At 39.2% G+C, this 72,089-nt stretch overlaps 2 protein-coding genes and 1 long non-coding RNA gene across 3 annotated transcripts in view; 2 read left to right on the top strand and 1 right to left on the bottom strand.

Annotated features, from left to right (window-relative positions):
• Nucleotides 1-4,940: 4,940 nt before the first annotated feature.
• On the top strand, nt 4,941-34,152 carry LOC145787467 (arf-GAP with coiled-coil, ANK repeat and PH domain-containing protein 2-like). The gene is made up of 27 exons (XM_082599218.1): nt 4,941-5,099; nt 5,983-6,040; nt 9,981-10,039; nt 11,731-11,791; nt 12,581-12,634; nt 12,968-13,026; nt 13,347-13,530; nt 15,093-15,137; nt 15,761-15,856; nt 17,742-17,816; nt 18,433-18,533; nt 19,273-19,321; nt 19,789-19,950; nt 20,475-20,519; nt 20,991-21,084; nt 21,632-21,796; nt 22,040-22,173; nt 22,595-22,683; nt 22,853-23,012; nt 23,556-23,589; nt 24,017-24,058; nt 28,432-28,504; nt 28,863-28,980; nt 29,495-29,603; nt 29,977-30,088; nt 30,680-30,735; nt 31,279-34,152. Exons 1-27 carry the CDS (start codon nt 5,047-5,049, stop codon nt 31,497-31,499), a joined length of 2,508 nt encoding a protein of 835 aa, XP_082455344.1. The 5' UTR covers nt 4,941-5,046; the 3' UTR covers nt 31,500-34,152.
• On the bottom strand, nt 26,147-27,421 carry LOC145787478 (uncharacterized). Its single transcript, XR_014291403.1, has 3 exons — nt 26,984-27,421; nt 26,432-26,554; nt 26,147-26,240 (listed from the first exon to the last, which is right to left on the bottom strand). It is a non-coding gene; the product is annotated as an uncharacterized LOC145787478 (long non-coding RNA).
• Nucleotides 34,153-60,178: 26,026 nt separating the features above from the next.
• Nucleotides 60,179-72,089, top strand: part of LOC145765672 (nephrocystin-4-like) — a 23,153-nt gene continuing 11,242 nt past the window's right edge. Inside the window, exons 1-12 of the mRNA XM_082577490.1 lie at nt 60,179-60,358; nt 60,936-61,085; nt 61,505-61,707; nt 64,551-64,609; nt 65,191-65,352; nt 66,026-66,219; nt 66,765-66,883; nt 70,464-70,594; nt 70,904-71,019; nt 71,353-71,432; nt 71,735-71,882; nt 71,966-72,069. Of these exons, the coding sequence (XP_082433616.1) occupies nt 60,185-60,358; nt 60,936-61,085; nt 61,505-61,707; nt 64,551-64,609; nt 65,191-65,352; nt 66,026-66,219; nt 66,765-66,883; nt 70,464-70,594; nt 70,904-71,019; nt 71,353-71,432; nt 71,735-71,882; nt 71,966-72,069 (1,640 nt within the window). The 5' untranslated portion in view covers nt 60,179-60,184. The remainder of the gene's footprint in view (nt 60,359-60,935; nt 61,086-61,504; nt 61,708-64,550; nt 64,610-65,190; nt 65,353-66,025; nt 66,220-66,764; nt 66,884-70,463; nt 70,595-70,903; nt 71,020-71,352; nt 71,433-71,734; nt 71,883-71,965; nt 72,070-72,089) is intronic.

Raw genomic sequence — 72,089 nt, forward strand, 5'->3', positions numbered from 1 at the left:
ACAGGGCAGATACTACCTTGGGCAGATACTTCCACAGGGCAGATACTTCGTCTTCCGATGCGACGCATTTGAGAAATGCCCTCCGTTCTCCATTCACCTAGGTGCACGGTCCCATTGCTATCTTCATGGTCAGTAGAATTCGGACTTTGATATTGTGTACCACACTCACGTCGGAGAAAATTGTGAAGAACAACGGCTGCCTTAACAATTGCAGAAGTAGGAGCAACTAGAAGAGGACAACGAAAACATCTAAACTTTGAAGCTAATATGCCAAAAGCATTTTCTACAATTCGTTGCGCACGCGACAGCCTGTAGTTGAATATTTTTTTATCATGAGATAGGCCTGAACCAGGTTAGGGTCACATCAAGTTTTGACTCAGGGGAAAAGCTTCATCTACAAATAGCCTACAAACGGCATTGATGGTTGGTTTGTACCGTGTAGCGGTTTATCTGCTGGAAGTCCAAGCTGCCCACTGATAAATAGTTTTCCAAATTCAGACTGAGCGAATATAATAGAATCGCTATGTCACTATAATTTAATCTGCACAAATAACCTGTTTGGATAAGGCCCTTGTGTTTTACTTACAAAGCCCGAGTGGAAAGGTTGCAGGAGCAAAATAAAATGGTCCCTCGTCTTTTACCATTATAATCCACACCAGAAATGTAAGCGACTAAGCGTACCATAAGGTGGGGCTACTTTGAACACATTTCACAGTTATTTGCGTGTATTTTTTAAAGTATTTATGCTAAATATCTCAAATTTGGTCATCATTGGGTGCAACATAGTCCATTTTGAAAAGTACTAAAAACACATTGATAACAGCCAAACAAAACAATAGGTAGGGCTACTTTGAACACTGTCCAAAGTTATGCACATCAACATAGCGCTAAATCGCTAAAAAACACTACAACACTAGATGCAATCCAAAAACACTAGTAGTGGCACCATATGACACTGATCAAACAATTTTTACAGCCTGAAAAAAGCATTCTTGCGTCATAAAGGCATGGGTATTCGTTTTGCTTTGCCTGCGTTGAAATAACTGTAGTGTAGACACTTTTTTTTCTCGTCAAACGTTTGCTTCGCGTTGCTGCCACGATATTTTCTTATAGTGTGAACGCGCCCTTACGCGTTAGTGACTTAGTGTAGAAGTTTTCCGACTCGTGCCCAGAGCATTGTGACGCAAGAAGCCACACGACCTCGTTCGGTGGAAGTTAATCAGTTATGCGGCGGATTATTTTTTTATTATTTATTTGCATCAGACACAAAAAGTCCATAGAATTCCAATTTTTAACAATCATCATATTATCATCATCATCATATTTAGACAATTTAGTAGGTAGACGGCGCCAAGCGCACGTCGTTGGTCTGATGAAAGCCTTTCAGAGTGACTTCGCTGAAATTTTAAAAAGCCTAAACCGTAGCTATGGTTCTCAAATGGCGAAGACTTATCAAGATAAAGGGATTAAGGATGACGATCGACGTTAAAACTGGTGTGTTCGCCGTAAGACTTAATTTCAGTGCTTCCACTTTGGTGGTAATTACCACAATTGTGGAATTTTCATCATGCTTGTGGTAAAAATGTGGTAATGAAAAATTTGTGGTAATTTAGTGGTAATATGGAAATTTTGTGTGGAAATGTTGCCAAAATGTGGAAATTATAAATTTTGAAAATTTGACATAAAATACTCTCAATAAAAGAGCATAGCCTACTGTTGTCTTCCGAAATCGAACAAATATGCAAAAAGCTACTTATAATAGCCTAGCATGCGACTAGCATGTTCCGCTGTTTTCGGTTTGATTTTGGAATGCGTCCTGACTTTTGACCTGTAAATATAACCAAATAATAGCGTTGCCAGATAAGGAATTCTATCCTAATCTGAGAAAAGTTTAAAGCTATTGAAAACAAGAACTTGAATTTTGGAATTATTTTTCAGTTCTGGGTAAAGATCAAAACCCTAACCTTATTCTTAAGTCTAACCAGAGATGTACGTATACGCCGCAAATTCTACGCTGCAGACTTGCGGCGTAGACTTTTTGTTTACGCTAACGCTTGCGGCAACATTTTTTTGAATAGTTTGTGCTTGAGGATACGCCGTAAAGTTTTCGCGTTTTTTTTAGTGCATAGCGTCAACGCATACTTTTGGATGCAACCTAGTTCGTACCCTGAACAGTTCGTACCCTGAAAAGATCGAGAGAAAAAATTAAAAAAAGCCAAAGTCGCTGATCGCAGCTTGCGCAAACATTTCAAAATTTTCCCCCTGAAAAGATCGAGAGAAAGATAGCACAAAGCCGAAGTCGCTGATCGCAGTTTCCGCAAACATTTTTCCACAGTTTCCGCTAACCCTAACCATAGACTAATCTATGTTCTAACCCTTTTGTTTGTCGTATCCAGGCTTACACCCGGTGGTTGAAGATTTAGATTAAGTGGACGGGAAGGCAAGGAAGCCAATCTTCGTGTCCACCTTCAGGCATGCCTTTTAAGTGTCCTGCCAAAGACACAGCCGCATGCTCTTGAGCGGTGTCGAACCGGCGCCCTTTCGATTGCCGTTCAAGGGTTCTCACCACTCGGCTACGCAGCTGACGTTCTAACGTTCTGACGTTCTAACGTGCTGACGAAGGTTAGGGTTCTAACCCTAACCCTCGCTGATGGCAGTTTCCGCAAACATTTTTCCGTAGTTTCCGCTAACCTTTACCCTAACTCTAACCATAAAGTAATCTATGCTCTAACCCTAACCCTCGCTGATCGCAGTTTTCGCAAACATTTTTCCGCAGTTTCCGCTAACCTTTACCCTAACTCTAACCATAAAGTAATCTATGCTCTAACCCTCGTTGATCGCAGTTTCCGCAAATATTTTTCCGCAGTTTCCGCTAACCCTAACAATCGAGTAATCTATGCTCTTTAACCCTAACCCTCGCTGATCACAGTTTCCGCAAACATTTTTCCGCAGTTTCCGCTAACCCTAACAATCGAGTAATCTATGCTCTTTAACCCTAACCCTCGCTGATCACAGTTTCCGCAAACCTTTTTCCGCAGTTTCCGCTAACCTTTACCCTAACCATAGAGTAATCTATGCTCTAACCCTAACCCTATTTTTTGCAGCAGACAAAATAAAAGGTTTCTCTCTCTCTCCTCGCTGATCGCAGTTTCCGCAAATATTTTTCCGCAGTTTCATTTTTTCGCAGTTTCCGCTAACCCTAACCTTCGAGTTTGTTTGCGGAAACTCCGATCAGCGAGTTCGGCTTGTGCTATTAAATTGCGATCAGCGACTTCGGCTTTTTTTAATTTTTTCTCTCGATCTTTTCAGGGTACGAACTGAGGGTGCGAACTAGGTTGCACCCCATACTTTTTAATGTATTTTTTTCTCTACAACACGCCAATACCTTTCATCGCTGCAGTTGAAAGAATGTTTTCAATGGGCAAAGACATATTGGAACCAAAACACAGCAAAATGTCAGATGAACACTTTCAGATGCTTGTGTTTTATCATGGAAATTCAAAATAAAACTGGTTTGTTTTGAGTGGTTTATACCGTGTGAATGTTTGGCACCTTGCAAACAAAATTAGTTTACCCTAGTGTATGCGCTGACGCTGACGCCGCCAACTTTTTTTACAAGTTACGTTGACGCATACGGCATATGTTTTTTCGGGTGCAACCTAGTTCGTACCTTGGACCATTCGTACAGTCAGTTCGTACCCTGAAAAGATCGAGAGAAAAAATTAAAAAAAGCCGAAGTCGCTGATCGCAGTTTAATAGCACAAAGCCTAAGTCGCTGATCGGAGTTTCCCCAAACAATTTGAAACAAACTCGAGGGTTAGCGGAAACTGTGGTTAGCGGAAATTGCGAAACTGCGGGAAAACGTTTGTGGAAACTGCGATCAGCGAGGGTTAGGGTTAGAGCATAGATTACTCTATGGTTAGAGTTAGGGTAAGCGGAAACTGCGGAAAAATGTTTGCGAAAACTGTGATTAGCGAGGGTTAGAGCATAGATCACTTTATGGTTAGGGTAAAAGTTAGCGGAAACTGCGCAAAAATGTTTGCGGAAACTGCAATCAGCGAGGGTTAGGGTTAGAGCATAGATTACTTTATGGTTAGAGTTAGGGTAAGCGGAAACTGCGGTTAGCGGAAACTGCGGAAAAATGTTTGCGGAAACTGCGATCAGCGAGGGTTAGAGCAAAAATTACTCTATGGTTAGGGTAAAAGCGGAAACTGCAGAAAAATGTTTGTGGAAACTGCGATCAGCGAGGGTTAGAGCATAGATTACTCTATGGTTAGAAATTAGAATTAGGGTAAGGGGTAACGGAAACTGCGGAAAAAATTTTGTGGAAACTGCGATCAGCGAGGGTTAGGGTTAGAGCATAGATTACTCTATGGTTAGGGTAAGCGGAAACTGCGATCAGCGGACTTCGGTTTTGAGCTATTTTTTCTCTCGATCTTTTCAGGGGGAAAATTTTAAAGCGATTGCGAAAACTGCGATCAGCGACTTCGGCTTTTTTTTTTTTTTTTCTCGATCTTTTCAATGTACGAACTGACGGTACGAACTGTTCATGGTACGAACTAGGTTGCATCCTGTTTTTTCGAACGTTTGCGCTGACGGCGTCAATATTTTTTGTATGCGCGTACATCACTGAGTCTAACCCTTCCTAACTTTAATCCTAACTCTGGCAACACCTGATTGTAACCATGGCAACAAGTAGGTAAAAATAGCCACTTTGTTAATGTAAAAGTAAGTCGAAATACGATTAAAATCGGGAAGAAAATCACAGCAAAAAAATGTGGTAATCTGAGGACAAATGTGGTAATACAAGTGGTAATCTAGCTTTGCAAAAGTGGAAGCACTGCTTAATTTGTCCGCCGAGATAGCTGCTCAGACCGGACACGTTTGTCCGCCGTCAACAAAAACGAAATTCGAGGCCTGTGTATGTATTTTTCAGACTAGTTTTTTTATTTAATTCAAACAAATTAAGTGAGTGTAACCATCAATCAAAAATTTATTGATATTAGTTTTGCAACTTGTACTAGTAAGTACCGGTATTCTATTAACATGAAGATTTTACTTGATTTTGAAGAATGCATTAAAGATTCTCCTGCATTTAGGTGAGACTTGTTTCCATTATACAGTAAACTTGTTTTATTGTCTCTTTGTTTCATTGTTTCTTGACTTATTTCATATATATTCAATAACGAAGAACAACATATTGATAATGATACAGTAAAATTATCACTTAGCTGAATTATATATATAGGCTGTTCAAAAAGTGTATAACTGTATATACGTACCGATATATAGCCTACCGATATGTAAAAATCCTTTTAGAGTTACGTATGCCATAGAAAACTACCGGTAGCCTTTACAGTTTACACTAAGCTATATGCTCTATAGCTTGTAGAATTTTATATGATACAAACTAAGTTGTTTTGTGTTATTCAATCTGTTATGAATTTTATGTGGTATTCTTTTTCTATCCTATTGATTGGTTAATTGGCATCTGCCTTTAATCTGTTTTGCTTCTTTTTCAAACCATTCAAAATAAAGTTAAAAAAGACATTATTTTTCTTTATAGATAGCTCAGTGAATTCCTTGCATGTTAAATTGGCTGTTCCCTATTTTGTTGGTAAATGGTAAATCAATTGGAATATGCTAACTCCTTACAGAAATGTTATCTTAATTATTCCAGTATCCTTCCATTTTAATGATTCAAATAAATACAATCATCATAATAATCGTCACACACTAAAATCTAAATATCTTTTAATGAGAACTAGCATTATCTTCAGTCAATAAATAGTGCACTACCTGTGACCACAAGCATAGAGTAAGTTGACTGACAAAAGAAAAAAAATACACCTTCATTTTCTATGCTTTAAAGTTTAAATGTTGTAAGATTAATCGTAGAAGTTGCAAGTGAAATATTATTGCAAGTAAAATTCATTTTGCATACCGGTAATGCAGTAGAACTTATAGTTTTTCTGCTTATAGAGATTTGGTTCACCAATCCGAACTTGAGATCGTTGATTTGGAAAATCAACTTGATCGGGTAAGAATTGTAAAATGTGATAATTTCATGATATTTGTGTAAATTTTATGTGGTACGGTATTTTAAGACTTCTTTACACTATCTCAAGCATTACAGTTTATTTCAACAAAACAGATTGCCACTTGAGTGTTACCATTTTCAGTAACTGTTTTAGGCAGGGTTGTCGGTATTTTACCCGACCCAAAAAAACCTGGGTGGGTTTATTCAAAAAAACCCACTTAAAAAAACCCAAAAAAATCCATAAAAAAACCCAGAGCATCATATTTGTCCAGTTTTTACTAGAAAATTGAAAAAATGAACAAAAACACTACAAGGCACTTAAAACAAAGTTTAAATTAGGACTTAAGGATGTGATTGTGAAGTAACTTTCCAAGAATAAACTGAAAACGCAGTGGATATTGTACAGTACACAAAAATCAAGTAATACCCCTTTGTGTATACTACACTAAAACTCATTTATGCAAGAAGGCCTTATAGTTAAACTGGTGAAAGTACTACTCTACAGTAGTCTGTATATATGATGTGAAATGCAATTTAGGAGGCCATTTACCAATTACAGATTCTGCGAAGCAGGACATTAAGGCGCGAACAAAACGGCGCGAGACAAAACGGCGCAGAGACAAAATGGCGCAGAGGCAAAACGGCGCAGACATAACGGCGCCAAAGTCAACACAACAAGTTCAATTTATAGAACGATAATACTCTGCAACCATAACGAAAGTTTATGTGTGAATAAGGATTTTTGGAGCTGGTATACAAGTCCCCCCCCACCACCCTTGGCAACTCATGACAAAGAGGAATTGACCAAAACATGTTAACAAAATGAGGAAAAGGTTCTAAGCTTGTTACGTTGACTTTGGCGCCGTTTTGTTCGCGCCTTAATGTCGTGGACCGCAGATTCTGGATTCTAACGCTTGGCTGTTTCAGAGCATTTGCCTAATTGGCCACGCAATCGCTCAATTGCTCATCCATTACTATATATAATATATTTATAAATGATAAAAAATATTTAAACATGATGGCATAAATGCTCCTTGCCTTCAAATCTAAAGCAAATGATGCAATAATGTCATTTCTACCACGGTAGCATCAACTTGGTATAGAAATCAGTGGATATGCAACATCCAACTTGATCTTGAAATTAATGGATGATGCAACATTCAAGCAACAACAGCCTTAGTGCATTATTTTATTGAGTTATGCAAGCATTGTACTGTGAGTGAAAGGCACTTCATTCGTAAAAAGTAGTTTTGAGGTGAAATAAGCATGAATCTACCTTTTTTTGCATCTTTTTTAAACAACCCAATAAAACCCAAAAAAACCCGGGTTTTTCTCAACCCTGGTTTTAGGTTGAGTTTTTTTAATTAGATCATGGCTAATTTTGACAACAGAAATGTGCATTGTGAGGGTCTGTTACTATTCGGTGAGTCGGATTCGGTGAGAGCCCTATTCGGTGATGTTTTTAAATTTTTTTTTGAAAATTATCGGGTACCGTAGCCTAATTATCATTGCCGCTTTTACATCGTTTTAACATCGCTAAACGTTGAAGTAAGACCGTAACCCTTAACCCCTAATCACTAAACTCTAACCCTATAACGGCAATGATGATTAGGCTACGGTACCCAATAATTTAATAAAAAAAAATCATCGAATATAGGGCTCTCAGCGAATAGGGAACTCACCGAACCGGACTCACCGAAACGGGCCATTCCGGCATTGTGACATGGGGTATCACAACCCATGAGATGCCTCTTGTTTAATAGCGTGTTAACCAAAACCCAGTTCGAATTGTTAAGAGCACCTCATACAGAGTACCTACCAGTCCCTGCAGGCATCAAGCCCGCTGAACATTGGTGAAAGACAGCCAGAACATATTTAATTGACTTGTCAAGTTATTCGACTACCTGATCCCTACCTACATCACAGCACCTGAAGAGTCCTTCCAGGGATTTAAGTCAAAATACACATTTTTCCAGCTGCACCGTTATTTGCTCACTCACTGGGCTTTTCTAGTGCAGTGCTATGGATGGAATGCACCAGGAATGTGTGGTGGTCTACAAGTGACAACAGACTTTGCAGGTTCCTTCACTCATAGGCGCCGACTCCGGAGGGGCGGCGCCCCCCCGTGAATTTAGCTCGGGGTGGCTGCCCCCCCGCAAATTATTTTTAAAAAAATCCTAAAGCAAATGTTTCTAAGTTCAAATTTGCGTTAGTTTGACCTTCATTGCGGATCGATCTCAATTAAAAGATCTACTTGTTGCAACAAGAGCGCTGCTCCTAAGATAACAAAAGAAACAGAAGTACGGTAGCTGATAAACGCCAGCATGATGCCGTTGAAGCATTGTAACAATGATTGAAAAACGTTTTTCTTGATTTCTTCCGCTTTGTTTTTTCTTGGGAGTGTCAATAACGAGGTGCAGTTTGCTCAGTTTAGTATCTTCGCGTATTAAGAGCTAAAGTTCAAAGTGACTAGCATATAATTCGAAGTAGCCTATAGGCCTCGAAATTCGTTTTTGTTGGCGGCGGACAAACGTGTCCGGTCTGAGCAGCTATCTCGGCGGACACACCAGTTTTAGCCGTCGATCGTCATGCTTAATCACTTTATCTTGATAATAATTCTTCGCTATTTCAGAACTATAACTACGGTTTTAAAAGGCTTTTTAAAAAATCAGTAAAGTCACTCTGAAAGGCTTTTATCAGACCAACGACTTGCGCTTGAAGAGTCAAAGCGCCATGTAGCCGGTCAATACGTCACATATATAACTGATTAACTTCCCCCGAACGAGGTCGTGTGGCTTATTGCATCACAATACTCTGGGCAGGAGTCGGAAAATTTCTACAATGACGCTACTATTTTCTGCTGTGCAAAGTTTCACAGGCTTTTGCGTGTCATGTGAGCGAAAGTGAATTTTCCTTGGGTCTTTTCTTTCTTACTGTAATACCAAAACTTAACAAATTTTGTTGCACCTTGCTGTAATAGCCTACTCGTATAATCTAATTTAGTAACCAACCTTGCTGTATAATCATTACTCGGAGATCAAAGCCAGATAAAACTTGAACTAAATTGCGCGTGATTAGTGTAGACTGTAGAAGTACCTGTACTCCTATCGATTCTTAGCGAAGAATTCACCTTTGTTACGCTGATTCAATGTCATCAATCCTTGAAGCAACGTAAAAATGGAAAGTTTTCCTCCTTGAATGGAAGCTAAGGGATACAGTATTCACATTTTTCAGATGCGCGCTAAAATGCGCTGGAAAATATATTACTGTATTGCAATAATTGTTCGTGCTATGCAATGACGATTTGTATCGCTAGTTCCTGTGTTGTTTTTCGGCGGACAAATATGACCGATCTAGATGGTACTTCCCGCGGACACCACATGCTGTGACGGCGGACATGTCCGCCGTGAATTTCGAGGCCTGAGCCTACATTATAAAGCTTGGCGATATACAATGGCAGATAGACGCAAACAAACATCAATGCTGACAAACAAACATCAGCATTTTGAATGTAAGCAATCAGTCGCTAGAAAGTTTGCCCCCCCCCCGGCAATTTTCAAAACCCGGCGCCTATGCCTTCACTTCCTTGGTACATGACTTGTAGGACTAAGCTTGCTTTTAAGTGTCTTTCCAAAAACACAGCCACATACTCTTAAGCGGTGTCAAACCAGCACCCTTTGAAATGTCGGACCAAGGCTCTCACTACTGAAAGCATTAAGATAATAAAATACATAGAATGGGGAATTTTTATTATGGAAAAGTTTGTTGTAGATTTAGTGTGTGTTTTTATTGAACAACTAAGCTCGTGCAGCATAAATATAAGAACCATTGACACTCTGGTTAAGGTCATCGCATAATTTTTCTTTGATCTCAACGAATTTTAAGTTGTGTTATGTGACATTGCTTTAAAATTGAGTAAGTACGTACAATTTTTGTATAGATGACAAAAACATGTTCGGCGATGGTTGATTCAGGAAAGACATACAATAATGTTAGCAGGTCAGTTGAATAACACCATTTTATTGTAAGTGATTTTAAGGGAGTTTGTACTTTGTACAGTTTGTACATAATTTTGAAATTGACTGGGTGTTTTATGTCATAAATCTTCAATAGTATATACTGTCGCCAAATATTAAGCTGTTTGAAAACTTGAAACTTTAGGCTCCCAAATCCACTTTTCTGTGTAGTTTTTCGTGTTCAATAACACTTCTTCTTTCTTCTTTTATTGTCGCACTTGATTCCAAGCATTGACTGCCTCGTGTATGAAAAGTTTCCAGGATTCTCTGTTGTTTGCTTTGTGTATTAGGTGTATGTTGGTGTTAGTTTTGTCGGTTTGTTGGTTTAAGTATGTTAATCTTTGTCTGCCTTGGGCACGCTTCCCTTCAATTTTGCCTGTGAGAGAGAGATGTTCTAACTTTCCTTTTCGCAGTACGTGTCCTAAAAATTGAAGTTGTTTTTCTTTGATATTTTTTAGAAGATTGTTTGTTTGTTTGACTTGATTTAAAACAGTTTGGTTGCTTTTTCTGTCAGTCCAGGAAATCCTCTGCATTTTTCGGAATGCCCACATTTCAAACCCATTTATTCTTTTATTAATTGATTTGGTAATTGTCCAGGTTTCTGAATTATATTTAAAAATTGGATAAATGTAGCACTTCAATACTCTGAATCTGGTTGCGAAAGATATGTTCTTGTTGCATAATATTGTTTTCATTTGCTGGAAAGAGGCTTTTGCTTGAGCAATACGTATATTGAACTCTTTATCATCTTTGGCGTCCCAGTTTATTGTTGTTCCAAGATATCGAAAGCTTTTTACTTGTTTTATAGTTGTTCCGTTCATTTTAATTTGACAAATTGGAATTTCATTTTCTTTTTTCTTTGTGATTACCATCGTTTCCGTTTTCTTTTCATTCATTTCCATTCCAAATTCTTTACTTCTTTCATTTACTTTGTTCAACAAATTTTGTAGTTTTGCTTCCGAATCAGCCACCAAGACAGTGTCATCAGCATACCTCAGGTTATTAAAGTTACTTCCCCCAACATTTACGCCAGCTTCATCATCAAGACATCGGAGAATGATCTCACTGTATAATGAAAAAAGGCTTGGAGAGAGCACGCATCCCTGTCTAACTCCTCTCTTGATGGATATCCAATCGCTGATATTGTGATTTATCTTTATTGCTGCAATTTGATCAAAGTAAAGGTTTTGAATAATACGTAGATCCTTGTCATCAATTCCAATGTTATCTAGCATCTCCAGTAATTTGGTATGTTTTACTCGGTCGAAAGCTTTCTTATAATCAATGAATGCGATGTACAGATCTTTCTTCATTTCAATTGATCTTTGAGCGATATTTTTTAATACAAATACAGCATTTCTTGTGCCGCGGTCTGGCATGAATCCGTACTGTTCTTCAGCAATTTCATCGTTGATTTTGTTCTTGATTCGGTTCATGACAATGCGTAGTAAAATTTTTGTAATATGTGATGTCAAGCTGATTGTGCGGTGATAACACTGCTTGTTTAATAAGTCCATTTTGGCGTTGTTCTGATGTTTGATTAATTTGGGTTAGTCTACATTAAAATTCATAAATTTTTTGATCTTACTGCTAGAATGCATTTCTGCAGTTTTTGGGTTATTTTTTATTTAGCTAGAAGTTTATAAGGTTTCATTGAAGTGAATTCATTTTCAGGGTTTTTGTTTCAAGCTTGGATGATGTTGCTGCTCACTCCAAGCATGACGCATTCGTGCATGTGAGTTATTGGTTTTACTATCGTTTGTCTATTAGCAAGCTTTTGTCAAGCTTCTGCTCACATATCTGAATTGCGCAAGTGATGAGGATCATTGAATGGAGCGACACTTCATCTCGAACTGCATCCCGGACGGCTAATCTGTCATGAAAAAAAGTAAAATACGGCAGATTTGCTGACTTGGTTGTATCTCTTCTAGTCTATGGATTAGTTGAGGTAAAAGTTTGTGGAAAGGACAGCATTGTGGCTGCAATGGCTATTCATGAGCAAGCTTAGCAGCATCGTTATACTGTAATTGTTTGTGTTAAATTGATTTTCCTGCATTTGTGCAAATAAATGCGGTTCATGTTTCGTCTATCATTTTTTTGAACCATGCGTTTTCCACTCAACCATGCACCAATAGGGAGTGACCTCTTCTTCCTCCTGTGATCATGGTGCCGAGGAATAGACAGCAGACCACATCATCAATGACTACATCATTTTCAAGCCACCTAACAGAGTGGAAGGTCTGTGCGTCTTGGATGATGAAACCAAACAAAGACTGACTCTAAAGACTGACTGCTTTCTACTAGCCTTTCACTATAGTCTGGGAACATCGTGAATCCGGAGTAGTAAAAGGATAGATCTTCGGCCCCAGAGATTGACACGACAAAGAAGAAGAATCATCTTTTTCATTTATTCTAACATAAAAAAAACTATTTTATTGTGCCAAAGTAAAATCACCTTAAAAGTTAAAGTGTTTTTTCATTTACAACTTACTTTAAGGGTTTATTTTTATTTTGTGTTCTACAGGGTTCCTTAAAACGCTTTTCATCAACAATGACTGAACTAAGTAACTTCCACACGGTTAGTTGGCTTCTGTACTTGCTTAACTTATAGTTTGTACGTACTTGGAAATTATGAGAAAGCTTATTTTTTAAAGCCCAATCCTGGCAGATCTACACACTTATAAAAGTTTTAAATCACAGATAGAGTCCCATCGCTGAGATTGGATAATTTTTGTGTACAACATACTGGTAGTCGAACCACTTCGAACCTGACCTTTGTTTCAGTCCTCTGTATAGTGTACCGTACATTGAACCAGTCAGAAGTTTAATTTCGAGCACACTTTTTGGTAGCAAAACTTTCAGTTTACTTACCATTTATCAATGTCCAACAGGTCTATATTTCTTTTTGCAGATGTTGTTTGATCAAGCCCAACTCTCCGTAAAAAATCAGCTCTTAGCCTTTTTGAAGGAGTAAGTCCTAAAAATAGTAACGCATATCACATGCTTCTGGAACTAAGTCTTTGACATCCCTAGGTTAATCAACATAAGGTGGCTATGAACTGTTCCATATTTGGCTTGTGAGGGTGGCTTTCAATATTTGAACTTGCAATAATAAGAAAATTTGAAGGCTGATTTATTCAACTCATTCCAGACAGCAAAACAACTATTTTTACATTCAATCAATGTAAAAAAACACGGTTGATTTGCTGTCTGGGACGAAGCTTTTACTGAATCGAACCATGTGTTGATACGTTGACATGAAAATAATTTATTTGTTTTAAATTTGTCAGAGATGTGAAAGGCACGAGGGACTTGAAGAAAACATTTGACAAAGTGTCCGAGGATTATTCCAGTGCCTTGTCTAAGTATGCCTCTGTCAATCGTCTGAAGCCGAATGAAATAGAAGACGCAACCACCAACTTATCTTCAAACCGGACCAGTTTTCGAACTGTTTCCATGGATTACGTTTATCAGGTGAAAATTTTGTCACCAAGTTTTTCGCGCAGAAACAGTAGATTATCGAGCAAGCATACCTGACTTTTGCACAGGTTGAGTATAATAAGATTACTGTGAACAAATTAAGTTGCAAACTATTAACGCTGGCTTTCGATGTTCAACAACAATGTAGGGTTGCTTGTCTGATGTCTCATAGTATTTCCTGTTTCTCGCTTCCATTGTGACTTCATAATCATAAAACTTTTTTGCTATAGCACAATTTTTTTCCTTGGCGTCATTCCGGCCGCCCACCTATACGGCAGTCATCACCAATGTTGTTTCATGGCAGCCGACTTCTTCCGTATATGACTGTTGTCATCAGAGCCACAAGCTCGATCGCGACACTTTAAGAACCAGCATTTGAGTTCTCAAAGCGCTTGCAAATTTGAGTTGAATAATTTTTCATCGACTTGAACTTCGTGTTCAGGAAATGGCAAAGCTTGAAAAAAAAGGAATGTAAAAGCGGCGAAGGTTTTGGAAGGCCATTACCTTCCGTCTTAATATTGCCATGAACAAGTTAAATGCGAAAATATCGAAGGCTATCTGAACATTATTATTCAATTTTCTCAATCTCGCCACTGCTGATATTATTTCTGTTGCAGTAAATCTAAAGTATTTTTATTTAAAAATGATTAGCTTATTGAAAACATAAAGATCACGCTAGGGGCTTTTTCGATTGTTGCAAAAAGTCGAGTTGTTCCGGCTTCCAGCTTTTGTTATAGTTGTTATCTCCTCACTGAAACATATCGCAACTAGAATAGCAACCCATAGAATTGGTTCTATTTTTAAGCGAAATACACTGACTGTGTTGCCATCGTAAAAACTGTGGCATCCGGAGATCCAGAATACCGGACATTGATTAAAGCTCGCACAGTCGCTTCAGCACTATGGTGACCAGAATACTAATCTGGTCAAATTGAGACGCCCTGAAAGATTACATTTGTGTAAACACTTTCGACTTTGTCCACTCGACGAGCTAGCAATGACACAAAGCGTCATGACTTTGGCCCCGCGACATCACTATAGTCTGCGATAACTCACGGACGCATCTTTTGTTTGGTCTTATCATTTATAGATCGTTAGTTAATTTGCGTACTAGCAAATGTATTGACGCATCAAACGCGTTTTTGTGCAATTATGTATGTACGCGGTCCCAAGCTGAATAAAGTAGTTGTTTCATATGCGTTTACCTTATTACTACAATAAGGCCTGCAATATAGAGTTGATTATAGTTTTTCTAAAGGCTTGCAACTAAAGTGCGTCAAATTGCCTTTACTGGAACTTGTTTTACCGTGAGAATTTGTTTTGCACTAATGTCTAATTGTGTGAAAGAATGTTTGGCTGTCAATCTGTGACAGTGATTTCTCCAAATCTAATATTTTATTGGTTTATATATTTAATTTTGGACGCATACCTTAGTTATTTTCGAAGTTGTACTCGTATGTAGTTCAGAAATCTTAGTTCTGTATTATTCGTATAAATAGAATCTAGCAAATAAGAAAGTTAAGATTGCCATGTCATCTACAAAAATTCGTTTTTAGATCAACATGCTGCAAAGGAAAAGTAGATTCCAAGCTGTGGATAAGGTTTGTTTTAAGTTTTAGATACATCATTTTTTTAATGATTTTATTTGAAGTGTTAAATGCCGAATTGTATCTCACCCAAATCGGTGAATAGCCACTTGTTATAATTAGGCTATTGCCACAATCTAAAAAAAAGCTTGCGTGCTGGGTGTGTTATAATATTACAACGTTGGAACATGTGACCCATTGGCATTGAGACCACGTTTTAATCTTAACGTGATTGTTTTCAGCTTTAAAATGGCAAGGTAATGTGTTACATAAAATGCGTTGGTGGCGTGAGTATACGTTTAACCGCGCTTTGTGAACATGTGGACAACAATTGTGGGTCGTCAGGCCACTCGACTTGCGACAACTCAGCAAGTGCTTCAACTCAGCAAGTACATTTCAGCTACTGTCCAAGTCAGCAAATGAGATTTACTTTCTCAACTCGGACTTGCGTAGTCATCGCTTGCTGAGCTGAATTTGCTGACTTGTGACATGCCAAGTTTCGGCCTGCTCAGTTTCATCATTGGCCAATTTCAACCACTTGCTGAAATGTTGCTATCTCAGTTGTCACTTGCTCAACCGCCATTTTCTCAGTTCAGTACTGGTGACTTGCAGGAGACTTACAATTGTGTGTACTACAGATGCTCTCGTTCATGCACGCTATGACTACCTTCTTCCACCAAGGCTATGACCTTATGAATGACTTGGAGCCCTTTATGAAGGTCTTATCTTCGCAGGTGTGTAACTGTGTATCCCAGACAGCTAATCAGTCATTTTTACATGTAGACGTTGAATCAATGTAAAAAATGACATTTGCTGTCTGGGTAGTTAGAATGTAGTTTGTAGCTGTGATTGTCACTGACCGACCGCGGCCGCATGGTGAAGGCGACTAACCGACGTCCAGAAGTTTGTTAGTTCAAGACTCGTCGGGAGCGCGTTCTCATGTCTCGGTCAAACATTTTGTGATGTTCGAGGAGATAATCATTTCGTCTATCCGCTCAGTTGGTCTCAATCTTTAAAGTGCCTCTGACAGGAAAATAAATTCGCTAAATTTACCTAAGATACCAAAAAGATGACACTAACAAACTTTTCTGACCAGCAAATCGTAAAAAATATCAACAGGCTACTAAGTTACACGCTTGCAAACTTTCGTTGACATCGGCGAATCTGGCACTCATTCAATTGCGAAAATAAAAACGGCACCACCGCTGTGACGTCACAGTAAGCGGGAAGGATACATTCTTTCTCTGTGATGACTTGGTAAAGTATGGTACGGCTACTGCAAAACGTGAATGTGTGGGGCTCTGTTGATCTAAAGCATGCGCAAATTAAGAATTACCGAAATGAAAAAGTGAACTTATTATTACTATCAGGTTTCGATCAAATAGGTTAAGTTTACTTTTATCAAACAGCATCTCAATTCAATTGAAATTGCAGTTTCATAGGGCTACAATTTTCATACTTTTTTATTTGTCCTAATCTGGCTATAGCCATTTGCAGTGTAACAACAGTATTTCACAAACAGCACCTTTGATTTATGGTTGAGGCAATGCCTACAAATTGCTGTTTATGTGACATTGTCAGTGACAAAGACCGTGTGCTTTCTTTTCCCACTTTCCCACAAAACAAGGTACTGAGAAGAAAATGATCAAAGTTTTCTTCAAGTGTTCGAAAGTGGGATGGGCCATACAAAACTAGTCGTATATGTTCACTTCACTGAAGATGATTTTGTTAATACCACTAAAGTAAAAATGCCTACAGGCATGTGTTGGAGTGTATACTACAAGGTGATGCTCTCGGAAGCAACAATCGGATTGTGATGCCGTCATGCATTGTTTGACGAATCCGAAACAATTTTCCAGATCCAGATGGCCGTTACACAGGATTTCAATGGCCAACTGAAGGCACATTATGAGAGAGAGAGAGAACTTTTATTTATTTTTGAATAGTGATGATGAATTAAATATGAATGATGATTCGTACGATTTCTTCATTTTTCACTTAAAGTATATTTTAGGTTTTGTAGGAACGTATCCAGTACAGTTTTATTAAACTGCAAAAAACAATAAATCTTCGAAAAAAGCAACCGCTTGTACCAACTCCGACCAAACTGTGATCCACCAATTACATCTAGGAAGCGTTTGTTTCATCCGTTGCTAACGACGTCCACTTAGGATGACGTAATACCACCAAAGTCGTCCCAGAGCAGTGAAATATGGAGTTTCGCCTGTGGTGGCGCTGCGGAGCAGTCGTTTGATTAAATTACGCCCTAACCAGTCGAGCTACGAGGTTAAGATTAAAAAGTTCGCTAAGTGTAATTCTGCGCTAGGAAATGCTTTAAAAAGTTACTATACTTGGATCCCACCTGTCAGGGGCACTTTAACAAGAATGCGTCGGTTGAGTTGAAAAGCTGCCTAAATGTTCAATTTTCCTGATCAACCATTTTTATCTTTTTCTTTCATCCACTACCATAAAAAGTAGTTGTGGCCTATTCGCTCTGCTGCTTTTCTTGAGACTAAATATTCTTGACAACGAAAATTGTTAAAAACTTTAAGTCCAACGTTGAACCGCGGTGGCGGTTTGATTTTGCGCATTGATAGCAACGACAATTTGTACTTCCAGCTTCATGAGATGCATGTTTCCAATGAAGTCGAGAGAAAAGCCATGATCACCGAACAAGAACGTCATAAATCAATGGTAGGTGTAAGCTCGATCTTAATTCGGGAGTGGGGTAACTCTTTCATTTTGGTATCAATGGATGCAAATCAAATTTACAAATTGACGCAATTACAAATGTAAATAACCACGACCTGTTTTAGCCTGATGCTGCGAATATTAGTCTTCTGGCTAAATGGGCTTAAACGTTGCACAGAGTGTTATGTACATTGTACAAACAGAGCTATCTTACACAGAATGTGAGTCTTTAGGCTATAACATGTCGTTTGTATCTACGTTTGTGAAGTAAACAACGTTCAAAAGCGAAACTCAATCTATTGCAAAACCTGATTAAAATTGCCAAAAACTGGAAATTTTTTTCCCTGAACGCGTATGTGATGCCCATTAAGACAAACCTGTGGTTGTTGTTAAGCTTCTTTGGTGCTCAATGAAACATTTTATTTTGCTGTTAATTGAGAAGATAGTTTTGGAACATTTGATAATAAGCAGCATGCTTCTTGATTTCTGATTATGCAATTAAACATCAAAAACTTTGTGATTTCCAGAAGCAATACAACATGAATTAATGATTAATTGAATAAGCAAATGTCCATCAGCCTGAGAAACGATATCGTTGTTGAATTCTCTGTTGTAACAGGCGAGCGATAGCGGAATGCACATGAGGTGCATCGGTGACACGCTGATCATTGAAGGCCACTTGTTCAAAAGAGCCAGCAATGCATTTAAGACATGGAACAGGTGGGTTTGTTATTACTGCGCTATGTTGCCTCGGCTGAGTGATGACCAGGGTTTGCACTCTTTGTTGTTCAACGGCTAGTTTATAGAGAAACTTACCTGACCTTTAATTAATTACGTTAAATTTTAAATCTCATTCCTGCAGTAATTATGAGCGGGGCTACGTGTCTACGGTTAAGAAATTAATCTGGTGGTCTGGGCTGGTCCAGACAAACTCAGATTTGGAGAGAGTTGACTTCCAGAGGTATTCCATAGCGCCCCCACTTAAAGCTAGTTGAACGTAGAAACTTTAAAAAAAGGAACTTTTTTAAAAAGATGGTGCAGCTTTTAGTAGCAAGACTTTGTAGATAGATCATATTCACTTCTGCATATATGAGAGCTATGTACTTTTCAATTGCGAATGTGATACTTAGTAGAATCAACCACCCACCATGACCGCCAAGAAAGCTATGTTACACAGGACATATCTGGTTAGGATAGATACGTCGTGCTAATGTGACAATTTTTTTTATCGAAATCCATATTTCTGGTGCGAATGGTGAGGTCATGTACATTACCATTTGCTTCTTAGCGGAAAAATATTTTCTTTCAAATTTTGAAAATTGTACTGTGTAAGATCTCTGTTGGCTACTCTTCTAAACCGGCTATGCTTTTAACTTCTCTGGCTATTATTGCCATGCTCTGTAATCTGTATTCATGGTAGCTTTTGGCATGACGCTCTATTTGGTATTTCCTGTCACAGGCGATGGTTCACGATCAGGCAGAACCAGCTGCTCTACCAGAAGAAAAAGGTGATTTGTTTCTTTGTAATGTTTTGCCAATTGCGGTAGTTCCGCCCATTCAATTCTTATAAAATCCTAACACACAAACTTGTAACATTAATTTTGTTATTTTATGCAAATTTCTAAAGTTAGATGGAAATTGGCATCATTTATTGAATCAATAGTTTATTTTAAAATTTTGTTGGTTACTTAGTTGTACAGTACCGGTATATAAAATTAATTATACCCACCTTCTGTTCAATGATGCTCATTAAGCTTGAGCTAGATATCGATTCAAATCTGAAATATCCATCTTCATCGTTACTGACTTGGTAATTGAGTATTTAGCAGGTGAACAGAAACAGTCATAAACAGGAAATGATTTTTTCGCATTGCAACACAGGTGGCAACATTTCTGTGAGTTTTACACTTTTCAGAAACTACCTTTTTTTTGACGGTTTGACAGTTTGTTGACGTAACAATCTTGTCGTCATCAGGATGACGTCACAGTGGTGATAGACGACATCCGGCTGTGCACGGTGAGGACTGCGGACGACCATGAGCGTCGCTTCTGCTTCGAGATTATTTCTCCAGGGAAGAGCTTTCTTCTCCAAGCTGAGTCGGAAGAGGCGAAGATGGCTTGGATCAAAGCTATACAGGTGATGGAGCTAAAGGTCAATATAGACTTACGTTTTTCAAACTCTTCCTGTATACAACTCTCTTGTAGAAAGTTGGAAGAGAGTAGCTTCTGATTCTGTCGCATTGGACTTCGATTCTATTGTCCAATACCTTCACATTGCTTGTGGTTGAATAATTTTACACATCAGCCTTCGCATATATTGGATCAGCATTTTTTGTTCTACGGAAGTAGGTTACATATCAATAGGTTATCACTTGATATGGAACATAACGTTTTTCACATCATATACATGTCCCTGATAGCAACGTTTCAATTATATGCGCTGTATACTGTGTTGCAAAATTTGAGATAAATAAAACAACAAGTATTGCGTCAGAAAAGGAAAAATGTACACAACAAGGTGTAAATTTGATGTATTAATGTTGTGTAGCTTATCCTGTGTAGTGTAGCTCATCCTAACTTTGTTCCACAAAATTCTATTGTTGCCTCTACTAAGGTAAACACAATGATGATAACAACGTTAACATTACGTTATTGTTGCAGTCGAGCATCGGGGCAGCCTTCAAAGATACGATGGAGAGCATGCAGGTTGGTGAGATTGTGGATTTAAAGATATTTGTAGACCAGTGATATGGTTCATGTCTCACTGCAACTTTATGAAATGACCTATATGTTTTGTAGCGCATTACTAGGCTTTTTCAGCTCTTATGCGCGCTTTACGGTGATATTATCCGGGATTCGCTGGTTTTAGTCAGATTTGTGCCTTCCATGGTTACTTGTATCTTTTCTTTGCGACCCAAAGCTACACAATTTTTCTCGACGGCATTTCTCCAACTTAGCCTCGGTCTCCTGTCACCACCAAGCAACTTGTTCCGCACTAGCATAGAGTTTAATCACAATTTTGTTATTGTCATCGTTTGTTTGTTCCGTTGGGTCGACCAACAAACGAATTCATCGTGCTGTGTCACATGACCAGGAAGTGGTCGTTTAATGGTTTTCCAATGCCATGACCTTATGTCGACTGTTGTTATGACGTGATATTATTGTTTGCGTTTGCAGTCTCCATGCGCGGTTGAACAAAGCAAATCGACACTTTCTGCGTCATCGTCTTTATCAACAACAACGCCTGCTACATCATCTAACCAAAGAACCAGTAAGTGAAGTCCGATGACAGTGGATACCCAGACAACAGACCAACCTATTTTGACATTGATTCAACGTCTGCAGACGGTTGGTTTGCTGTCTGGAAAGTATCACACGAATCTTTAGCATGTTAAAAAATGAACTGAAAGAAGCAAAGTTTAACTTTTATGAGTAAGAGCCTTCTTTGTGCATTACTTGTGAAGAAGCTATAGCGCCTGCAAGCTGATCTGATCAATAAAGTTTCTACCCCTGTCGGTGGTTGTGGGTTCAATTTTCCGTCATGTCTCTGAAGTTTTTGCTTGATGAACATTGAGTGAATAAATGTTCGATCAGCAACTAGTCACTTGGTGACCTCTCTATTAGGGTATCAAACTCTAACCCAGTAATTTTCAACCGTGTTTCCCAGGACCGCATGTTTCAGCGTCTACTTGCTTTAATAAGATAATCAAATGCAGAGTCAATCTCAAACAACAGTAGTACGACTAAGTTTTGTATTGCAAAGCATGGATGTCACAACGGCGTAATATTTATTGCCAATATTGACAATTTCTTTACAGCGACACCCCCTTCACAACCAGTGGACTCCCCCGTCACGAACGACTCAGTTAAGAAGTCGAACAACGCAAACCCAACTTCGTTTTTGGAAGACGGAGACGGAAACACCATGGCGAGAATATATAAGGTGGATGGGAACAGAGTGTGCGTCGATTGCGGGAGATCAGGTGATGGTTTATGATGGGGCAAAAGAGGGTGAATTTAATCTACGCTCCCCGGCCACAGCCAGTTATTTTATTTTGGGCAGCACTTTTTTGAAGATAGCAAACAGTCCTTACTGACAAGGCTTAAATTTGCTGCCATTAGTGTTTCTTAGTGAATTTTTATGTAACGTACAAACTTTCAAATTACTCTATTACCCCCCTGAGGATCCTCATACCCCATTTTAATGAATTATTCTTGTTTTTCAGAACCTAGATGGGCGAGCATTAGTCTTGGGGTCACTCTGTGCATTGATTGCAGTGGAGTTCATCGGAGTCTTGGAGTTCATGTGTCAAAGGTCAGGTCTCTGACTCTTGACCAGTGGGAACCGGAAGTGATAAAGGTAAAAAGTTTTTTGACTTCAATGAAGAAATTTTTAGTTTAGAATTCAATCGTTTGGAAAATCTATCGCCAACAACTCGTTATCCCTAAACATAATCTTTGCAACTGATGTTAAATAAAAAAACGTTGCGTCCGATAGAGAATAGGTAGTTGGGTTCGAGCCCTGCTGCTACATTTTCCTTTTCTTTCATGGAAGAAGTAACGGGCCGTTGGCACAATATCTTTGCATGTGTCGCACCTGATAGCTTTCCAGAAACGAACGTAACCATATATCTATGACGACTTCAGTGATGTCAATTCTTTGCAGCGACAGTCGACTGCAGGACCAGGTATTGAGCAGCCTTGTCGTTTTTCTATTTGATACGTGTCGACCTGGTGCCCCACTAAGCTGATAGCGTGCTACTTTTGTATGTCTCCCGCAGATCATGGCCAGTCTTGGAAACAGCCGAGTCAACGAGATATACATTCCGAACCTCCCCAGCGATGAAGCAATCAAACCGAGTTGTTCCAAGTATGTCGTTGGTTTGAGAGAAGTTGTGCTAAACTTTCAAGTGTCAAAACGCTAATGCTGGCATAAATTTGAATGCAATCATTTTGTTTCACTGGAACTTTGTCAATATTTTTCGGTTGCAAGTGAAAGATTATTGTATACGATTTGAAACAATTGCCACCAATCACAGCAAAGAACGTCATGCCTTTGTCAAAGCGAAATACGTGGATCGCAAATACGCGATGTCGCTACCTAATCGCAATTTGTGCCGGGATGCAAACGGACAACATTTGACCAGGTGGACGGTCAGTAAGGGGCAGCAGAACGTAAAGGCAGCTACGTCCCCAAAGGTTGGTTGTAATTTTTCTGTTTGAAAGGCGACGTTATTCAACGTCGGGTAATTAGTGATCCTACGGTAGTCCACTTTCTGCAGTGGAACATCTGCGCGTCTTGGAAGATGATACCAAAGACTGGCTGGCTAGCTGCTCTCTACCAGCCTTCCAGTGTAGTTCGGGAGCATCGTGAATCTGGAGTGCTAAAAGAATAGATCTCGGCCCCAGATGCTCACACGACGACGACCTTTCTGTAACCTAGACAGCAAATCAACTATTTGTAATGTCAGTAGACGTTGAATCAATGTAAAAAAACGGTTGGTTTGCTATGTGAGAATGCAGTTTGTCAATAACGTCTTTAGCAACGCCACTCAGCGCGATTTTGTTATGTTATTTTATCCAGAACGAAAACACTCACTTCATACACGATAGTGTCACAATCATAACTTGCGATGGTATCCAAACGTTTCTTGTGATTACACAGAAAATTATTGACTCGCTCCCGCCAATAGACCCTGAGTCGATTTTACGTGCGCATGTTCATAACTTCTCTTGTTTCAGGCCGACATCACATCTGACGGAAATCTTTCCGAAAGTAAGTGACACGTTGCAACCTGATGTTGATGGCTCTTGTGTCGTTTACACAGATTTTGTTCTTTGTTCAAAACGAAGTTTATTTTCCATCATCTTCAACCTCAAGCTGAGCAAGTGTTTGCGGAACCGCTATCCCCAAACAGCAAAATCCCTCACTTTTACATTGCTTTAACGTCTGTAGACTCTGAATCAATGTAATAATTACGGAGTTTGCTTTCTGGGTCGTTACTTGTAATTAAAGCAAAAAACGTTATATGAATTTTCATTTCGCTGCAAGTCATAATTTTCTATTCAACTCACAAAATGACTTGCACTTGGTGTGTGAAAGCTTCATCCGAAGAACTACAAATCCTTCATAGTTTCACCTAGCTACCGCTTACTATCTACAAGTTCAACTTCTGATTGTTTCCCAACGGGTTTTTATTTAGATCAAGATGACGTTTTAGTATTTGGACAGACCACACATGGCGGTGAGTTACCAGTGACGGATCACTTTTGAATTATAATATAAACGGCTGACATTAATGGTGGACGGAGTACATAAGCCATTGTTGCAGAAAGTGCGCGTTTTGTCACGAAAAGCTAAAATCACCATTTAATTCATCATCGGCCATGGCTGAATAAGGCGTCGGCTGCCGTCATTTTCCACAGCGATCGATTTTCCATTGTTCTTATTAAATTTTTAAAATCTTGGTTTGTCCATGTTGAAAGATTCTTAAAAAATTTCAAACGTGGGCGCCCCCGGTGCCTCTGACCAGTGGCGGCTCGTGACCTTTGGTGATGGGGGTGCTGCAAATGTTGATGGTAAGTATGACGTCATAATGTGACACGAACAGTCGAGCGCCGAAGGCGCGAGCTTCCTAGGGGGGTCTGGGGGCATGCCCCCCCAGAAAATTTTGCACTTTTATATGCTCTAAAATGCCATTGCTGGTGTTTTCAGGACAAAAAATAAAAATTTTGAGCAGTTGAAAATGTGGACTTTGAGAACTTTGAAATAAAAAAATTGCTTTTTCTGAAAGGTTGGTACAAAATAGGAAATCTGAAGTAGGCCTAATAGATGGGAACATTTTGCTCATAATATGAATATCAATCAATCATTTTATTTTTTGTCATTAACACGTCCGGGACGAAAAAGATACTCTTAACTACAATAGTCGATATAGACCTACCAGCACGTTAATGAATGGGAAAAGGTGGCAAAACCTTGAAAGGTTTAAAACGTTCCTGAATAGAAAATCATGTAGTAGGCATGTCTGTAGTTAGCACGGCCACAAAACCCAAAAAGCAAACAGTAAAAAATAAAACAAAAACAAGCACAAATGTAGCAATGAATGACAACCTAATGAAAAGTGTTGTGGATTGAATTTGTCAGTTCCAAGATTGATGTGGATGAGCAATGAGCAGTAATCATAATAATTATAGGATGGAGAAAGAAAACCGAACATAAAAGAAACCCATCCTCACTCCTCAGGCAAAAGCTCGTTTCGATGTGGCCCAGGAGAGCAGGTGTTGAGCTCTTTCTATGGTCAGACTGCACATCACACAGTAACCTATGGTGATTAAGGTTTGAGATCCAGTTTAAGTTATTGTTTCTTGTCCTGGTGGGTGAAGATGGAATGGATGAGCTGCTGGTAGATAAGATGATGATGTCCTGATGGTGTTGATGAAGCTCTCATCCCCTTTTGCGACGTGTCGTGTTGATTATGGAGTGTTGCGTTTGCTGTTAATATCTACAAACATAAAAGTACAGCACAAGCAGTCGACATTATTGTTAGGTAGGCCTAATCTTTTGTAAATTATTTCGGATTTCCACTAAAATCTTCACAAGAATGCAAGAAAGTCTTTCTACATTGTCTTTCTATTGTGTATCCGTTTTGTTTGCTTAAATTTTGTTTTAGATTGTGGACAAAAAGTGACTTTGTATCACTCTATCTAATTGAAGAAGGAAAATCGTTCCATGTTTTCGCACCTGTGAATTCTATTGAATGCTGAGTTACAAGCGTTTTTGAGAAGTATGGAATGTTTAGAGAATCATTATCATGGTTTCTTGTACACAGGCAGTGAACCTCTTTGACACATTTAAAACGGTTGGAGAAGCAATCTGGTAGTAAATTGTTGTGAAATTTAAACACGAAAACACTAATTTCCAGTTTGAACAATTGCTCAATTGATATCGGATCTTGCTACAACTACCATTGTTGGGACAAAAAATACGATGAATTCAAAGCAGATTTTTTCTCCTAATTTACAAGTAAAAAAGAAGTGTCCAACAGGAGATTGACAATCTAGCCTATATATTAATAATATACATTGGTTAAAATTATTTGCAATATCATATGATATATATAATATGCATATAAGCACTGTTTTGTAAATAGTTACCAGTTTTAACAAATTAGATAGGCATAGGCTATTATAGGCCTAACCTAAAACATAAAAAGATTAATTAATCAGTACGATACTTAACTTTAGGATGGCTTCTGAAGATTTGATTATGTGTGTCTGTGAATAAATAAATACAAAACTGTTGCCATTGATTGTTCAGACATTTCTTTCCCCAAATTGGTGTTTTGCATCGTTGACGAGTTGAACACTCCGTTTAGTGAGGGACTCAGTCAAGGCCATGGATGATCCAGCAAAGTTTTTCTTTCGCTGAAATACAAGATTTCTTGTGGTTTGTCTGACAAATTATTTTATGATGGGTTATTTTATTACTATGAATAACAAATAAACAAAAGACACAAAGTTCCTACAGTGCATGCTGCACATGCACTATGCAGGCTATAATTAGGGTGCATACAAAGGTAAACAGTGGGATAAACTACAAAACATAAGTTACTTACAAATAAACTGCTCCATGTCAACTGGAACCAAGCTTATTTATAGACAAAATCCATTCTTCTTGTTTACTTTTGAGCAAAATGATGACTTTGTCGTTAATGTCTGGGTAACGAAGAATTTTTTCTCTGTTGAAATGACGGCAATAGCATTTAATGATTGGAGCCTTTCTTGACTGATGGTACTCAGAAAAGTTTTGATTCTTTTTAATGTCGAAAAGCAGCGTTTAGGCTCTGCTGTGGTCATAGGAATAATTAGGAGGATTTTTAACAGTTTGGAAATTTCACTGAGAGCATCTCTGAATAAATGTCAACAATTCAAATAACACGGAATATTCATACATGTCCATTGTCCAATCTGCTGTAGAATACTGCAAGTTCAGTTTCAAACTTTTCTTTTTCTATGATGGGATATGCTTCCACAGTTACTGCCACCTCATGTATGGGCAGTTTATTCTTAAAGCTATTGAAGCTTCTCTTGTTGAACAATTTTGCATTTACTAATTGTTTGGTGAAGCAATATCTAGCCATTATGTCAACACATATGCAGTCACATACCTCCTTCGCTTCAGCCATAAGTGTTTTTGAAGAATTCTCACAGTACGGTACTTTTGAGTTTCTTATCACGGAAATTGCACTTTTGAAATTGCTTATATATTCATGTACTTTGAACACATCAATATCTCGAGATTGCATTTGGTTGAAAATCACTTCAACATGAGACATTATTTGATAAAAAAGCTGCAACCAAAAGAGGAATTTTTTGTTGGTAAGGTAATGCAAAATACCTGTTGCTTCTGAAATGGTATGATCAGTAGTTGATGTAGACTGTAGTGTATTTCATCAAGGCAGGATTTTAAGGGTTCCAAATGTTCATGAACTTTATTAACTGTTCGTAGGATAAAAGTTCACATTGACAGCACCACGTTGCAGCCTCCCATGTCATAACCTATCCTTCTACCAGTCTACAGCTTGCTGCACAACTAGACTAGCACTTATAAACCATCAACACACAGCCTGAAAATAACAATGCGATGTGGAATTAATGTAAATATGGCAGACCCTGCTCAGCAAAATGCTGATAAAAAAATCTAGCCAATTAAGAAGTTGCGTTGTTCTTACAGTTACACCCCTAGATCTTTGACCTTAACTTATTATCGCAAGTAAACAAAGAACCTAGCTTAAATTTAATTAAGTAAGAACAATAATGATAACCTAGTGACTAGGTCCTAGTCTAAGCTCAACCAAGATAACCTAGGTCCTAGTCTAAGCTTTATCTTTTTGTGCAGAAAGCAAAGCATATTAGTCTAACCATGTAACAGCATCAGTCACAGCCACCTAACATTGTGCTTGAAAACGATGAAGTATACTTGCAACAATAGTTAGCCTGACCAGCAACTGCAAAATTTGCAGTTCGGTATCGTCGAGTTTTAAAGCAACCTCAGCCAAAAATGACGTCACGATTCCTGTTTGTTCTTCTTTTATAAAATCACAACTGCAGAGCTTGCAGTTCAGAGCTTCCAAATATAAAACTTGAAAAATCATAATACTTTTTAAACTCCAGAAATTATGAAACTTCTAGTCGATAGGATCTATAGAGAAAATGAAAAAAAACGTGAAATTAATAAAAAAAATAAAATTCTGAAATGTGCAGGGGGTGCTGCAGTTTTTCAGTTTCTATAGACGAGCCGCCACTGCCTCTGACCATCATTACCGAGTGCTCAATTCCGCGCTTACGATAAACGTGCTCGATGAATATCACTTGCCTTTTGATAGCAGTTCTAATGAGGACGCTAGGGTTACACTCAGAGCGTCTCCACACTTTATCATTGGTGAGGTTAATTCCCGTCAACTCCCATCCAACACCAATCCAGTTAACTCCCATCATTCTCCGTATAAACCAAATTTCAGCATTGTTAATTTCTTCCATCTGCGGACATACAGTCCAGGCTACACAGTCATACAGTAGAACTTACCAAACGTCACTTTATTTTTATTTTTTGCAGAAAGTCGCGTAACGTATGATGCCAGTGACGTGTACGACATCAGTAGACTCAAACCAGACTTGCTTTTTTACAAGTAAATAACATATTGTTATAAATCTCAAAGAATTTACGCAGTGGTATTAGTTAAATCAATAACATGTTCAATAATGATATTTTTGACTCGAAACAATCTCAACACAACCTCGGCAGGTAAATTAAACAGTTAAACACAGATGCTCAATATCTCGTGTCATCATTTCTTGTTTATTTGAAGAGAAAGTTATCGCATCTGTTTTAAAATGCCTTGGATTTTTTGTCGAGTGATTCACATTTCGTCGTTCAATTTGTTCTCACCCATATTTTTGGTGTCGTTGTCATCAAAACTTGTCATATGTGTCCACGGTTCACCTTACGCTGTTTGTGTTCATCCTCTCACATATATTCATCCGCAGCGCCACCAGAGCGGCAAACCTTCCAGTCATGCTCCTTGCAAAGTGCAACGGAGCTTCCGTCAACGCGAAGAATAGTGATGACGGAGGGAAATCCCCTCTCATGCAAGCAGCCACTGTGGTAGGTCGCCAAAAACATTCTGTTTGGTTTGTTAAGGTTGGTTCTATTTTGCGATGATGAATCGAAAATATTTTCAACGGTGAGTGATTATTTGAAATGGTGTTTGTGTGAACTTATTCCAGACAATGTCGCATACAATGCGCGTGGTTTAAAATCTGGATGTCCTTACTCATCGCCAAGTCTTTTCTTCCCCAGACCTTGCAATCTGTTTGAAATTCAAAAGCTTCGAAGTTAAAGAAAAGTTTTAAGTCACTACTATCAGCCATCTATTCCATTGAAAGTTTCAAACCATTTTTAGACCAGAAGAAAACGATCAATTAGTTTTACTGCTCTACGATGCATCTCTTTCATAACCAGTAACATTTTGCTTTTTTCAATCTTGTCAATTTCACGAGATTTTCTGGAATCAGTTGTTCCCTTATTTGTAGTTTTTTGTTTTTTTTTTATGCTTAGAGATGAATTGTACGTCGTTTGCGTTTGATCTCGTTGAAACTTACACATGCCTTCTTAACAGGGCAGCATACAAGCATCTGAGTTCCTTCTCGTGAATGGGGCTTCCATCAATGACAAGGATGCCTCCCTCCGCACTGCTCTACATCACGCCTCCCTACATAACCACACAGGTGGTGCAGCTGGAACATAAGCTGAAGTTCTAAAAATAATGAAAATGATGATTAGACTAAAAAAAATGCTACTGTTAGGAAATGTTGGTCTTGGTGACAAGATTATATTGATAAGCTGACTAGTTGTTACGTTTTATTTTAAGTGAAATACAAACAAAAGTCAAATGAGGTTGAAATGAGCAAGTCGAAGCAATACTCTCAGCAATGACCTCGTTTTATCTGTGACGTCACAGCTGGTTATCTTGTTAAAATATGACCTGGGGCTGTATTTTCATGGCATAAAAATGCTCTCATCTGCGTGTAAGCTATTGGTTTGTGAGATATAACAACTTCATATAATTCATTAATTTTCATCTGTTTCGCAACCATCCAGGTGTGACTTGCCAGTTGTTGAAGCGACGTGTCGATATTGATGCTATCGATGCCGATGGAAAGTCCGCGCTGGAGATCGCTGTCGATGCGGCTAATGCCGACATCGTGACTTTGTAAGTGAAGTGTGATTATCCTAAGCAAAATCCGCTCTTTTTACATTGATTCAACGTAAAAAGGTTGGATTTTTTCATTTTGGATAATGCAATCAGGCCTCGTTTCGTTGTCCTTCCAACCATTGTGCCACTTACCTGTCTTCTTCACATTGAGTAGACGTTATATGCCACACTGCCGCATCAATCAATCGATATTAATTAATTAGTTATCTTACAGTAAGCTGTGGTATGACAGGAAAGAAAATCTTTTGTTGTGTTTTGTCCTTGTGGCATCGTTTTCAATGTGACGGTTTCACATGTTGCTGTTTATGGCTTCTTTTTCGCATCGTTCTAAAATATGTCACTTCCGCTATCGACTGGTATCCAACCAGCGACCTCACGATTTCGAGAGCATACGACTAAAGTGGTCTATAGTTTATGTTCACTGATGATTGAAAACGGCCCAAAATATTGACGCTGCGATGAGTGATCACACATTAGTACCCGGCCAGCAAATTTACTGTCTGGGTAGTAATTGTGTGATGATAATGTCATAACCACGAGAACACACCACTGTGCACCTGTGCAAGCTAACGAGCATCCTCCATTCAGGATTCGTCTCAAGAAGATGAGCGATGAGATGAAGGCGGATGACTCCTACCAACAAAGTAGGATTATGTTTGATGCTTTTACTTTCAACCAGTTCAATGCATGATTTACTTGTTCTCGTATTTTCAACACTTTCTTTACAAAGTATTAAAAATGAATGATCTTATTGGGAAATCATGTTTCTCATGTAAAGATTTAGTTTTTCTGATAACCCACCAACCCACGTAATCTATTTTTCTTCGGTCTTTGTTGTTGTATGGAATCACTTGCTAAAAATCTGTTTCAATCGTCTGGGAGCCTGTTTCGGATTGTGTTTCCGTTGAAGGGCGAACATCATCATCAGTGGCAATAAAATCTGTTTTATTTGTCGTATCCAGGCTTACGCCCGGTGATTGAAGATTTAGATTAAGTGGACGGGAAGGCAAGGAAGCCAATCTTCATGTCCACCTTCAGGCATGCCTTTAAGTGTCTTACCCAAGACACAGCCGCATGCTCTTGAGCGGTGTCGAACCGGTACCTTCCGGGCGTCGTTTCAGGGTTCTCATCACTTGGCAATGCAGCCGACAATAAAATCTGTGTTGATTGTTGACTACTTTGCGCAGACGACGATTTGGTCAGTGACGTGTTCCGTGATTTCACTCGTCGCGCCACGTCAGCATTGCATTCCCCTGATATCATCGACTCGCCGAGAACCTTCAACATACTCAGCGCCACCCTGTGTCCGGTGACTTCCGCAAGCAGTCCGCCACCGAATGGTGACAACGAGCAACCTCTCATCATACTGGACAATGAGCCAAGCGATACCATTGAATCAACGGTGTGATGGCACAATGATGGATTGTGACCCAACGTACATTACGGAAATCTTTATCAACGTCACTTGTTGGCGGCAATTTGAAGCTATTATACGATTTTGGAACAGAACTACCAAACGGCTAACTTTTCAATGCGTAGTCATAGTCAAGCTCAACAAGGACATTATTGTTAGCTTGCAAGTGACCTATTGATAAGCAATTGTTCATATTTATTTGAGTTAACGTTATCTTATATAAGGTTGGCGTTGTTGCAATGTGCTGCTGGTTGCTGATAAGTTATGTGTTAATCAACAAACGTTAAATAATAATTGATCGGTATCTTACATTGAATAGATCTTAAAGCAACAATGCCGAGAAGTTAGTTCTTCCGGTCGTTTTTAAACGTGTAAGTTCAGTTCTTGATTAAATTGGTGATATATTTCCTTAATGTTTGAGAAGCAACCTGGCGTAATGACTTATGACGTAATGTGCACTGCTGCGCGAAAAGAACCGGGTTTGACAATCGCAGTCTATGTTGTTGCTTCCCGTTTCTCCTGCCATGATCGCTGTGTGTTGTTTTTTATTACACTTCTCACAATTCTCTTTTGATGCTGGAAGTAGTGTGGCATGGCATATCGAAAAGCAGAACAGTACAGTTCTGTCAAATAGTTTTGCTGCACCTTTTTTGAAACTTCTAACCCTTTGCAATGCAAGACAACAGGCACTTTGATGCATTTTCATACATACAACTTTACATAGCATCAGATGCACGCTGTAAGATAACATTGTAATTCTTACAACACTAAAATGTCATATTATATCTTTGACTTATTTTGCTATTGTACTTTTATGTACTTTATTCTATGTAAGCTAGCAGAGTAGAATAAGTTTTTATAAATTATTCTAAATTTAGTACCGTACTTAAAACTTTTTTTTGACGTATATTGCAAAACTGCTGCTTTTCTTCCCAACCCATCTTTAATGATTGTGACGTAGTAAAGAAACTACGTCATTATCTATGACGTTGATACAGCCTACCTTCACAGCGGATTGTTTGTTTGAGGCGTTTATATTTATACATTTTTTAATATAAAGTGATTTGTGACCTCTTTACTGCTCAATGCTTTTTCTCAAACAATCATCTCTCACCTCTGCACTATTGCTGGCTATTCTGTCATTGAATTAGGCAGCGGTGCCCAAAAGTACGGCCCGTGGAAACACTACCTGTGGCCCCCGTCTGGGCTCTAAAATACACAATCTTAAAGCATAGGTCGAATTTCAACGAAAAAATATGCGAAAATTTGTGGCAGCGAAGATTCACGAAAAGTGAAATGCGGCACTTGGCTAAAAAGACACTTTAGGCACCCTATAGCTTTTCAGGAATGGATTGCGTCTTGGTTACATCGTGAATTAAAGATTTACCGATTACTGACTGACAAGGCAAATATTGAACGAAATTCAACTTCAAAGTCAAGTTTTTTTTTGTGAGTTGTCAAATGTTGGCTGACAAAAAAGTTACAAAATGTTTAACACTTTCTTGCTTCAGAATTGTTTGGAACACAAGTTAAAGTTTTATGATTTCTGCCAATGCCAAAAAGTTATTAAACGTGTGATTTGTTAACTGGAATTCCTTGGTTTAAACTCTTTCTACTTACGCAGTGAATTCGTCATTTTTACATTAAGTTAAAATCTGCAGACGTTAAATCAATGTACAAATGACAGATTTTGCTGTTAGGGTATTTTGTTGTGATGTCATCCGTTGCGGCAATGTTTCCATTTTTTTTTATCTGTATGTGCAATGTATTTTGTGATAATCATTTATCATCTGTTTGATTTTGTTGTTTATACTTTGTGTGATACCAGCACCATATAGCTCACCCGATGACAAATGGTTGGAAGGTAGTGTTTCGTGTTTGGTCCTGCCCAGCCAGCAAATCAGTCTTTTTCTATTAACTATACGTCTTCAAATGTTGAATGAATGAAAAAACTATTGACTTGCTATCGATTTTTCGAATTTTCGGTGGACTAAGACAGTTGAAACAACAGTTGTTTTTAAAAGAGATCTCGTGAATAATAATATGGCTTACTTTCGAAAGAGTGATTGTTTACACTTCATCTTCAAGCGAAACATGTACGTACAGACATACGGACTCATCATATTTCATTCGTTTTGTCTTATTTTTATCAGCTTCCTTTCACTCGCATATGAATTGCGTTGGCCTGTCGCAAATTCTTCACATTATGCACCAGCGCACAAGAATGTCAAAGCAGCGTAATTTAGCTTCCAAAAGGCGCTCACACAGTTTGAAGTTAAGTTCCTCCTCAACCACCAATCGACAAACTGTTCTGTGTGCACAGTATTGCCAATTGCGAATTTTCAAGCTGTATACTTTGAATAAGGCTCGGATCCCCACGTCATGCCACTGAGCTCACTTGATTCTGTTAAAATGAACTTTTGTATCTGGTGTTTACTTTTATTCTGTTCATTTTTGTGTATATCTATCGCTTTTGCATCTTCGCATTGAAAAACACATCGGAATAAAAATTAACAAATTTACGTTCATTGTTTGATGACATCAGTTTCAGCAACTTTTTGGACTTTTCTACGTCACGTCATCCCTTTTTTTGTAACGTCATCAGTATTGTCCGTCATCTATTTGTAATTATATTACAAAGTTTAAATCTTCACGCTTGCTTGATTCTCAGCCGCAGGAGACAAGACAGGTTGCAAAAAAAACGTCTGCCTTCCCCGGTCAACATAATAGGCCTACTTGTTTCTGATGCAATTTGTCTTTTTTGAATTTATGCAAAACAAGTAAAATGTTTAACTTGGTAGAGTTTAGCTTCAATTTTGTTTCGGATAGTCCGCTCGATCTTTGTTAACGAGCAGACAGCTCTTGGCACGAAGAAAAGTCAACATTATGGAAGAATAGTTCAGCTCTAGGTGAGTGATGTACCTCATTGAGCGGAGTTGCATCAGTGTTGCCAGACGCCACCAAATAAAGTTTTGAACAACTGCATTAAAAATTATAATGTTATGGGTTTATTTATTGTCGTTCTACAACTCTAAAGGTTTTTTAGCAACAGGGCTCCGATTTACGATGCCATCACATTATCACCCAACTTATTCTCAATTTGACTGCATTATGCAAGAAAGATCGTAATCGGTGTCTACAGTTTTTGAAGTCATTGATATGACATCGTATCCAGAAATAACATCGTAAGGAAACTTGCTCCGTCCGCGCCGGAGCACTTGCCCTCAGCGTGTCACCTTCACTTCTACATTAAATTCTCCCATGCAAAATATGCATGGCTGTCTGAGTTGGACAATAACGTTGACTGGCAAAATGCAAATAACTCGACGAAGCAAGGTAAAAAGGTTTAGCCTACATGCAATGACACTTCAACGGAGTCGCCAGTTTTTTAGTGTAAGACCACAACGAAGCAATTATATTTTCTGTAGCTTATTGCAAATTATTGTTGGCTAGTGCTTTTATCAATAGGACTATAGGCATGGGTCCCACTCGGCATAAAATCATAAATTTTATCATTTTTTGAAAAAATTATAAAATACCGTAGTCATAAAATTTTACCTCAGTCATAAAAATTGCAGCTCATTTGTTTTGGTGATTTAAAAAAGTTAATTTTTTATGTGGATAGTTTTCAAAAGCAGAAGTGGTCTTGGATACCTACTGGTACCTAAAATGAAAACTTGTTCATCTAGGATCGAATCCTCCGTGCTTCACTGGGACAGAATAGTGAAACCGCCCATCCAGCGAGTCGTAAGAGGCGACTGATGGTATTCCGCAATAGTGGCCGCCTGTGCGGTGCTGGGGTACCCACTCTCGAGTTGTATGGAAATGGTCACTGCTCTTCCCGGGCTCTCTAGCGCATTGCTTGAGATCCGTGGCATAACGTAATAATATGTGACGCTTTTCTTTATTGTTGTAACTTATCAGTACAATAACTTATTGTAATTTATATATTGATGTTTAACCGAAAACGTTTGCAATTTTTAGTTATTTTTCCTGTGTATCATGATAAACGCCGTGTTGTTGCTTGGTTTCGTTTGCTTATGGTATATTAGTTAATAGGCCGAATCAAAATTGCTTGAAATCCCTCCCTTAAGTCGCTGGTAGGCTATCTCGCCAGTAGTGTGGATTGCTTCCAAACTTTTTTGACGAATGTAACTTCAGTTAAGCAATATAATGTGGCCGGTGCAAAAGCATAAAATAAGCAAAAAGATCATAAAAAAAGCCAATTTTCGTCATAAAATCATAACAAAAATTAAGATTTGTGGAGTGGAACACCTGTATAGGCTACGTTGCAAAAATATCAGACCATGGTAGATTTAAAGTTGATGGTTATTGATTTCAAGCAAGGAAGACATTTTCAATTGTTTCATAAAATCTTATCGCTGTATCATCACATTTACATGTCATCTTTGTGATTTATTCAACTTAATTCTAAAATATCCTTCTAACAACTAGCAGGTTTTGTAATATGTGTTAAGAAGAAAAAACAGTGTCCTGATTTATTGAAATGCGTTCTCAATCAAATAGAACAGACAACTATTTAGAAATAATTCTGTTGAGAAATACAGCAATGCCAGAATAAAAGACATTTTACATTTTATTAAAATATTAGCATAAATTCAAGCAATTAATTTTATGGCACAATTTGAATAGAATGGCCATACCAGGGGCGAATGCAAAGGGGATTGAGTTGTCCGCCCCGATAGCTCAGTTGGTTAGCGCGTGACTTCGTGAACGTAGAAGCTTCAAAATCAAGCGACGTTGGTTCGACTCTCGGGGTGTGCGCTTGAGCAACGCATTCTAAGGACTGCTCTCTATTTAGAGGCACCTAATGGATGGAATAATTCTCCAACAACTTTTTGTTATTCTCCGAAACAACACTTTAACAATCGGAGACTTCGCTCTGTTAATCACGGTAAAAGACTCTGCAAGTATGCGAAACGACCAGGAATAACCAAAGGCTTTGTCAGCCGAGGATAAAGATTCAAAATCAAACCAGGGTCAACCCTTCATTACGCTTGATACAGTCATCATCATTAAGTTCCTTCCTCTCGTCGGGGGTTGGAGGCAATGAGGCGCCAAGTTTCTCTGTTGTGAGATTTTGCCACTGCAGTTTTGTAATTAAGTCTTGACCAGTGTTCAATATCATTAGTTCAAATTCTTGGTGGTCTGCCCCTATTTCCTTTGCCGTTCATTTTTCCTTCTAGTAGTTGTCTTTGAATAGAATTATTATTAAGAATCATGTGGCCAAAATATTTCAATTTTCTTGATTTAATTGTCTGTAGAATTTCCATGTTGGTTATTGGTTTGTATTCTAGACAGTACTTCTTTGTTTGTGATTTTATCCTTCCATGAAATTTGATGCCTCAAGTTGTTTAATCATTTGTGATGATGGTGTCCATCAGTCCATGTTTCTGCATTGTCCACCAGTTTAGACTGCTGGGGCTAAATTAGGTATGAATTTTTTTTTTTTCACCAGTTTAAACTGCTGGGGCTAGATGCCGCCGCGGGGTGTGGCAGGCCGGTTTCTTAAAGTCTTCGACCTGGCTATGTTTGTTTGTACTCTTGCGAATAAAACAGTTCAACACTAGCAGTGTTGCCACTCACATCAATTTTTAAAACATCAAATTTTTTCATAAAAAACATCAAATTCAAGATTAAAACATCAAATTGAAAGCTCGGGTGTGTTTTGTCAATAAAATGACAAAAAAAGACAATAATGACATTAAATCTAGACTTTCTTCGTAAAATTTACTTAAGTTTATTTAAAAAACAAGTTTTCAAGAAAAACTACTTGGCTAGCAGAATTTTATGTGCAACTAAAGTGACACTGGTCTACAAAAAAAATTATTTTGCTCCAAAATTTGAAGACTGATTTAGAGTAATTTTGGGGTGCTGAATCCGAATCTGGCATCAGATTTATCCTATCAAGTCAGGTTTGTGAGATATGATAACAAATCGTTACTTTTATCAAAGGTGAAATATTTGGCGTTGCGTTTACCACCAACATATGCAGTGCTATAACGAAAGGTTAGTGTTAGACGGGCCAAAACAGCCTAAATAAGGTTACTGGACAGTGGACAAGCATTGTCACAGGCCTGCTTAAATCTTTGTGGTTTCATGCAATACATTGACGGGGGGAGGGGCCAGTTATACTTTTAGCCTCCCTTTTAGCTTGTTATTACTGCCTTGTTAATAATGTTGCTTAGACAACAAATTGGTATCAAAATTATAGTTGGTGGGTATACTTCAGATACTTATGCACCACATGGCCTGGATTTCTGAATATAGCACAATGTGTATGTGCAATAAACGCAACATCAAATCTTCCACTTTTGACAAAAGTAACAATTTGCTGTTATTATTCTCACAAACCTGACGTGATAGGAATTTAAGGATAAATCTGAGGTAAGAGTCGGATTCAGCAACCCAAAATTACTCTAAATCAGTTTTCAAAGTTCATGGAGCAAAAATCGTGTAGACCAGTGAGTAGGTACGTTTTCAATACGGTACCTTTTTAATTTTGGCGGCTGACATTTGCAAATAAGCTTACCTACAATACAACTTAGGCCTGTATTTTAAAACCCTACTCGACTTCAAGTTGACTCACTTCGAATGTAATGCAAACTGATTTTACAAAATGAATCTTTTATGATGAATCAAGTCCAGCAATTGGCTAGTTAGTGGCATTTTGTTATTACACTTTAGCCTACTATATGAGGTCGAATTTTTAGTCAAGGCCGACTTGAGCTCAAGTAAGGTTTTAACAGTATGGCCATTAATGTCTTTATTTTAGATACTAGGGGAGATGTGGGACCAATGATACAAGGGGACCAATACAACACAGCTCGTTTTTGATCCCTACTAAAAATTAACTTTTTTTTTGGTAATTATTGGAACGAGATTACATAAACCTTCTTTGCCACGAGGTTTGAAAGTTAGGTTGTTGCAAATGCAGAAATGAGACACAAAAGTATGTTTTTGGCAGGCAAAAGTAAAATGTAGTACTTCTGGAAAACTTTCAATATTATGTTCAAGTGTTTATTATAGCAAATGCTAAGTTTTTCATGTACTAGGTAGGAAGGTATTTTACAAGATTGGTAGGCTTTATGAGAAATAATAAGTCGAGTTTTGTGAAACCATCGTTTAATTCAAAGTTTTTGAGATGGGGGAGCTTTGAGACACTGTTAATTGAGACCATGTCTCAAAGGTCCCTGTCTGAATTTGAAAGTATTTTTTGCAGAAAATGCCTATGTTGAAGCCATCCGAAGGCTTAAAAAGGAATTTTTCAAATGAAGCTTCAAATAATGCTTTGCATGACATTGTTTAATATAACTTATCTGTGAGAAAAGCTGCCAAAAAACATAAATTTGATCATACCACTCTTGGCAGATTCTTGAAGGATGGATGAAAAATGAGCCATTTTCTGAAGTGTTGTCACACTTCATTAAATTTATGAATTTCTCCAAATCAATCTAGGTATTTCTGGAAACGTAGCCTACAATGTGAGAATTCTGTAACTTCTGATGAGCATCACCAAACAGGAGAAACTGAGCCTTGTACCTCAGCTTCCTTACAAAAAAATGATTCGATTTTGTTATCTTCAATACGGCCATATCCAAAAGCAGTTGCAAAGGGAAGAAAGAGAAAATCACGAAAACGTAAATCAGTTGTGAAAATCTTCAGAATCTAACACAAGCAGTGTTGTGGAAGTTCATCTAGAAACTGACGTTGAGAGTGTTTGCACCGATACCAGTGATGTTTCATGTGAAGAAAATGCATTGCAAAACATAATTCCTGATTGTCTTTCTTCTGGAACCTATGTAGTGGCCAAAGTTCATGCAAATGCAGATGTTAAATTTAAACATTTTATCGGCCAGCTTGCACATGGACCTGATCAAGATAATGACTATGAAATGGAGATTTTAAAACTAAATTGAGAAAACATCGGACAAAATGAAGGACTGTTTTGTGTTCCCAGGAAATGAAAATGTGGCTTATGTGTCTCATTGTGATATTGTATGTCTTCTGCCAGACCCAACCTCGGTTGCCAAAACGAAACGCTTGTCTGGTGTTTTGAAATTTGCAATAAACTTGTCACAATATCACATTGCTGTCTGTGACGACCCCTCCCCAGCCAACTGTTACTGTTTAAACAATTTTGTATTGAATCAGCTTGTTCTTTCTTCCATCTGTCCATGTTCGTTCTAGAAACTTCTTGTTCTTTGCTTTTACACGAAATGCAATCTTTCTTCAGAAAAAGTACAGTTTTCGTGTAAGTAGTAAACCTGTCTCATTGGTCCCATTGGTGTGTTGCAAAGGTCCCACCCAGGTGGGACCAATGATACAAAAAAGTGAACTTTTAAAAAGTGAAATAATTTTTTAATCTGTGGTCCAATCCAAAGCCTTAGCTATGCATAAATACAGTAAGAAGATGTGCTTCCCTCAAACGCTTAAGTAGCCCTGTACTGCGAAAATCACGCGCGACAACGGAAAAAATACCCATTTTGTTTCATTGGTCCCACATCTCCCCTACTACCAGCCTATCAGTTTTGTTCACAACCGCTCACCATGCTCATGTAGCCTACCGTATCTCTTACGTGGACCACCATTGCTCATATTTTCCACCACTGTAGCCTATTTGATGGTTGCCAGGTGGTGCAGCCTCCACTACTTTGGGATACAAGTTGGCGAGCTAGAAGCTGTCCTTTTAAAGTTATTGAATTCACCAAATTGATTATATTTTATTTAGTCTGAGCTAGTTAACACCAAATCGCTTAACATCAGATTTTTGGGCAAAAACATCAAATTTGATGTAATTACATCAAGAGTGGCATCGCTGAACACTAGGTATGAATGAATATATTCACAGGCATTTGAAACGCCCGTTTAAAATAATGGTAGTTTCGCATACTTGTAAAGTAAAAATTGTTCTGATTAAAATTTATAATTTTGAGAAATACTTTGCATTTGTGGAAAGAAAAGAGTTATTTTATCACTTTAAAAATTTAGGCTGCACTTCAAAGTACGTTGTATGGCGTATGCGGACGACATCTGTCTCGTTTCTTCCGATCGCGAGCAGATGATCTCCCTCTTATCTACTACTGATCCCTTCTCTTCCTGGTCCGGGCTACGGTTCAACCCACGCAAGTGTGGCACCTTATCCTATAGGAAAGCGTCGGCGTCCCGTCTGCGGGTCGACCCGGAACCTTTCTCCCTAGCCGGGGAGGAAATCCGAGTCATCCCCAAAGGCGAAACGTACAAATATCTTGGCGCTCGAACCGGTTACGCCTTGGATGCGTCCCTTACCCAACCTTTCATCTCCACCCTGGAGAAACACATTTCCTCTTTAATGAAATCTTTCCTCACTCCAAGCCAGAAACTTCTGGCACTTACTTCTATCATTCTTCTGTCTGCGTCATACCATCTGCGAGTGCGGCGCTTCAGACAGTATGAGCTTCTGAAGCTCGATCGACTGGTATTGCAGTGTTTGAAGGTGGCGTGGCATCTTCCCAGGTGGGCGTGCAGCGCTTTCTTTTACTGTAAGCCTGCATTGGGGGGCTTTGGTGTGTTGAATCTGTGTCGCGAAAGCGACACGCTTTCGATAGCCCAGGCCTTCAAAATGCTGACGTCTCCTGACGACCGTGTCTCTGCCATCGCTTTCGGGCAGCTTAGGCGTTGTGCCAGTCTGCGGTTCGGCACTCCAGATCCTACCCCGTGCCAGCTAGCCAGTTATTTGAATAAGGACCCCCCCTTGAAGGTGCCCGTTCTCGACCGTGCCCAACAGGCGAAAGCTTGTGGGGCCGCGTCCCGGCGGCTACCCGTCGTCTAAATGTACGTTGGTCCGCACGCCCAGATGGCGGTCTCGAGTTGACCGCGAGGAGCTCCAAAATCACCCCTCCCCTAAGAAAAAAAGTGGTTCCGACCCTCCACCAACACAATGACTTGTGGTGGAAGAGACAGTGGGAATCCAAACCTGACCAAGGCAAGACGGTCAGTGCCCACTGTCTGCCCGGATTTTCGAATTCTTGACTCGGCGTATTGCGTAACATATTGGAAGACAGGACTCGGCGACCGGAGCTCCTGGATCACGCGAACCGTGCATTTGCTTATAAAGCCCGCCTAAACCTACTTCCCTTGAAATCAAAACCAAGCCATGGCCGCCTTTATAAACCTGCCATATGTCGCGCGTGTGGGAAAGCGGAAGAGACTCTTCCTCATATATTGAACCACTGCCCTACCGTGATGCCTGTTGTCACGGAACGACACAATTCAGTATTGTGGGAGATCGTGAAGCATGTACCTGCCGAATGGCAACCCTTGCTTACCATAGATGGTACGGTTCCACTACACGTGGAAGCGGGCGGTGCTGATCTGCGCCCTGACATTGTCCTGCAACGCCCTGACGGTGTCACGGTTGTATGTGACGTCACTTGCCCGTTCGACTACGGCGCGGATTCCCTTCGAAAAGCCGCCGACAGGAAACACGACAAGTACGGCGAGTTATGTGTAAACATATTAGAAGACAGGAAGCGCCCTTGCAGGGACGTCCTGTCACTTCCGTTCGTCGTAGGCTCCCTCGGGAGCTATGCTCCGTTGAGCTCTCGGGCTTTGGCGGCCTTGGGTGTTCCTGCTCGTGGGGTAGCAGAGGTGGCTAGAAAAGTGGCCTCCCTCTCAATCGAAAGTTCCCTCCGTGTCTGGAAAGCTTGGAACGCCGGGCTCACTCGTGGAGGGGCTACGTCATAGAAAAGACGATTCCAGCGATCAGAAGCTCAATTCCCCAACAACAGAAGCTCTGCAGTAAGCATCCGAGCGCGCAAGACAGCAAACCTCAAGACCGGCCAGTAATTGTGTGACGTCATAGTATGTTAAATCCATTGTTTCATTATCAATTTATCTGTAAACAATTGTTGTTTCATCAGCATGCTGCAGCTCAATGAAGAATACAATCATCATCAATAAAATAAAATAGCAATATATGAATTAAGTATATATTGCATATCGTGAATGGACTCATATCATCTATCAATGACGTAATATCATTAACAACACTGAATCTGTATTTTCAGGCTTGTCCATGGGACATTTTTTTCTGTCCCATCCCATCCCATAGCAATTCATGCCTGTCCCGTCCCATCCCATCCCATCCCATGGAATTCCCATCAAAATTTTTCCTGGGGGAGCATGCCCCCACACCTCCTTACATTGGCTATAACCCTCCCTACATTGCATGCCTACGAAAATCAACCAGGATACGCCACTGCTTATGTCTACAACCTCCAAAACCTCGAACTGTCTGTCAGACTGCAGCACCTTACACCAGGCCACATGGCTTTCGGACTTGAGTGTTGTATGATTGTGAAGTAAACTACGAAAGCAATTCAAGCATAACATATCGTATTAATTTGAAGTTTTGCAAGAAGAATTTCTGACAATCTGTCTAAAATATTTTTAAATAAAAATGCCTAGCTACTGTCCCATGGGAAATGCAATTCGTGCTGTCCCATCCCATCCCATCCCATGGGACATTTCCCATGGGATTCCCGTGGGAATCCCATTCCCATGGACAAGCCTATATTTTCAATATTTTAGAATATCACACACTACCTGGTCACAGCGGTAAACCATAATTTCTTCGTGGGAAAATTGTAACTTAAAGTTCCCGGATCCTTTCGTCTGCATATAATGACCGAAGAAACACACACTTGAACTTCTTTTCAAAAAGTGTATTTCTGTAAAAATTAGCCCACGGCTACCGAAAACGAGGGGGTGCAACGCGTACACCACTGAAAACTGTCACTACAGAACAGATTACTTGGTTAAAAGACGGAACCTTTGTCCAGCTAGCAAGCACTAAGCCAACAGTTAAATGTGCGGCCAACTTTCAAACAATCATTTTACGAATGACCAGAATAGATATCAATATCTCAAATTCACGTAGAAAGTAACTGTGACGCAATAAATGAAAGACAATTATGAAGTCATTCCAACAGGTGTTTAAGCTGATGTAATATTTCCTGTTTAAACAGGCCCAAACAGGTCCAAACAGGTCTTATGAACGATGGTGCAATTTTGGCACATGCTTTAGGAATTTCCATGACGTAATATTCAGTAGACTTGAACGGTTTTATATGACGTTTGATTTGTACAGAGATTGGCCGTAACATAGCGGCCCCTAGTTATGACAGTCTAACATGGCATAACTAAAAAAGAATTGAAGGACAATCGTGAGCCAATGAATAAAACACACGATACACAAATTTTTTGAATCACTCACGTTTAAGTTAATACGCAAATACAAAGGGCATGCAAAGAATGAACAGCAATAAGAATAAACACGACGATACATGAAATTGGTACCATAGGTACACGCTAAATGACGCTATATACAATAGTTGCGATAATAACCGACTGTTCCGGGCTCAGACAAGTATCGGCCACCGCAGACAAAACCAGGCTCAAACCCTAACACTTAGGTGTTCTTTACGGGGGCGAGGCACGAAATATCCCTCAACACGTAGTCTACTTTCACTTTCCCCGTACTCTCATCATAGCTGCAGACGGCAACTTTGGCTCTACGAACCACAGGCTTCCCTTTCCTAATTTGTGGAACTACCTCATGCACCCTCCCAAGTTGATACTTCCCACGTTTACCAATGTCTTGGAGAGAACCTACCACTACAAGTTGACCAGGCTCCAAATTCTCGGCCATTTTTAGCCATTTTTTCCGGCCCTGAAGACCTGGCAAGTAAAAATCGATCCATTTATTCCAAAACTGCTGAGAAAGTGACAAATTGAACCGATAATCCCTTCTTAATTGGTCACGATCATGTGGTTGCCCAACAGCACAGTATGGGTCTAAGTAGGCTATGGGGTCAAAAGTGAGGCAGGGGTGATGACAGTAAAATCCCTAGGGTCGTCACTCAAAGGTACCAAAGGGCGTTCGTTCACGATCCGAACGGCACTGCCTGTGTACGTAAGCAGTTCAATAAAATTGGGCTTACGAATTGAAGAGTCCAAAATGTGAAAAAAGTATTTGGTCACATCAGCCATGAAACCAAATCTTTCAAGCCGAAATCTAGCCAAGACATCTGCCAGAGGGTTTAACAAGTCAGACAATTCAGGACAAGAAGACATTACATCATTTACACAAGTTCCTCGGAATTCAGATTGTTTTAAAGCCTTCTTCTTTAAATCAGCAGCTCTATCTGACGCCAACACAAAATTGTTAGGTAAATCAGTATCTTCCTTCAACGGAACAGGTATCTCAAATCGACCATCTTTCAACTCAATATTCGGTTCGACAAGTTCTCTAGCCAAATTATCATTGCGAGACAATTCACAGGTTTCATTTTGCAACGTCAAATCCTGAATGACTTTATTCAGGTCTGCTATTTCCATATCACGAGACTCAATTTTACGCTGAAAGCCAGAGATGACATCCGACTCTGAAGACGTCTGCACTCTGCACACTTTAGCAACGCTTTCAACTAAGGGTGACTTACCACCACAAGCCAACCAACCGAGAGGAGTGAGCAAAGCATGCGGTTCACTACGATTGTCACCAACACGCTCTTCTTTTGCACACATCAAATAAGCGTTGTCGTTGCCAATCAGTACATCTACAGTACTACAATCATTCAAATGAAACATATTCACGTCATGAAAATGACGGAAACCACTTAAATCTTGTTTATGGGGTAAAGTTTTAACATCGTCAGCCCAAGCTGGGTTAACCACCGAGGTTATATCACAAAACAGTTCATCAGTCTCTAACGACTGGATGTTGAGTTTAACAAGGTCAGCACAAGTAGGTTTCTGACCAGCCAGAGTATCTATTTTAAACGACGCTTTATTATACGGTTTAAGACCAAGTTCGCACACCAAGTCACTCGAAACAAAGGTCAACTGCGAACCAGGATCATGCTGACAATACACCAACTTCGATTTGCCAGTCATTGGATTCAAAACACGAGCAGCAGTAACGCGGTTAAAGGCTGCTTTAACATTTCCAATCTTAACATTACGCACAGGAACTCTGGCACCAGCCTCATCTTTACCGACCAAATCCAGAGAATCACGTGACGTCACATAAAAATCATGCAGAAGAAAATAGTGTTTCCTATCGTTGGTAGGTCCACACTTACGACAGTTATTTGCATGATTACAGTCTCTAACCATATGCTGGCGCAAACAATTCAAGCATTTGCCAGCTTTCACAATGACATCTCTCCGATCTTTAGGTGTCAAGCGCAAAAATTCTTTACAATTAGACAAAAAATGATATTCAACTTGACCACGTGACGAACAACAAAAACACGCCGGTATGTCACTATGTCTGGCCACACCGCCGCGCGGTGCGCCAACAGCAGTCGAGTACTGCGAACTCCCTGAAATCACATTATCATGGGGTTTTACCGACGTCTGCCTAACCGGACATGAAGGCAATTTTCCTTTGCCAAACTTTTTAAAATGCTGCGACTCACCAGAATCGCCCATTAGCATAATGCTAAAATCAGTCGACTTGCGCGTTTCCTCCCGTACTACAAAATCAAACAAACTCTGAAAGGTAGGTTCCTCAGTGCTACCATACTGATCACCTAAAAAGTCAAGATAACGCTGCTTAGCGTCAAACGGGAGTCGCTTAGCCAAATCCAAAACAAAACGTCCTTCTAATTTATCACGCTGACCATAAGCTTTCGCGTAAAGCAAACACTGCGACAATTCATCTTTAAACTCTTTCAAATCACTGGAAGAGATAGAAGTCAATTTGCTACCATAGCGATACTTTCTAATTTCTGGTTCTGCGAAAAGACCTCCACGAACCCCAAAACGTTGGGACAAGCGAGCTAACGACATTTCTATCCTGTCTTCCTCTGACAAGCCAGGAGTGTCAGAAACCAAATTAGCAATCGTTTGTGCAGCTGTTCTAACACAAGCTGCTTGCAACAAAGTCAAACGAGTTCCCTTAAAGGGCGAAGCTGCCATCAAGGCCATAACACGATTTTTAAAGAAGACAAATGGCATATTATTACCATCGTAACCAATCAAGGCCGCCTTATCGAAGAACGTCCTACTATTTTGGTATTCAAAAAAGCAATCCTGCTGTTGAGAACTCGATTTAGCGGGAGAAGACAAGCTATATCCCTTAATGGGCTGAGTGGGCTCAGTCACATGCACAGCCCGATCACGATCCTCACATGCGTTAAAATCAGGAGACACGATACGCCTCTCACAACCACCCAAATTACGTGTAGCTGGGCGATCAAAAACTAGCGGCGCTGAAAACTGTGAAGGGGGCAAAGCATTACTGCTAATGGCGGCCCCGTGACCTGTACGCTCTGGGGGAGGAGTTCGGTTGTAATTTGCAGACCTTGGCTCTACAGCCTTCGGAAGATCCTTAGCCGCGGCCCTGAGACCTCCTGAAACAGCTGGAAAACATGTGGATTGTACAGGTCCACTTACGGATTGAACAGGCGTGTGGAAAAGGTTAGGTAAATTAAACTGTGATTGATGTTCACTTCTGGAATGCCTAGAAGAGCCCTTCCTAGAGCTACGCCGGGAGCCCAACTCAGAACGATATTCAGCTAAAACTACCTCTTTACGTTGTTCGGCCCTCAACTGAGCGTCTTTGAGTGCGAACTCAGCAGCTCTAGCTTCGGCTCTCGCGGCGGCCTCAGCAGCTCTCGCTTCGGCCTCAGCAGCTCTCGCGTCGGCCTCAGCTCTCGCGGCAGCCTCAGCTCGTATGGCTTCAGCTCTTGCGATGGCCTCAGCAGCTCTTGCTTCGGCCTCAGCTTGGATCTGGAGCTCCTCTCGTCTTAACTGTAGGTTAATTTGTGCAACTATCCGTGACGAGCTCTCAGACATCCTAGTGCTTACATTTGAGGCGCTATCCTCAGGATGTATGTCAGCATCCAACCTATCTGACAACTCACTTTCTTTTTGTTCGAAGTTATTTTTTAACGAGTTAAATTCGGGATCTACCCTATCACGAAGTTCTGCCAAGATTGCAGAGTTAACAATTTTACTCAAAAGAGCATGGAAATGCCGTAATTCCTCTTCTAAAGTAGATAACTTAGATCTAAAAATTAACAGTTCCTGCTTATCACTCAAAGAACCTAGGGCCACAGAAAGTTTCCCAATTTGAGTCAAACTATCCCGTCTAAGATGCCGGGCCTCTCGAACTGACTTAGCCTCATCGTTAATGGGTCCCTCCCCAGAATGGCCTGCCCGACCGCAAAGAACATCATCAGGCTTAAACTCAGTCGAGTCGACGGCGGTCGAGTCCCTGTCGCCACCGAGTGTAGACATATTAAATGTTAGGGCTAAATTTAACAATTAAAAAATTAAGTTACACAAACACACAAAATTACAGTAGTTATAAAAAACTTAACTGCAAAGACCGTAAAAATACAAAAAAGAATTTAAATGCACGATACCGTAGCTGTACGAGTATGTGAAGTCCAAACGTCCACAAAACTTGCTTGGATTCTTCCACTTGAATCTTCAAGCACAGATGGATTGCCTTTAATCTTCTTTCTTGCCAATAAATGTCAAAGTTATTTTTCTTCTGTACCAAACTGAGAAGAAATGTCTTTACTTTTTAGCTTAAAGTTCTTCAGTTGCCTACCGAGAAGAAATGTCTTTAATTTTCTTTGCTTCTTTAGACTACCCACCAACAAGATCTTCTTTTATTATTTCTTTGCTTCTAAGTGCTTCTTAGCCTACCAACTACAAACTTCGTCTTTTATTTTTTATGTTTTAATTTCTTCTTGACCTACCAACTGACAAGAACTCGTCTTTTATTTTTTATGTGCTTCAAATGCTTCTTGGCCTACCAGCTAACAAAAACGTCTTTTATTTTTTACTTCTAAGTGCTTCTGTGCCAAACACTAGACAGAGAATCGTCTTTTATTTTTTATGGTCACAGCGGTAAACCATAATTTCTTCGTGGGAAAATTGTAACTTAAAGTTCCCGGATCCTTTCGTCTGCATATAATGACCGAAGAAACACACACTTGAACTTCTTTTCAAAAAGTGTATTTCTGTAAAAATTAGCCCACGGCTACCGAAAACGAGGGGGTGCAACGCGTACACCACTGAAAACTGTCACTACAGAACAGATTACTTGGTTAAAAGACGGAACCTTTGTCCAGCTAGCAAGCACTAAGCCAACAGTTAAATGTGCGGCCAACTTTCAAACAATCATTTTACGAATGACCAGAATAGATATCAATATCTCAAATTCACGTAGAAAGTAACTGTGACGCAATAAATGAAAGACAATTATGAAGTCATTCCAACAGGTGTTTAAGCTGATGTAATATTTCCTGTTTAAACAGGCCCAAACAGGTCCAAACAGGTCTTATGAACGATGGTGCAATTTTGGCACATGCTTTAGGAATTTCCATGACGTAATATTCAGTAGACTTGAACGGTTTTATATGACGTTTGATTTGTACAGAGATTGGCCGTAACACTACCTTCTCCCGATATGCTGCTCTTTCCCGCTCGGATCAACCTCGCGTTGCTTTTAACACATCGATAAACATGATTTCCCGATCAACTCGATGCAACCTCCAAAGTTTCATCCCACTATTCTATATTTTTCCTGGTAATGTAGCCTAGTCATATCTAGGCTTCAATCGCTAGTCCCCACGACCCATCTGGGCGAACCTGCCTCAACGTCTGGCCAGTGCACATCAGTGCTCGTTGGTTCAACGTCAACACTTTTCCAGTAAGTAAAGCATACAATATATTCCCACATACCTTCTTTTTTTTACACCAATTAATTGAGCCTTTGCTCCAGATTTTATATAATTTTCGTCTCCCACGAGTATTCAAATCGTCCTTGTAGCTAAGCTTCTCTTCCTCGTGGGAGACCCCAAAGTTTATCCGCTCTGCCTACTGGCAGACCGGGTATAGGAGTCAAACGTACCTGTGTTACGGTCACGTGATGGAGACGTGGGCGCTGCCTGGCTTTATAAAATTTCTGTCGCCCGGCCCGTCGTGAGCTGACCTTTTTGCGTTTGCAGAAAGCTAAGCCCGTCTCCCTGGCCCGTTCCGCCATTCTAACTTTTGTAGACGAGTCGCACAAAATTCTCGATCCACACTTTCCTTCCACAGGTACCTAGACTCCCCAGCCTGGCCCCCGCGACCTAAACTGGTGGACTTCCTTCCGGGTGCATCGCCACCCCATAATCACGCCGCTCCCCGCCTCCACGGGGCGTGGCAGGCCGGTTCTTTAAAGTCTCTGACCTGGCTATGTTTATTGTGTTCTTCTCGCTGTGTCAATTATTTTGTACTCGTGCGTCGTTGATCAAAATAAAACAGTTCATCATCTTTAGGCTGCACTTCAAAGATAATTTTCTGTATTTTAAAAACAAACATTCACCTTGAAGCAATTCACAACTACAACTATATTTTGGAAAAAGAGTAAATGTTTTGGATCACAAAAGCAGCTTTTGAACTTTTCAAAAATAAATAGAAAAACCTGGATTCTAAATAAATTAATGTTTGCAAACTGGTGGTGAAAACTTTTAAAAAAAATTAAAGTACCGATAACCTAAATGTTTTTAGACGATTGTAAATCTAAACGTTTTCTGCAAATATGTGAAACTTTTCAGATAGGTACTTAACGTAGTCAAAAATGTAGGCTATTGCGAAAAATACTACAATATCCTTCCATGAAATTTTAAGCATTCTTCTATAAATCCACATTTCAGATGCCTCAAGTTGTTTAACCATTTGTGATGATAGTGTCCATGTTTCTGCACTGTAAAGTAACGTAGTCCATATACAGAGGTGGGCACTAGAGCGCTACTTTTGTAGCGGCGCTACTTTTTTGGTAAAAGTAGCAGTAGCTACTTTTTAGCTGGAGTAGCGGCTGCAGTAGCGGTGCTATTTTTTTCCAAAGTAGCGGGAGAGGCGCTACTTTTTTTCAGTCGCACTCCCGCTACCCGCTACTTTTTAATTTAAAGTGAAAAAATACTCGTTTTTTTGGCAACGCTGGCGTGGTCAAGCAGCTATACATGTATTATATAGCCTATAGCCTATTTAATCGGTTTGGATGCAAAGTTTCGGTCTTTTGGGAATCTCGTTTTCTGGTGTGGAGCTGCGATCTTGCCATTACAATTTGCTCGAAGAAGTTGACCGAGATCAGTGATCTTGTGACCTGTGAGGAGTTGAGAGTGAAAGTCCTTGAGGGGTTGAAGAAACGATTCAACAAGTGCTTCAACGACATGAAATACGTTATGGCAACATGTATTCATCCCTCCTTCAAGGCGTCGTGGGCTCGTGGCTACAATTTCTGCACTACGTTTCCACGGATGATGCTGACGCACTGCGAGAAAAAGTCAAGACAGATGTAATTCGACTGTTGCGAGAGACATCAAGCCAGGTTGATACCGATAAGAGTGACACCAACAACAGTCACGACTCCTAGGATGAATTTTTTGGTGTGTTGGCGCAATCCCATGAAACGTCGGTGCAGAAGAAAGCAGCAATTGTGGACGCCTTTTTTTCGGACAGGAGCAAGTACTTAAGCTTTTCGAATACGGTACCGAGTTAAAACATTTGTTCATTAAATACAACACTCCCATTCGTTCCCGTACTGCGGTGGAGAGACTTTTCTCTGTTGGAAAAGATGTGCTTAAGCCAGTGCTTCTCAACCCCTGGGTCGCGACCCAAAACTGGGTCGCCGTTTCATTTGACTGGGTTGCTGTAAGATGTGGTAATAAAAGACAAAGTCTCTTGAGCAAAGTTAAAACTGCCTACCACTACTTTATTTTTCGTAATTTACTAATTTCCACTATTCCAACTCAGGGCCTCTGAGAGAAATTTTCACTAGGGGTACGAAGAGTCATTCCGTGCCCCCTCCCACTCCGGGCCCCCTTTGTCTTTGTCAAAACGCGTGATGCTTGCTTAGGCATATTGCACACCATACAACATTTTTCTGCAGAATTACACATCTATGCGCAATAATAGTAGCCTATCAGGCTGCAATAAAATTATTATTTAGTGTTTGGTGTCGTGCAATGTGCATATCATGTGATCTGTCCCTCGCCAATTTGTATATCCTGCATTGAATTTGTGTGTCAGTTGTTGATAGTGCTGTTGAGAGGTATCGCTTGTAGGCTACAGCTTTAATATAAAATTTTCAAATTCATTTATTTATTTCTCTTAGATAAAGCCTATAATTATTCCAGATGAGGACACTATAATACGGTGTAGAAAACGTTGGATTTAGTAGTTTTTTTCTGTTTTTTGTGTGTTTAGTAAAAAATATTAACTCTATTAACGTTAGGCGACTGAGTGTTATAGGCTATATATCTGAAACAAAAAGTCAAGCTCTCTACCAAGGCTCAAACATAACATCTTGTTAAAACATAATCAAATCACTGTAATCATCTGACCAATAACCTTTCTTCATTAAGTTTTGCATTCACCAAATGCCTAGCAGAAGTGAACGAAGTCACTTTTTTTTACTCCGGCTGCGCTCCTGCTCCGAAAGTATTCACTCCGGCTTCTGCTCCGAAATTCATTTTGAAGTGAAATAAGCGTGAAACTACCTTTTTCAAATAGTTTTTTTTTTTTTAAACCCATGTTTTTCTCAAACCTGCTTTTGCTGCACTATGCCCCCCCCCATAGACAGGAGAATAACCAACTTTAACCGTATCTGTTACTGCTTCTTTTTGGCCGCAAGAGTTACTGGCCGAAACTATCAGGTTACGTCTCTCTTATTGCTAATTACTCCGTCGGCTTATATCAAATAACAACAGGAAAAAGTATGCCGTTGGTCAAAAGTCTTATCTATCACTTCAATCAATTTATTTCGCAAAATATATTCGTGATTGTGTATTTTAGGTAGAAAAGGTGATAAAGACTCGGTTTTTGACCTATTTTCGCGATTTCATGGTCAAATTTCTCAGTTCACACTTTATTTTGAAAGTCTTCTTGCGTGGAACACAGAATTTCATCAATTTTTTTTTCCGTTTCTGTGCAAACAGTATTTCATGCACTTTTTGCACTACAAAGCAATTTGCGCAAATAACAAATTACCTTCCTAATTATTGTCTGCCAGCAAAGAATGACTCATATTGCGTCAGATGGTGACTCCCTACCCAGACAGCAAAATCGACATTGAATCAATGTAAAAATGACGGATTTTGCTGCCTGGGTACAAAATGGAATTTTAGCGCCGCCGACAAACACAAAATAAAACCGCACGCTAATAGTAAACTGTCAATCAAGCTATTGAATATCAGCAAATTTCTTGCATTTCATAACTGGCTGTGACAAAAGGTTTATTGTGAACTTCACAATTATCCGATACCAACATATTCGGGATTAAAAGTTTGGGCAAGAAAAATAAATAAAAGTCAAGAAATCTCAGGTTTATTGCGTCACTGCTTCTATGTGAAATTGCTGAATTAACAGAGGGCGATACCATAGAGTCTACGCCAGTAACAGGTACGGTTAATGATTTAATTTAGGATGCTTTCAACAAAACATTTTTGCACGTAAAGCATTCAATCACCACTTTGGGCTCCTAATTTGCGCGCAATGCCTTCAATTACCTTTCCGGGCCCTTTTTCTACATTACGGGCCCTCCCCCCCTCCAAGCACTAAAGAATAACAACTTTTATGCTTGAATTTACTCGTTTAGAATGGTTTTAACCAAACAGTTTTGTGCGTAAACTACAAAATCACAATTTCGGGCCCCCTAACAATCACAGTCCTCGGCCCTCAAGGGTACACCGTACCTTCCGTACCCCCCTCTCATAGGCCTTGTTCAAACTACGCCGAAGGTTTCACTCGACGATTTTGCCACGCGCATTTTGGATGAAGTGTACTGTACACAACAGTAGCCTACACACTACACTAGGGAATTGTAACAATTAATTGCTTCAAAAACCACACCAAACATAAAGATCGCGTCCCATGAAATAGCATCTTTTACTGATGTTTTGAATTAGTTACTAGAAGATACGGAGTTTAAGGCTTTGACGACGTCCAACTTGTCATAGAAAAGCATTTGGGTTCATTGATACGAAACTTTGATTATCCCTAAAATTGCAAAGGATTTGGAATGGATGCGCAATCCATTTGCTTTTGATGTTGATACCCTGCCTGAAAACTACCAAAGCATTTTTGGGTTTCAAGAGGAGTTTGCAAGATCGTATAGCGGTGCGGGTTGACTGATGTTAAAACACCCGATCTACACTGAGGTGATTCCACTCGAATTTGTCTGCTCGCATACCACCAACAAGCTGGGATGATTGTTCTATGTTGGAAAAACGCGCAATTGTCTTCGAAGCACTTAATTTGTCCTCGTCAGGTCGCGGTTTTTCTCTGGGGAAAATAACCGTGACTTTACGAATACGAAAACGTATAATAATAATAAACAGTTACAACAATATAGACATCATACGTTTGGTATGTTAAATTTCATAAGAGATGTACGGCTGGTTAACAAATGAGACAAACTATGAATAAAATGAAAATCATATTTACCGGTTGTTGACAACCCTTTTTCCAGAATGCATTTACAAGGTGATACGCCTAAGCATTATATCACGACTAAATAGAATAGAATTATAGTTAACAAATACTCCAGAAAGTCTAATATAACCTTTCTTAAATTACGATCAAGAGTTCATTTCAATAGCTCAGTTAACAAATACAGTAATCTATTTCTAAACTGCTAAACAATTCTATCCCTTATTACGTGTGAAATTGACGCAAAGGAATGTTCGCGTAGAGGAGCTATCATTGCTGAATTTGAAAAATAACGCGAAGTCCTTCTATTTAAAGCCATGAATTAGGAAAAAAGGTTATTCCTGATGCTGAATGTAAAAACGTTACAGTTGCATAAAAAGGCCGTTCGTTGACGCTAATGCTGAGTATTTCACAATACAACGAATCTTTAAGAAATTGACACAAAGAAATACGTTTTGAAACAAGCGAACCTATTTAGCATAGAATCAACGTCAAACTGTGCTATGCCAATGTATACACAGATGTAATCTCACAATAATTAATCAACGGGAAAGAATCCGACAACACAGGCTATTTTCGATGCGTTGAAAGTTAAAAATAACACAATTAGAAATATGGGCGCCACTATATGACTAAAGGAGGCATAGACTCCTTTTGAGTCTGAAAACTGTCAGAATCTAAGATAGTTAATAGACTTGTTTTTTCCGGACGCTACAGACAAAGGGAGGATTTAAATGTTGTTTCTATAATCCAACAGACAACCAAATTTCCAGATAGGAAAATTTTGATTTCGCTCACACTACTTTTATATTCACAAAAGTGATGTTACAGAGTTTATTGACATTCAGTGCGACAGTGTAGGCCTACTGATAAACTGTTTTAAGAAAGACACCCTTGGTCAATTTTGGACAAAAGTCAAGAATGAAAAGACTGTTGCTGGCATACACGCACGCAGCAAAAGCTCTCCTGCCATTTGTTACTGCCTGCCTGCGAGCGGGTGTTCTGCGCTTACTCACATCAAAACAAGGGAGAGAAATTGACTTCAGCCTGAAGATGACATGAGATTGACACTGAGCAAGATAGCTCCAAATTTTGACAAAATTGTTCAAACAATACAAAGTCAAGGCTCACATTAATTAAATTCGACATTTGTTGTTATGTTTAATCGTGTTATATATGAGTGCGTGGCTCATTTTTTCATGCTTACAAAACGTTGTGCGAAACGTAGTTTTGGAAATAGGATCGCAAAATCTTCGCTATTAATTTAACCTTAATATTTGGGTCGCCACAAATAAAGGTTGAGAAGCACTGGCTTAAGCCAAAGCGGGCAGGACTTAGTGACTCTCACTTTGAAATGCTTGTGCTGTTTTTGAAAGATGAGTACTGTAACAATAAATTTCCCTTAGAATGTGTTTTCTATAACGACGTTAAAATGGCAGTGTAAACGAATCATAACATTCGTTATCAAGGTCATTTTTGCGTCACTGGGGACTTGAAGAGTGTTTCCTTGTGTCATTTTAGACAAAAATAGACAAAAGTAGCGGAAGAAGTAGCGGTAGCGCGCGCTACTTTGGTCCGAGTAGTGGTAGCGGGTAGCGTGCTACTTTTGTAAATTGGTAGCGGGTAGCGGGAGCGCGCGCTATTTTGGTCCAAGTAGCGGTAGCAGGTAGCGCGCTACTTTAAAAGTAGCGGGTGCCCACCTCTGTCCACATACAGCACTTTGTAATTTGTTTTCTAGTGTTGATGTTAATTTAACGTGTTATTAATGTCTTTTACAGTACGCTACGGTATATCAATTTTTATTGTTTATCATGACTTTATTTAATGCGTCAATTGCGTCATCCTCTGTTTTTGTGCACCAATGCAACTTATCACTGGCTTTTGTGTAAATTGAGTTTAGTAAACACGTGTTTTTCTTGTGACCTAGACGAAGTTCAACTCATCGGCTATAGAGGCTACAGTACGCAACAACATAGCAAATCTGGCAGCTCTTGTTTTAGCTTTTATTTTTGGCTTAAGCTGTCGACTGCGTGGCTGAGAACGTCTGCATGGCTGAGAACGTCTGCGTGGACGTTGATTCGACACTACTCTAGAGCAAAGTGGCTGTGTCTTGGAAAAGACACTTAATGGCACACAAAAGTAAGAGGAGCAGCCTTTCGCTTAGAAGTGGGTGATATATCAGCTGAGGGCCATATAGATGCAACCGTTAGTGACGCTTCATTTTTAAAACTCTTCCAATCATGGAAAAACAAGAAAAAGGTCTGTTATATTTGCATTAATGCAAACAAATGACACGGCGAGAAGAGCACAATAAACATAGCCGGGTCAGAGGTGATAGACTGTATTATTTGCAACGACAACGCACGGATACAAATAAATAATAAGGCGAAAAGAGCACTATAAATACTGCCAGGTAGGAGACTTCAAAAAACCGGCTTGCGCACCCCTTGTGTTCAATGCACCTCGAAGGAAGGTCCACCAGTTTAGACTGCTGGGGCTAGATTAGGCATGAATGAATGAATATATTCACAGGCATTTGAAACGCCCGTTTAAAATAATGGCAGTTTTGCATACTTGTAAAGTAAAAATTGTTCTGTTTAAAATTTATAATTTTGAGAAATGTTTTGCATTTGTGGAAAGAAAAAAGTTTTTTTTTTTATCACTTTAAAAATTTAGGCTGCACTTCAAAGATAATTTTCTGCATTTTGAAAACAAACATTCACACCTTGAAGCAATTCATAACTAAAACTATATTTTAGCAAAAGAGTAAATGTTTTGGATCACAAAAGCAGCTTTTGACATTTTCAAAAATAAATAGGAAAACCTAGATTTTAAATAAATTAATGTTTGCAAAACTGGTGGTGAAAACTTTTAAAATTTTTTAAAGTAACCTAAATTTTTTTAGACGATTGTAAATCTAAACATTTTCTCCAAATATGTGAATCTTTTCAGATACTTAACGTAGTCATGAAAAAAATACCACAAAGTTCTATTCAGAGTGTAATCGGACTGCATAGAACCACCATGTCTACCACTACCAAGTACAGTAAACAAAGAGTTCATCATCAAGGGAACAATTGTGAAATATCTTTTTCAAACACAAAAATTGCAAGAAAAACTGTTTTTCTTTTGAAAAATTATATTTTTGAAACCAAAGTGAAAAGGCCTTCAATGGCGATTTCATCACCCCCGCGTTTCTGAGTTATGCTTCAGTTACTTCATTAGAAACGCGATGCGTCTGAAAAGGCCATTTTTTAATTCAAGCTGTTTAGTTGCAATCTCTGGTGGTGATGCTGGATTTGAGGCTTTGAGCGCAAAGCCCTTGATTTCCATCAGTGCTGTAGAAATGAGAATTGCAGTTTCATTACGATGAACAAATTTTACAAACCTTCAATATAAGAAGCATAAATTTCTTCGTAGGCATAGCAAACAAAGCTTGTTAACTCGAGTTTTGCATGCCAAGCAATTCTATTCTGTTTTTAACTTTTCATTTTCCTGAGCTTGTGAATTTGAACAATCAGTGTAGCCTACTAAAGCTTATAAGATAAACTGGATTCAACAAAAGCACACTGAGGTTTGAATCAAAAGGTTTAATAGAAAAGAAACAACACAGACAGACACTTCTTTTTTGCCAAGGTTTAATACTTGTCGGCAGCCGTGTCGGCAGCCGGCAGTCGGCAGCCTTGTCGGCAGCCGTGGCCGAGTGGTTAGCGCGTTGGGCTCGCAGTCGAGAGCCTGCATGTTCGACTCCAGCCACCCGCGCACTTGTTGTTGTTTCTCTGGGCAAGAAACTTTACGATAATTGCCTCTACCTAGTGATCGATTTCGAGTAATGGGTAGTACCAAATTTAAGTCATAAGTAGAGTAGACAACCGGAAACAGACATTGTCGTCGGCTGCAGCGTGGGTCAGGTGTATGTCGGAAGGCGTACACCGATGCATAGCGCTCAAGTCCGCTTTCCCGCAATGCAGGATAAAGATAAACAAACAAACAAAAAAAAAATACTCTGCGGGACATTGCTTGTTGTTGTTTGAGCTAGGTCAGGTATATTCCTGCAGTAATTGCTAACCCCATTCACAAAAAAACATGCCCAATAATTATTCCTGGATTTTCCACGTCAAAAAAAAATTCTTACTCTTCTGTGTGTCATGCCAACCATGGCATAATTTTTATTTATTTTTTATAAAGAATTTATACTCGTAGCCTAATACCATACTGCATATCATGTGAAGTAGGGGAGACCCGGGAGAGTTGAGCCGCAAGGAGGGTTGATCCACCCCCAAAAAATGCAATTTATAGTATTGAAATCTAATATTTGGGTTCCTCTGCGTGACATATGCAACATTACTGCCATTTTGACTCAATCAATTTTGTAGTTATATCTAGTAGGCTATAGCTTGTTGAAGTAGCACAATGTGAAAATCAAATCTAAAAGTGGATTGCTGAGTTACAAGTCTTTCATCTTATAGCCACAAAGTAACAGCAGGTAGTTTCCTTTTAAGATGTGTAATATATTGTCAATGTGATGCCTTTTTATCATGATAAGTACTATCAACTTTGCAGCGCTGTTTTAATAAAACTTTCAAGTTTTACCGAACAAGGTGACATAAGGAGAGTTGAGCCATTGGTGTCTAGGAGAGTTGAGCCATGGCTTTTACGTAGTTTAAATAGGCAATGGCTCAACTCTCCTCAATACTATTGGTTTACTTATTATCAAAATCAGTTTTTTGTTATTAGATTTATTAAAAGCTTGCAATTGACCAGAATAACGTGAATGATCAAAAGACTTGCTCACAGCAGGGGGCCAGAGGGCAATTGTGAACTCAAAATTTCCCTTTTGAAACGTGTGTGACGTCATGATAATTGGATATTAATGATAACAGTATTTATTATTATTATTGATTCAATTATTTTGCTGTCAAACAATTTCCAAAGAGGCACTTCCTTTTCTACACTAGCCTATCGCTTGGAGTGACCGCAAACGGCTGGAAAAGCGCTTGGGTTGCAATTTGAAATGGGTTAAACTACTTTTTAGACCAAAAAACTATCAGGGCCCGTCATTGATGGCGGATAATGTTACCGCAACACCACCATTTTGAATTTAAATAGTGAAAAAAATAAATCTAACAAGTGACATTGTAACACTGTGTACTGAATAATATTGGATAATTTATTTTGTATTAGATCTTTTGTGTTTATATGGTTTTGGTAGGCAATGGCTCAACTCACCTTGAGACTATGATCAACTCTCCTCGATCGGCGGGAGAGTTGAGCCAACTGACTGTTTTATTTCATCGACAAAATACACATATATGCAATGATGTTAGATTAATTTCCTTTTTTGTGAATGAAGGTGAATGGTTACCCTTCAGTTTACCAAACGAATTATTTGTGTAACCTAAAAATTTCAATAGATATTTACCAAAGTAGAAAAATCGGCTCAACTCTCCTGGGTCTCCCCTACGGTTGATTTTGAGGTGTCTTGCAGACAGTTAGTGTTGTTGGTTGTGAAACACGTAAAAAGACACCACTCATTAGCGTACACCTGTGTCTGGGCAAGACATGTAAAGGCATTATTAACCACCACATTGTGATTGCAACTTTATTTAGTGTTTCCTTTTTTTTAGTGTTTTCAGTATAATTTTCTTTTGTATTATTTTCTGTAAAATACTGTTAGGGTGGAAGCTGTTAGGGTGACCTTGTAGGGTGACCTTGTAGTTGTAAGGTCTTTCGCTTTCTTCCTCTGTCATTTCATATGTAAAGTATCAGTGTATTATCATGATATTTTGAGAAAAATAAAACAATGATTGATTGATTGATTGCATTCCAAAATAATAAGAAGCAGCTGACTTGACAAGTTCTATATGTCCCTTTGCTGCTTCCAGCTCTGTTGTATACATCAAAGTTGTGTTGCATAGGCTATATGTTATTCGTAATGTACCGGTAATGTGGATTATGATTATTAAAACAAGATTATTAGGCTATTATATAATATATATCATCTACAATAGACCTTTTTTACTGATTAGCAAGTTGTTAGTTTCAATATTAGTTACTGTATTTCTTTTTCACAATATCATTTCTTTTGCATTCTGACAAAGAAAAATAAATTAAATTGAATTGAAAACTAAGCATAAAAAAAGTTGATATGAGATGTCTGTTTAGATGATTATACCACAATGAATAGCTCAAAACTTCAATCTAGAAGTTTAACTTTAAGTAAGACATCAAAAGCATGGAATGGCTTAATTGAAGAAGGGGTTGGAGTTGAAGTTTCACCGGAGCGAATCTCAGATCAAATATCGTCGGGTTATCAATTTGGTCTTCGTTATATAACTGGCCATCTTTTTCTGGTATAGAACAGTAAAAGCACTTTGTTGAATTTGTCTTAATTGGAGCTGTTCAAATATCCTATCATGCCTTTTTGTTGTCAACTTCCTCATAGGCATCATATTATATTATAACAATCTCCTACGTGTTTCGTTAATATGATTTATTGATTTTAATGGGCTACATAGTTGATGTTTTTTAAATGTAGCCTCAGAAGTTTTTATCTTGCTTCTTCAATTTATCAAAATTAATTGGGGACCATATGCTTTAAAATAAGCTAACAATTTTTGGTACAGTATTTGTAATAAAACAGCTAATTCATTTTTCTTACCAACTTGAAGCCATGAAACATTGCTTTTTGTTTATCTGTTGTATGTTACCATGTTGATATTTATTGGACATGTTTTCTTTTATTTGTTATTGTGTTCTGAGACGGCTGTATAAATTGGGTTAGTGCAATTTGTACAATAAAAAAAGCTTAAGTAAGTATGTTAATACTTATCATCATCAACCCATATTGGTGGAGATGTTGATACTGGAATATACAAAGTCACATAATATCTTGAGTAAAATTGACTGTTTTAATTGATAATATTTCAGAACTCCCCTGAAGTCTATAACAGTGAATATGAAGTTCGATTAAGTCTTTATGATGTTCTGCATCGTCGATTTATTGGACGAACTTGGCGCAGTCATCATGTGCAATCAAGTAAACGTGATGGAAAACCGGAGCAAATAGTTTTAAATCAGGTTTCTGTTTATAAGCAATTTTACCTCTCAAAATGAAACAATTAAATTCATGCAAAACAGGTTTTATACCACAACCTAAATATAATGATCAAATGAAATTGGGAGTTATAATTTGATGGTTGTGTGAAATCACTTCATGTATTTATTTCATTGTGTGATGCTGTGTATATATGCATGCCAACCTTGATTTTTAAATGATACATATTTTATTTTTTGCAACAAATAAAATAGGGAAAATTTGCTTATTAACCTTTGTTTGAATACACTATATGAAACAATGCATCTGTTGTTCACTGTCAATAGAAACTGTAAATATATTTATTTGTAATAGTTGATACCGGTACATCGAAAAGCAACTGGTATTTTAAACTAGTGTCAAGTGTTTCCTAGGATGTAAGTCTCACTTCTTTTCTATTCAGCCAGTCTACTTTCAAACAACAATGCTGGATTCAAGTATTCTGCTGGTGGTTGAAATCATCGCCATCAAAACCCCCAAAAATCCAATGCCAGATCAGCCATCTCTCATCAAGCAGCACACTTTGGGTTGGGGTGTAGTGCGATTATTTACCAGTGGCCACCCATTAAAGGATGTCAGTAGTGGATCTGAAGCTCAGTTGAGAAAGTGAGCTCATTTGTATGAAGCTGTTGATATTGAAATAGTTTTATGTCTAGTTTACATTCTATTTGAATAACCCCCAATGAGGTGGTCACACTTGATTGGCAAAAGGTTTGAATAAAATTGAATGCATATAAGGTGCAGTGTTGTTTACTTGGCTTTGAAATCTTCTTCTTAAATCAGAGATCTTTATTAACCTATTTGTGCCGAAAGTGAAAGTACTTAAAAAAATTTTTTGAAAATTAAAATATTGCATAATCATGACCTAAAAAACATTTCACAATTAACTTTTTCTTAATTATATTAGTACCGGTCGAGAAAAAGACCGTCCTACATATAGGATGCTAGGCAATTCCGCTATCAAGCTTCGCAAGTTTCTTGTGCGTAGGCCTAATCGTTATCACTCAAAGTGATAACTGAGAAATGTCTTGTCATTGAGTATTTTATTGAAATGAAAGTTCACAAAATACGAAGAAGAAAAGTAGCAAAGCAACAGATCACTGAAACAAGTCATTGGAAAACATGATATTGCTTGAAGCATTTGACACGCAGACCGACATCACATTTTTTGCATCTTGTCGTAGTTATTGCATGGCAATAGGCGCATCGAGTTTGTTTGTCCTGGGCTAGCACCAAATGCTCGTATCCTAGGCATCATAACATACATCGGATAAAACCTTTTGTGGTCTGCCCCGCTTTCCTTGTTGAGGTGGCTTTCCATGTTGTGACAAGTATATTCTGGCAATATATCTTCGAAAAGAAAGCAGATCCATTGAATTGCCGCTATTGCAAATTTCTTGCAGTTGCCATGCATTGTTGGCAGAAATATCGAGCATTTATGAAATCAAGCACGAATAGCATTATTTACATCTCATTGCGATGCGATAGTTCGAAATGTCCTGGTCCATTCTATCAACGTCCCCTCCCCATATGTTCGTTATAGAGCTTGATCAATCAACGTTGTTCAATTTGTACACGCTTCTTTTTAGAGGATGAATATCGAGAGGCTTTAGAAGCATAGGCTAAATTTACCACAGTGTTGTCATTCCATTTGCAAACCAGCACGCCGTTGTCGGTATCGGTTCTGAAATCGAACTTGTCTCTTCCTTGTTTTTTCAGAGCATCTTTAGCGGCCAGCGGAGATTTTTCGGTGCTGTTTTCATGAATTGTAGCTGTTGCTTTCACTAATTTTATCCTGCAGCGTCGTAGCCAATTTCACACTACTGAAAAAGTTGTAGCACAAGTGGAAAAACTTTCTGCCGCAGCTGGCGAGGACATCAGCAAAATTGTCGACAAGGTTTCCTCCAGGGCCTAAACTACTTCGTACTTACCAGACCCTTACTTCGCTTACGTCACGATGCGCATGTGAAAACGCCAAGAGAAAACTAAAAATTTATCAAAAAATTTCAGTAAATTACGATAGATATGTTATTGTTCTAAAAACAAACACAACTACTTTGTTATACAGCGTAGAAATCGTAGGGAATTGCTGTTTGATACCGCTTGATGCGTGGGAATTGATTGCCGCTTTTGCTAACACGTGTGATCGGATAGATGGAAGTGGTGGATGTGAAGCAGCGGTGACAACAAGGGCAAGATTGGGCTGGGCAAAGTTCAGGGAATGTGGGGAAATGTTGTATGGCAGAAAATTTTCACTAAGGATGAAAGGAAAAGTATATCGGAGCTGTGTGCGGCCTGCAATGCTATATGGTAGCGAGACATGGGTATTGAGAGAGAGTGAACTGGCAATCCTGAGAAGAACGGAAAGGTCAATGGTGAGAGCAATGTGTGGGGTGAAAACGAGAAGGGAAAAAAGGACTGAAGAATTGTTGGATATGCTAGAGATGAGAGAGACCATAGACCAAATGGCAAGGGCAAATGGAGTAAGATGGTATGGACATGTGATAAGGAGGGAGGAAGGAAGTTTTCTTAGAAAGGCACTAGATCTAAAGGTGGATGGGAAGAGGAAACGCGGTCGTCCAAGAAGAACGTGGAAACAACAAGTGAAGGATGAATTTAAAAAAGTCGGACTGAAGGAGGAAGATGCAAGGGACAGGGTGAAATGGAGAAAAGGGATAAAAACAATTGCTGCGCGGAAACAATCGGCCACCCCCACTAGTGGGGAACAAATCGACGATGGATTATGATGATGATGATGTGTGCCTAGCGACCTATATATAGGACATCCATCTTTTGAACCAATTTTCTCAAAAATTTTACTGCCAATTAAATTTAAACATTTGCTGTAAAATATGTTGATACATTACGAATAAAGACAATGACAAATATTTTTGGAAGCTTATTTGCATATGCGGAATTATTATCATAATTCGACATGCACCTTCAAAATTTCAGACTTAGCAAAATCTGGAAAATTGAAAATGATGTCAAGCCTCAACCAAAAAAGCAATTTTTGAAAAAAGTAGTGATTTATGCTGCAAAAATACTCATACATGTATTTTGACTTTGTCTAAATCTAAAAACTGAACCTGCAAGAAAAATTTTAATTTGAGTAGGTGTCCTACATATAGGACGCTAGGTATAAATGGGTTAAGTCAAATAACTCCCTTCTGCTTGAACAAACAGCAGATTTGAAAACTTGTAGATACCCAAGCTTCGTCTAATCTGTTATTGACTGTATCAAGTGTTTTCTAAAGAAAAAATGGAGCTACATCTGTATGATATATACTGCCTTTATCATCTTATGTGAATCCAATACATCAAAAGGCACAGCTAAAACATCGATTACACTGTTTCTTCTTGGATGATTGCCCTATGCAGTGTGATAACAGCGGCTTACTACGTTAACTTTGTCATTGCAATGCTCAACAGATGAATATTTGTTGCAGGATGAACGTCTACCAAGGGTCTCCACGGTCTCTGCTTTATATGGAAGTCAATGTTGAAAGTAAGTAACTACTGTGTGATTGTTATTACAGTGGTGAATGATACAGTGGTGAATGATACAGTGGTGAATGATAATGTTGTATCATTGTATGGATGAGAATTTATTTGAAATTAAGCACAAATACGATCGCAACAGTGCTTTGGTTTTTATTGAATTTATTCCCCTCAACATAAACATTGTTTCTTAAACAAGTCTTCATGGAGAAGTAACCAAGTGAACTTTAATTTTGAACTTGGTTCTATGAAATTTCGAATTCTGGAAACAATTGAAGTTTAAATGTATTTTCTTTCTAAAATATGCATCGATGTATATTGGACAATTGTACCTTAGCCAGGAAAAATAAATATTTATTGACAAGCTAAGAAAGCAAAATCTCTCAATATGATTTCTGTTCCACATACGCGTATTAATAATATGGTCTTTTGCGCTCTCTCATTGGATGCACACTGTACGTTTTTTGTTTTATGTACGTTTTGCATCCAAACAAAAATAAAATGACCATCCACCATCCTATTACGACGTGAAAGTACAAAACTGTTGTTTGCGAGTAGCTTTACTTTCAAGAAGTGTTGTTTCTCCAGGCGATCCCAACATCAAACTCCTCACCGGATGTCAGGCGTCATACACGTTCTTGCGTCATGCTGCTCTTGACAACATTATGCATTTAATCCCGGAGAACTTCATTTTCGGAGCAAACCACCGTCTTCCTGGAATATCTGAACACTCGTCCAAGCGCGCAGGAGGTAGAAATTTTTCTTTGTTGAATCATGATAATAATAAATAAATAATGTGTATTAACACTCATCACTCAACAGTCTCCTTTGGAACAGACCCTGCTTAATCTATTACGGATGTCCAGTTTAAACCCTCATTTTTACTGTGCATCTGAATATGTATGAAACTGCAGTATACGAATACGAGCCTACCAATTTTTAAGTCATCAGAAAACATTGCAATCAGTAGGAATTTGGGTAATGAAGGTTCCACTATTAGAGTCCATTCCTCCATGTGCAAGAAGTGGAAAACATTAAATCGACTCCGGTCCGAGCCGGTGTTGGCCGTACTAAATCTGCAATGGTAAATTGGGGCTACATCACAAGCCCAGTTACATGTATTTGTGGTACCAAGCCCCTAATATCGCACCATCGTCTTGTGTGGCTTCAGTTTCCCATGCAATGCAGGAATTGGGACATTTCAGTATGCAACTTCGTCACAAAAGAATGTGTCAATCTGTGGTGTATTGATCAACTGTAGAAGATTCGGCAGAAAAAAGATCTGGACATAAACATTAAACAATGTACATCTAAGAATAAAGCTTTATTGTTCAAAAGCGCATCTGCAGTTTTTGACATCATACTCATACAATTTCTTCAGTCTTACTTCAATCACAAATTAAATGTATCTGTTCATTTCCAGTCAAAGATTATTTTCTGAACCCGAGACCTCTGAACCAGCGAATTGGTTACATTGACAAACTGACCATCGACCTAGGGACCCCTGTAAATATCTTTGAAGAAGAGCTCTGTGCCTCCACCAATGATGACAGGCTTCGCCGGAGCAATATAACTGATGATGGAAAACGCGTCACCGTTTCTGGTCGAAGATTAATGGTGAACATTCAACATTTTACCAACGCTTGTGTAATATAACAAGTAAATAAAATGAGCCACTTTTGGAAACTGGTATGACTTATCGATAAAGCTTTCGCAACCGCAAAGGCGGCTTCTTCATTATCTGGAAAAGCACAAGCAAATGAAATCGTAAATATTAATTACACGTTGAAATCAGCTATGAAAATGTGTACTGTGTAAACCTAATGTTGTTAAATTGTAAATAATGTTTCGTACTATTACGCAACATTTACCATCGTCAGACCACTCACTTGGACCGAACGATCACATGGTAGTGTCACTAATGGAACTTTGCAAACCTGCTTTGAAGGTAATTCTTCAGTAGCAGTATCTACCTAAACCACGATGCGCACTTTTGAATGATTCCCAAATCGGCACTAAACAATTCCATCATTCTCAATCGGAAAAAAATCGAATATTTTGACTTTCTGATTCTATAGATGTTGGCATGCACTTTTCTGATTCTATAAATGTAGATGTTTGTATGCAGAGATGTTTCCGTGATCAGTTCCTATCTTTTGCAGGTCGGTGTCCACAATGGACTTTGTTACGTGCACAGCCCTCAGTACGTCCACCTTGAACCTGAATCTACTATTGGTGGGTCACGTATGGCTAGTTTCAGGGGGAGCAAGACTTCACCGAAGTAAGTGGGACGTGGGTTGTAGTGAAATGACTGGGTTTCTTTGCATATTTTTCATGAAAAAAGGAGCTAGTATTTTTCACAAATTAGAGACGCTTTTCTCTCCGACACAGCACAAGAAAGTTGGTCTTTGCAAGCACCAAAAATGCAATGCTCGGGAGACTTACGCTTAATGCACTTCCAATCAATGGCATGACTGTTGCCATCACAAATGAAGTATTTTTACGTCTGAATGGCGCAACTGTGCCTCACCAGTATCAAGGGCACACTGTACATTAGGGTGTTTTTAATTTTCTCATATCGTAAGTTTGATTTGTACAGGGCACCAGGTTGTTACAATTGGTAAGAAAACAATGTCTTTCAAATTTCAAGAAATTATTTCAACAATTTACAACTTGCGCAAGGAGGTTGGAAAATTCGCAAAATCAATAAAACAAGCAACTTTACAACACGCAACCAAATAACCAGCTTTATTCAGTACTTTTAATATGCACGCATTTCAGGCACGTCCAACAACCTTTCCACCGTGTTTCACCCATAACCGAGATGATCAGAAGCAGTGGCGTATTTAGAAAGCTTATTAGGGGGGGGGGGGCAATACATTGTGTCAGTCAGCCGTGTAGCGGTCCAGAATCGCCAAAAATACCGTCATATGATATTTGAACGGCCTCATACTTTAAATCAAGAGCGATTCCGAAAACGCAAACTCCGTTCTGCCAGCCAGTGTTGACACTGGTTGTGTCGAAACACATTGCACGTACAAGATCCGCTATGCCCCAACCATATATTTCGGATACCACTGCTTCAGCTTCGACGATTGATTTTCCCGATTCTAGTTTTGGTACAGCCAGAAGTTTGGTAACGTCTTTGCCAGACACTAAAATTGGCAAACGGTCTACTTTGATGTGATTGTATTGCTCATAATCACCCATGAACTTCCCATCCCAATGTATGGTCAGTGGGGTGCAAGGGTCAAAAGCCTCTCTAATTTCATCCGACAGCTTTTGGCGATAGATCTGGCGAGCTTTGTGAATTGAACTTGGGCTAATCATCAGATCACCGGTTGGATGGAGCAATTGCTTGGACACCGCCAGTGCATTTAAAATATGAACGGCCTTCCTCGAGGTAGTATTGGTCCTGTCCAATGCTGCTGCTATCTCGGGGGTTACTACAGCAATTTTACCTCGTCGAAATTTCGGCAGACAGCTTGCAGCGCTGAACCCAGGCTGTTCGGAGCACGTCGATCCACCAGCTGATGGATGACGCCCATCTCCAGACTTGTCGAGATTATCTTCTTGCTGAGTATCCATTTCTGAACCACTGGATTCCAGTATGATTAAATTAGTAGATTCGGCAACACGAACTGCTTCCGCCTCAACTCGCTCTCTCTCCTTTAATGCTCTATTCCTCACTCGCTCGTCTCTCCTGCATAGAACCATATCAACGCCAACCATGGAACCTAGGTGCCCCTCTTCTCTCTGGGCAAGAAGGAACTGGCGATCTTCTATGTTGATCATTTCCAAAGCATTACTGTGTGCTAAAGTCTGTCCGTTTGACTAACTCAAGCGCACTCTTACGATCAGTGGCGTACGCAGGATTTTCTCAAGGGGGGGGGGGGCATTGAGAGTAGCGTAGCCAGGAATTTTGAAAGGGGGAGTTTTGACGACCGGCGGGCGAAGCCCGACGGCGTTTTTGCTTAAGACGACACCCAGCGGCGGGGGGTCTGGGGGGGGTTCCCCCAGAAAATTTTGAAAAATTACTTTGAATTTGGTGCATTCTGAGAGCATTTTCAACAAAAATGTGGGTATGAATATTCCTGTAAAATGGTGCTGTCAGGTGGCATAGCAAAAGGATAAGATCATGTTTTCTTCGGCATTTTTCGGAAATAAAGCTAAGTCTCTTTGTTTTCTTGTTGTTAATTCCTGGCTGAGATGTTTGAATGTTTGGTATTGGCAAAACTCGCTCTTTTAATGCAGTTTTGTTTAAAATTAGGCTAGTTTTTTTAAACTGAAAGCATCATTCTCAAGCATAAAGAGACTGAAAGCATCATTCTCAATATCGTGACGTCACACGCGTGCCAAGTGGGGTTGTAACCCCCCTCTCCCTTGGCTACGCCACTGGCCATTGATATCCCAGATGTCTTCATGATATCCCAGTATGGTTTTAGTTTAGACTATATCCATTTCTCTCTCACTAATCACTGTAATAGGCTTACAGAACACTATGCTACATTGGCATACCTGGGGTGGGGTAGGTAGAGTGGGCCATGCATTTCGTATTGGCTTAGTCTATAAAACAACATTGTTACAGTAATTGCTTTGACAGAGCAATGCAAAACAAATTAAATGCCTTAATCTACGTCGTTAACTACTAAAACATTTTTAAGGGGGGGGGGGGCATGGCCCAATGGCCCCCCTGCGTACGCCACTGCTTACGATTGATAGATTTTTTCAAGTTTTGCCATTCCTGGTGTAATTTTTTCACCTGATTAATCACATGGTTTTGATGGCGTGTTGGAATTCGTGCTCGACTCCAAATAGGCAAAAGCAAAGATACTGTGTTCTTGACACTACTTTTCATATCAAAACCTTTTTTACAATGAAAATCAAACAAAACTTGAAGCACTTCTCCCCTCGATGGTAATTTTACAGCGCTGAAATGACCTGAACTGCTACCTACCAGCCCAATTTTATCTTTAGACCTTGTCACAGCCATTGTACAACCGCAAACTGTTAGTAAACTGAAATAAATGCAACAGCACAACAGACTTGACAGTGTGATTTTTGTAGTTTTATGAGGTGTTGCAATTGTGACTTAACGATGCTTTATTTGTTCTGTGAAGTGACGTAGCCTACAAGTACCGGTAATTGCTTATATTCCGCTGCTAGATTATAGGCTAAACAACCTAAAGTTTAGCTTCCTTGCGTAAGTAGTAAATGTCGACGGATTTCAACAAAAATTTGCCAAAAGAATTTTTTTACTGAAAGGAAATGAACACCACCCTGCACATTAATATTAACAATGGTTAGAATTTTGCGAATTACGCTAAAAACACTCTACTGTACATGATATATAAAAAGGGTACTACGACAGTTTATCGAACGACTATTGATCGAACGACTATTGATCGAACGACAGTTTATCGAAACGACAGTTTATCGAACGACAATTATTCGAACGACTGTTCATCGAAACGACTGTTCACCGAACGACAGTTAATCGAAAACCTAACCCCTAACCTTAACTCCTAACCCCTAACCTCTAACCACAACTCCTATCCCCTAACCCCTGAGTATTCCATTGCATATGTGCTTCGTCGTTCGATGTACTGTCGTTTTGATAAACAGTCGGTCGATGAACTGTCGGTTCGGTGAACTGTCGTTTCGATGAATTGTCGTTCGATAAATTGTCTTTCGATGAACTGTGGTTCGATAAACTGTGGTTCGATAAACTGTCGTTCGATAAATTGTCGCGTCACGTATAAAAAGACACCTTACGCTGACGCACTGTTTTGGAATTTAGATCCATCACTAAGTAATTGTCTTGATGTTTCACCCGTTTCCAACCAAGCATGTATTTTCAGGATTCCTTCCAGCAACAACTTGGTCCTTCGCAGCCGGTTGGAACTGGATGAGATGATGCCTGACCCCAGGGTGGCTGTTGTTTTTCAGCTTGAATACATCCTCACAGTGCCCTCTGGTGGTCATATTAAAGGTTTGTCAGTGTTTCATTTTCAAATCAGCTTCATTTTGAACTTTTAAAGGAACGGTTGTTAAATAATAAATAAACGTTTTTTATGATTAGCCATTTTGTAGAAATACTAATATTTAAACCGACCAGCCTTTCTAGCCTACTGGTCATTACAGGCTTGGCTGCCACGTCATATTTGATAGTGATACCGGTTTTCTGGGTTGCAGAGCGTCTGCCAGCGCAGCTGCTGAAGCTTTTCAGGTTAATTTTGTTGGTGACATAATACTTCCATGACGCAGTAATAGTTTTATGACGTAACAACTTGATTTGTAGATTCCCGCACATCCTTACACTCACAAACTAGTACAGTGATGGTGCGATGGACTGCGTGGTGCCCTCATGAGCACTCCTCTGTGCCCCCTCAGCAAGCTGTAGCCGTGGGATTGCATGTAAGATACGCGATAGGTTGGGGTAGTGAGATTTGTCGTCATTCCAAAGTTTTTATACTTATCTAATACAGTGCTCATTAAAGGAGGACGGAGTATTAAAACTTGTATCTTGTGAACATAAAGCTTTGTTGTTCAAAAGTTTCTAATTTCGTTTAAGAATCTCTTCCTTTTTAAACTAAGTTCAAGTTTTTGACAAACACATCTAATTTACAATTTGCTTTTGTGTTGTTTGTGAAAGACCCAATCTACAGGTTTTGCTTTTTTCTCTAAGTGAAATTTTTAAGCTCGTAGGTCCATACAGTGGAAGCTGTGATGTTGTTTGTTATGTCACAGGGTGGCGCTGCAATTAATCCCGAGTCTGCATTTTTCTACAAAAATCTTTCAGATGACGACAAACAAAGAGGAGCAATTCGGTGAGTTGAAAGTTAACAAGAATGCACGCAACATCGTCATGATTTACATGCGACCTGCCTGTGTATGTTTATTTGTTTATCCTAATAAATGTTTGTTGTTTGAAAAATGTTTGATGCTTCAAGACTTCTCAGTTTGTCAGCCCAGTTGCGGAGAACAATCGTGAAATGGCATAATTTACATAAACTTGCGAAGTTATTGTCGTTGCCCGTCACTTGCCCCACTGCTGCGCCATTTGTTAAGCTTCTTCGAGTTAGCTACTCGTTCCAACCATATCCTCATTATGTTTAATATTCTCTTCTAGCTTTCACTACCTTACAAGTGATGAACCACTTGCCACCTCCTTTTTCTCCACACCTCCCTCCATACCTTCCGAGATGCAGGAGGAACACAAGGAAGAAGAATTGATTGCTTCTGCTAAAATCAGCTCCTATCTTCCTTCAGAACCAGAGGTACTTTGACATCTGTGCGACTTCAAATGCGATTTTGTTTTGTTACGTCACAATCACGTGACATCTTTATATTCGTCTTTCAGTCGCCTAAAGTGGACGATTCTTCCAAAGTTGAGATCACTCATTTGGAAATGGCAGGAGAATACCCACCTGTGCATGTTCCCTCCATTCTTCCGATAGCTCAGGGGTATGTGATCTATTTCAAAG

The sequence above is a fragment of the Aplidium turbinatum genome, chromosome 2 (assembly GCF_918807975.1).
Source record: "Aplidium turbinatum chromosome 2, kaAplTurb1.1, whole genome shotgun sequence".
Lineage (NCBI taxonomy): Eukaryota > Metazoa > Chordata > Ascidiacea > Aplousobranchia > Polyclinidae > Aplidium > Aplidium turbinatum.

Coding starts and splice junctions, on each gene's coding strand:
- LOC145787467 (XM_082599218.1), top strand. CDS start 5,047: ATGAAGATTTTACTTGATTTTGAAGAATGCATTAAAGATTCTCCTGCA. Junction 15,138..15,760: donor GATTCCAAGCTGTGGATAAG/GTTTGTTTTAAG, acceptor TGTGTACTACAG/ATGCTCTCGTTCATGCACGC. Junction 28,505..28,862: donor CCAGACTTGCTTTTTTACAA/GTAAATAACATA, acceptor ATTCATCCGCAG/CGCCACCAGAGCGGCAAACC.